The sequence below is a fragment of the Ciconia boyciana genome, chromosome 1 (assembly GCF_034638445.1).
Source record: "Ciconia boyciana chromosome 1, ASM3463844v1, whole genome shotgun sequence".
NCBI classification, from domain to species: Eukaryota; Metazoa; Chordata; class Aves; order Ciconiiformes; family Ciconiidae; genus Ciconia; species Ciconia boyciana.
In genome coordinates, this window is record NC_132934.1 from 140,179,145 (window position 1) to 140,251,233 (window position 72,089).

At 37.9% G+C, this 72,089-nt stretch overlaps 1 protein-coding gene across 6 annotated transcripts; it reads left to right on the forward strand.

Moving 5' to 3' along the window:
• The first annotated feature begins 22,875 nt into the window (after nt 1-22,875).
• Nucleotides 22,876-47,453, forward strand: PNPLA4 (patatin like domain 4, phospholipase and triacylglycerol lipase). 6 transcript variants are annotated; one of them, XM_072849518.1, is made up of 9 exons: nt 22,876-23,010; nt 24,364-24,676; nt 25,454-25,577; nt 31,298-31,482; nt 35,506-35,600; nt 35,777-35,912; nt 39,343-39,408; nt 44,482-44,634; nt 46,611-47,453. In XM_072849518.1, the coding sequence occupies exons 2-9, from the start codon at nt 24,446-24,448 to the stop codon at nt 46,740-46,742; spliced, it is 1,122 nt and encodes a 373-aa protein (XP_072705619.1). In that variant the 5' UTR covers nt 22,876-23,010; nt 24,364-24,445; the 3' UTR covers nt 46,743-47,453. The 6 variants fall into 6 exon arrangements, with proteins under 6 accessions (XP_072705619.1, XP_072705620.1, XP_072705621.1 ...); XM_072849519.1 differs by having other exon boundaries at nt 46,665-47,453; XM_072849520.1 differs by lacking the exon at nt 46,611-47,453 and adding an exon at nt 45,700-46,603.
• The last annotated feature ends 24,636 nt before the right edge of the window (nt 47,454-72,089 follow it).

Consider the following 72,089-nt stretch of genomic DNA (forward strand, 5'->3'; position numbering starts at 1 on the left):
TAAATCAAATTTATCCCAAGAACATTACCACACAGACTGAACTATTCCAGGAGCAGGCTAAAATGATAGAGGTTTTTCCTGTTTGAGGATATTTGCACCTCACAGTCTGAGCCAAGCATATGCAAATTTCTTCATCTTGTACAACTCATAATTACAAGATAAGAATGACTTCCTCCTGGATTCACTTGATTGGAAAGCATAAATATCCAGACACTGTCAAAATATAATCTGTCAATCTTAATTTAAAATTTAATAAATCAGCCTGTAAAGGATGATAAGCAAAATCCTTTTGTAGTAAAAAAGCCTGAAGGAAAAAGTACTGAAATTACTTTTAGTTAAAAAAGTAATCTAAAAGAAGAAGAAGATTTTTGCCTCAGATAGTTGCAAGAATGTCACAGATTTTTGCTGAATGAACTTAACTTTTTGTAGCACAAAGTCTACATGGCCACATGGTGAATTTACAGCATTTCACTATCTGACACCTTGCACTTCAAAAACTTCCAGTTGCATGCGTACTATCTGTACGTGGACTGTCATAATTAAAGCTAATCAAAACAGTACATGGGTCAGATATATAGATCAAGACAACTATGAAATTGTAAACAAACAGCAACTGGAAAATTTAATTCCTTTTAGAGATTTATCTAACTCTTATCAAAACAACAGTCAGTGTACACACTGATATAAAAAGAGTAGTATCACAGCCTCTGTCCATGCAGGTCTCATCCAGATTACAACAGTACAAGCGTTGCCTTTATTTCTGCGGTGACAACAGGTTTACCTTGTGGTTTCATTTAGTTGCAAGGGCGAAGAACTATTTTTGCCCTCAGATTCTTTAAGGTCAATTATAACTTCTGAAAGCACTAAAGCCAATTAAATGTAACTGAGGAGGGTTTTTATGTTTACACATTCATGCAAAAGTGCAAAGAATGATCACTGTATATAGTATAATTCCAAAGCTATAGCTTTACTATTTATCAGAAAAAATGAACTTCACATTGCTTAAGGAAACAGAATGCTTCCATGAGCCTTCAATATGCATTTGAAGGCTGTATACATATTAAAACATCTTAAAATGTACTTTTCCCTGCCAGCTGCACTGACTGATGAAGAGGAAATAAAAATGCAACTCCTTTCTTCCTCAGGTTCCTCCACCTCCTGTGGATTCCCATGCAGTCAGAGAGAAGCAGAGATAGCCCATCTTCCCATCTTCCAAATTCAGGAGCTATGTATTCACCTATTCTGTACATGAAAGAGGCATGCAAACTAAAGCTGCTTATATATCTCTTTTTAAAATATGTAAAAATACATTATTTTATTCCCAACCTGTATAAGATGTTCATCAGGGGTTCTAACACTGAGCTGTCATTACTTCTCCTGTATATTCTGTAAACATCTTTACCTGTAACTGACTGTCGTGAATGTGTGATTTAGATCGCTTAAAGAACCACTGTCAAAGGTATTAGCAAAAGTGGGTTTAATACGATGTTGTAAAAGTGCGACATAACAAAGTTCGAAGAACCTTAACAAAGGTTCACTCTATTACTGTACGGCACAGTCATTTGAACAATGATTCAAAACTACCAAGGCACAAATCAAAGTTACCAATACAAAATCAAAGTTACCAAGTCGCAAATCAAAGTTACCAAGGCACAAATTAAAGTTAACAAGACAAAATCAAAGTTACCAAGTCAAAATCAAAGTTACCATACTACAAGGTTATGTGTGATATCAGTCACTTACCAAGGATCTGCTGTTGGTAAAAGGTCTCTCTGCCTCAAGGAGCAACCTTGAGAGGCGTCCCAGCTCAAGGGGAGATCGCCGCCATGCAGCCAGGCTGCCTAGCAGGGAGAGCTCAAAGAAGGCTCACTTAGGCTATCATATTTATGGAATGAAGTGGTTGGCTTGTAGTCAAATTACATGCGATGGGAAAGGTAATGCATGAGATGTCTTGTACTCACAACCTTCTTTGTTCCGTGATAAATGAGTCTTGGAAAAGCCACCCGCTATTCATATGTTAATCACATGATCGGTGTTCCAAGCTCATATGCATCGATGCTCACTGTGTCACTCTGCTTCTTTGTGGGTTTTCAGAGAACAGATTGAAACTAGAGGAGTTCTTGGCCCATTTATGGCGTAGGCCTTTACCTCCTTTAGAGCCTGTACCAAACTACTGTTAGTTTGGTTAAGAGGTTGAGTGCATCTGTCACACTGGCATTTCTCATGAGGATCATGATCATGAAGATTGTAATGTATTTTAAAACTAGTAGGATTTATTTGTTCACAAAACAATGGTGACAGAAGAGAATTTTTTGTGTGTTTTGTCACTAAGACTTATTTAACTACCTGAACTCATAAGATGCTTTCAATAGTTCATGATCAATTTACTCATAAAGCAATTGTCACCCATCTCTAATGTTGATTCCAGAAAAGTATTTGCACATTCCATTTAGTATTATTGCTCCAGTTCAACAAATGCTCAGAGAAATCTATTCACTGATTTTTAAATTACAAAAGAATGAATTTAAAATGCAATTTTTACCAATTAATAAATTTACTGAATATCTAGGGAGATTTTTTTGACACAATCAAAACCAATAGGAAATACCCTAAAATACAGTTTCTGAAATGATGTTCATTTCTGGAAGGCTATTGTTATTCTACTGTATTTCATTTGTGATTTCTAGCACTGGACTTCTTTTGTAACCAAAATTTAGTAAATTAAATTGCTTGGAAATTAGTTACTATCAAATATGAAAACATTAAAAAAAGAGTGACTGCCAGTAACTCAGAGCAAAATATCCCAATATTAAGCCATATTTGGATATCACACACTTAGAACACATTGATGCCAAAAGTCACTATGGACTATTTACAGCACTTAAAAGTTGTTATAAAATAGCAAATTATATTGAAAGTATTGTGATATTTTAAAGTGTGATTGTAAAGAAAAAAATATTTTTAGTTTGAATTTCACCTGCAAGTATTCCTGCACTCTGAAATTATTCTGTTGTTCCCAAAGTGCTCTGGTCTCCCCCAGGCTTCCCAGAGGTGACAAGCCCTGCCCTGGTATGAGAAGGGTCTGGGCTGAGAAGTGAGAAGTCCTTGGTCACAGGCACACCTCTTTGCTCCTGGTTAGGATTCCTGAGAACCAGAGTCAGAGAATCATCATCCGACAGCAGCTCCTGCTGCCTGCTGCTACATGTAACCCAGATTCAGAGACTTGACCCTTTCCCTGCTCTACAGTGGAAAACACTATGAGGTTGCTTATGCAATGTCTATGAGGCCCATGCAAAGGCTCCTAAGGATACACGGCAAGAGAATATAGTCAGAGAGGATTGCCATGCAAAGACACAGGAATTTTTCAACAAATTATTTTTACCTATAACAGCAGAACCATTCAAATGAAGTCTTACTTAGAAAAAATTCTCAGGATGGTATTTCTGGTAGAAGAGCATAGCCTCCCCCCAGAGTGACTTCATGTTTAGACAATGGTCTTCATTCTAAACCCAGCTCTGCCCCATCTGGAACAGATTTCAACTCAGATGAGCTTTTCATCACTTAGCTATTTCAGGATAGGCATATTTCCACAGTTTCTGTTGGAGCTAAGCTATTTAAATGCCTACTGAATTTAAGTATCAAGAAAAAAAATGTTAGGGAGATGGGAAACAACATGACCAAAGAGGATTTTTTATGTCTAGAATTCACATCTTAGAAATATTTATAAAACACTAGCACTGACAACATAAGTTAACTGATGGAAGTAGAGAGTTCTTTTATCCTTTTCATACAAGCCTTATTGAAACTGTCATAACTTCATCTTCCCTATATTCCCCAGCAGCAAGCTTTCCACTCGTTTCAGGATATCTTAAGTCACGCAGAAAATAGTATTACTGGATAACATTTCATCAAAATCCCTGCTTTGTCAGGTTAAAATCTTGATCTCCTGGTAGATAATGTTATCAAAACAATCACACTTTGTTCAACTTTACCTCTTAGGAAGATTCAGTGAATCTATCAGAAAATGTTAGTACAGCAGTCATGGTTAGCAAAGATATTCCAGAGAGTGACAGATTCAATTTTCCATTTTTTAAAGACACCAGATATTTTAAATTAAACTTTACTAAACTGTTGATATTTCACATTTTTTTTCTGTCTGGTTTCAGTTCCTCACTAAATTTCTTTGAGTCTGGTAACTGTTATTATTTTGTAGTCATGGTTGGAACGTGGAGGATATATACAAAACATTCAGCACATGAACTTCATGCAGGTTGCTTTGAAGGACTGAAATTTTACATCTACTTTTGCCTCCTTTTTAAACTATTTGTTCCAAGAATATATTGTATTTATACACTTCTCCAAGTCGTTTAAGCAGACACTTAATATAAAAGTGCAGTCATTATATCAGACTGGTGGTAGAATCCTAAGAAAGGAAAGGTCCTGCAAACAAGCCATATTTATAGTTTTGTTCTGTCTCTATGGTAGAGCACAAATTAAACTTGACCTTGATATACTACAGTAATGTAGAAAGAGCTTCAATTAGCAAGTGATTGTCTTATGCAAATGTTGTTCAATAGCTTTTAATGATACTGCCAAGTACCATTACAATAATGTCTTTTGCTCATTTTACAGTGATGGAGATTATTTTAGCTAGTAAAGTTTACTGACATAAAATATAAAGTGAACTATAGAGCTGAAGCAGAACTCAGAACAGACAGATCTGATATTTTAAAAAATTACCCAAAACCATATGTGCCAAAACAGATCAAAATACGAACAGGAATTCAGATAATTTTGTCTTCCATCTCCTGTCTACAGAATCTCTTATTGAGTCTCACCAAGCCCTTTCCTATTGCCCTGCTCAGCAAATTTTCTCTTGCTTTGCATTGAACTTGCCACAATTCCTTGCAAACAGGTTATTTTTAGATTAAGAATGTTTTGTCATAGCAAATCAACAAATAACTTTCTTCTCTCAGTCTCGTACTGTCTCAGCCAGAAAAGGAGACACTTAAGTTAAATGTTAGTGATGCTGTAGTTAATAGCATCTGTAGATAGTACAAGATCATGTGCTCTTGGTGTGTGTTACCTGGTGAAAGAGAGGACAAGTCACTAAATGCCATTTGTGAGCACTTTGTGGGCTGTGTTGACCCATCACATACTGCCTGCATGGAAAAAGGAAGCTGTGTTTTCACAAGGAGGGGAGACAACAGGTCATATGGAGATCAAAAGTGGCCCCAAAAAGCTGAGGTGACCATTCATGTCCTTACTCAGGGAGCCTTTTTCCTCAATTATTTTTTTGTATTTTTACAAAGATCAAATTCCTGCCTGAGCACAGGAATCAAAGTCTTACATGTTCTTTTTACCTTTCTATGCATAGAAACAGGAAACAAAGATGAAAATGCTTTAGTATGTTTTGAGAGCTCTATTGTAACATCCAAACATTTTTTATGTCTACAAACTCATTTATGACCTTTTTAATTCTGAATCAGTAGCTACAAAGAATTAATGAGGCCTAACTAATCCACTTCATATTCACACCATTAGTTTATTTAGATAAATTTTCTTTACTGTTCCTATGTGGTCAAAAGCTTAACAAAGACTAATAAGTTGATAGAAAGCATATTACAAAAAAATAAACTGAGTAGTAATTTGCTTAATTAGTCACTGAAAGACAAATGTTGTTACAAGCAACACTATTTTTAAAAATGTCACATGCAAAACGTAGTGGATACATGGGAAATACTTATAAAGAGATATGATGTAAGCATACTCATTGTTCGCCACCATACATGCTTTCAATTGGTTTAACACATGAAGACAAAGAAGACAAAATAAAACAACGGGAAGGTGAGATAAAGGGTCAAAAGAGGACAAGAAGATGAAAAAAACACATGAAAAATAATGACTTCTGGTAACTGCACATCCAATACCTTATGCAATACAGGGAAGTTATCAACAGTATAAAGATTTTAAAATCTTTTTCAATCCACACAAAAATTGTTTTTGCAAAGGTAGTACAGGACTGAGGAAAAAAAAAAGATAATTTCATAGACAATCAGGCAAAAATGCAATAACTTATCAATCTGCCAAAGCTGAAGTACTAGGGACTGTGAAAGATGCAAAAACCCTAACTACTTGGATATTGAACTGGAACTTGGAAAGGAATGGTAGCCTACACATCAACAGTGATGATTATGAGATGTCACTGTTTACAAACACGTCTCTTCTCATTCCTGTACCGAATCTCAGTTACTCATATTTAACAGAAGAAACAACAAACCAACATCTACAGAAGGGTTTTCAGAGGAAGTGGTAGAGAGAAGAACACAAAATCACAGAATCACAGAATGGTTTGGGTTGGAAGGGACCTTTAAAGATAACCTAGTCCAACCCCCCTGCCATGGGCAGGGACATCTTTCACTAGATCAGGTTGCTCAAAGCCTCATACAACCTGACCTCGAACACTTCTAGGGCTGGAGCATCCACAACTTCTCTGGGCAACCTACTCATGGGCATGGCAGCTGTGAACCTGAACACAGGCATCCACGCAGGCTGTGACAAGAGGAAAAAGATGGAGTGCAAAAGTACACACTTTAAATAATGTGTTAGGAAATGAAATGAGGCAAATTGTGCGCAGATGGACTGATTTAACAGCAATGTGCCATTCCCATTCTATAGTGTCCATTTTTCTTACTGAATTTTCCATTTAATGGATGACTTCAGGTTTTGCTCTCTGGCTTCCAGACAATAATTCATCTCACCTCAGAAGTGATGGTGGACTCAGCATTTGGCAGACAAGTGAGTCTACACCGTTGCTGGGATAAAGGCTCCTTCTGCCAAACTTCAATCTTTTACCTCCGAGGCAGTTTTCTTAGGCCTTCCTCAAAGTCAATAAAGAAAAATAAGCAGTTTTAGAGAATAATTCACCTAACAAATTTTAAAAGTCTACTCTGGGTTGAAATGAATTCCTTTCCAAAAAATGTCTATTTCTCTTCACTGACCAATGAGGCAGCTTACAATGACTAGCTCAAATATCCATGTCTGGACTGTAGCTCATGCCTGCATTCCTTTAATGAATCCCACCCAAGATGTCAAAAACTGAGAGGTAAAACATGAAACTGTCTGGTTATATGAAAACAAACAAGGAAGAAATCACTGGGCCTTTTATGAACTATATGGACACTTATGAAAGATAACTCTCAATATCAAACTACATGCATACCTTTGGGATGCAAAAAAACGTTGTTTGGGGGAGATTAAAGAACCAAGAGCAATTCTAGATTGCCTGACAAAAACCTTCATTGTCACTTAGGTCTTTGGTTTCAGCTGTAATAAAATCAAGCAAAAATAGGATAGAAAAAGAACAAAAAAGCAAAACCACTCCTCCTGTTGTGACTGCTCCTAATTTCATTAAGTATTCCTATGTTTTGTTCCACAGGCCATAAGATTACCAGGAAACTTTCAAAGACAATTTGCAACATATGACAAAGATCTGCTTTATATTTGCAGATTTATAACAATTTCTTGTGGTTTTTTCATTGATGTTTTTTCCCCAAATTAATCCTTTGGCGATATTGAACATATCTTTTTATTATTTTTATTTACGAAATATTTGCATTTCAGATTTCTGCTTGACTTCTTGGCCAGATCACGGGTACTATGGAAGTGGGAAGTGGAAAAGGCAAATGCCATTTATGTTGACAATATTGATCTATAAAGACTAGACAAACAGCAGTGCCACCTACTGTTTAGACTTCAAATACAGAAACTCCTGAGAGCTGTGTCCAGGTACCTTATGCATGGTTTAGAGAGGAAAGTTCACTTAGAGAAGGAATTACTTTCTGTAACTGATACAGTGTAGCTTAAAAAAATGGGTTGAAAAGCAAAATATAAAACAAATAGCTGTGCATGGGTGAGATCACTGTCTTCCACTTCTGTCTTATTTTTTCATGCAAATTATTCCAGTCGGGGAAATAAGAAATTTAAAAACATATTTAAATTAAGGAATAAAGTGGCAAGGCAACTGCTTTCACAGTCAAATGGTCCCTTTATTTGTTACATGATTATGGAATGTATCAGCAGCACTGGAGCTTCCTACACTCTCTCACTCATTCACAACGTATGCACATGAAATGGACTTGCAGACTGAGGTATTCCTTAAATTAATGATTTGTTCTCATACAGACAACTTACAGAAAATAATGTTATTTTCAGATTAATTGATAAAAGACACGTAAAATATTAGCAGATCTTATTTGGAGGAAATGTTTGTACTGACATGTTTAATAAGGTATCCAGGAGCAGCTCTTACCATAGGGATAGTGGGGTCCATCTGCACAAGAACTTTATAACCCAAGTAAATCTCTGAGTCTGATTTCATTCCTGTGTCAGGCCGAGGCATGGCACACGCTAGGACGGAGCCCAGCACCACAGATGCCAGGATAGGAAGTGCACTGAGCCCGTGCATCAGCCCCCCGTGAGGATTTCCCTGCTATCCCCCCAAGCCCCTACCCCTGCCAACAGGCATGGGGTCAGTGGGGCTGAGCATGGAAAGTAGCATGAATGAAAAAGTTACTAGGTCCTTTGGGAAGTAATGGATATTTACAGGGGTGGGGGTGTTTTTCCAACTTATAACAACTAACTATCCTCCTCTTGTATTACCCAGGTAAAGAATAACCTACAGTGCTCTTGTTTTGTGTGTTTGTTCTCTTAAACCTCAGTCGTGTTACACACAAGTACACATATACACAGCAGCCTGTTAAAAAATTTTCTGTAGAGATCATCATCAGTGAAAAAAGCCTTAGAGGGGCTCCTGGGGACACCATTCTAGAAAGTTGTGAGTTTTAGATTCCCCATCCCTCTTGTAAAATGATTACAATATTCCAATAATATGCAAGTCCCTAAATGTAGTATACATGCTAATGGTTGAAGCCACCTGACAGTTAGGCTTCTAATCCAGCCACCTCGGGTACCTGAAAGAAGAGGATATTTGGAGGGTGAGTCACTTCATCTTAAGATATGATATAAGCTGATTTAGCTTACTGCAAATGAATGTCAATGTTTACCCTACATTAAACAAATAAAAGAATAAAAAATTTTGGCCAAAGTTAACAGGGCAGGAAAATCTTTAATATGGATCTTTCAAAATAAAGAATTTCAATTCTCATTTCAGATCAGTGCTTTGTTTTAAAATTTATGACATTTATTTTTAATAGAATAAAGTATACCTTGACCTGCAATTTTTGGTTTTGGGTAGAAAACAGGAAGTGTCTCTATTCACTATCATTCCTTTTGAACAAACTCCTCGGCATATTTGCTATGTGTGGCAAAGAAAAGCACAGATTAGCTTTACAGGCTAAGTGTCAGTGAACACAAATTCTCTAGTCTGAAGTGGTCAGCTGTATACCACAAAGGACAAGAAAACTCTTACCTTACTTCCCGTATCTGTGGTACAATGATAATCAATATTGAAAACAACTTTTAATATTATATCTAGATGATAATATAAATACATAAAGGCCCTACCTAAACTCTCAGATACCGTTGGGAGACGTAAAGCTGCTAAAAGGCTGATCTGGTAGATTATCTAGGTGGCAAAATCAGATCAAATGCATGATTTAAATAATACTACTCTTCAGTCTAGATAGATGAGGCCTTTGGAAACTGAGGAAGAACTATCTTCTCTGATATTTAGAAGTAACTTCAACATGTCATCTTTGGACTAGATAGCAGCTGTGACTCAACCCAGGGGGAATCTCACCCTCAGTCTTTTTGTTAGCTGCTGTTACTCAGTTTTAATTAAAAGAATGCTCCAGATAAAGTGCAGACAGGTGCAAGGGAATAAAAATGAAGACTACCTTGTCTACTCAGCTTGATCAAAGTAAATTTAAGTGGCACACAAGTGATAAACTGGGGGCAGAAAGGAACAGACAGAAATCAACATAAAGACAAACTTTAATCAAGACAATAATGAAAAACTAGTGTTTCATGTTCCTCGTAAACAATATTGTACCATTTTATTTAAGGAGCCTTAAATCACACAATGTCAGTTAGTCTTCACAATATTTACGCTTTTTTTAGTTAACTATGCCAATCATAGCCTCACTTGCTGCTCAATCAACTATGATCAGCCTGCAAGTTATATCATATAAAGCTAGTATGCCATGTTGGATATGACTAAACTCAAACAAACTCCTTCAGGCTTGGACTGAACCTCTGGTGAGGTTCAGCATATCTAACCAACTACTACATACGACCTGTATACTATATTGTACAGTACCTTTTTGTTCAGAAAGGCTGAGACTGTTAGCCTTCTGCCTTGAATGATTTTCTTGGCTTAAATCAACTAAATAGGAGAACTGTCTCACACTTTATATATATATTTTTTGTTGTTCCGATTCTGTCTGAGAGGCCATATTACAGGGCTGCATCAGGAAAGTCCATTGTTCTATGGGTTTCTGGTAACCTGTCTTCCAGCTTTCTAAATTGCAGCTTAAGATAGGTTCTTATTTCATAGAATATGACAAATAAAAGACTTCTTGAGCATTTCTAAGAACAATTTAAATTAGGCAGTTTAGAGTTTTTCCCCCTTTAGTCAGAATTCTATGATAAAGGCTTATTCACCAGTTAAAACTTTTAGATTTAACAGATAACAGAGATTTTAGATTCCTAAAATTTATTCAAACTAATGATGTAATGTCTACCCAGCTGATAATGATGGTTTTCTTCTGCTTACGTACTGTGGAGAGACTTGGCTTCAAATACTGGGAGACACTGCAATTATTCAGCTTATAATCAAAAGAATAGTCAGAAACTGGTAAGTAGTAATTAATAATACAATGCCATTGTAATTACTATTGTAACTAAATTTCTTGAGCAGCAGTTAAATCCACTTTCTTCTTCTTCATCACTTTTGGGTGTTTTTCTGACATTGATATATCACCTTTTTCCTTTCCTCTTCACACTTTTCGATCAAATGTGGTATAGCTTTCCGGAACTTTCAACTTCAAATACATGCATCTAGCTCTTCTTCCCAGTAATTAAAAATATTTTTTTTTTTTGCTTTTTCTGGAATTTGACTCTTTTTTATTTGCAATGACAAACCCAACAATTAATGCAAGCTGTACCTATTCTATAAAATTCAAGCCCATCCTTAATTGTGCACTGTTCCTTAACTGTTGGCTTGCCTTTAGTAATGTTATTATGTACTAACAAAGTTCTCTAGTAAATATGTAGTCTCAGTGTTTTATATTTGTTTCCTACAGACTTGAAAAGAAGAAGGACAGGAACTGGAAAAAGCAATTAATGAAAAAAATAAACTGCACTCCTTGCTCTGAGAAATTACCTTCCTATATGATGCCCTAAACTGCATTTCACCTGCACATTTATTTATAGTCAAACTAAGTATTTTTTTTTCCTCTCTGGTAGGTATCATTCACAAAATACATACTTTTTAAAAGTACTTTTTCCTCAAAATTCTCTTTGGAATTACACCTTAGAAAGACTCCAGTCATGACTCAATGAAGCACTGGATCTATTTTCACCTTGCCTTTCAAAAGGTTAACATAAATTTGTTTTTGTTTTTCTCTTTTCATTAAATATTTCAACATTATGTCTATATGCTGTGGTTTAGCCCCAGTCGGCAATTAAGTACCACACAGCCGCTCACTCACCCTCCCCCGCAGTGGGATGGGGGAGAGAATCAAAAGAGCAAAAGTAAGAAAACTCGTGGGTTGAGATAAGAACAGTTTAATAATTGGAACACACAAACACACACACAAAATTGTAATGAGAAGGAAAACAACAAGAGTGCAAGAAAGGAACAAAATCCAGGAAAAAACAAGTGCTACAACTGCTCACCACCCACCGACCAACGCCCAGCCAGTTCCCGAAGAGCAATTGCTACCCCCTGGCCAACTCACCCCATTTTATATACTGAACATGACATCATATGGTATGGAATAGCCCTTTGGTCAGTTTGGATCAACTATCTTGGCTCTGCCCCCTTCCAGTTTCTTGGGCACCCGGCAGAGCATGGGAAGCTGAAAAGTCCTTGAGTAGTGTAAGCACTACTTCGCAACAACTAAAACATCAGTGTGTTATCAATATTATTCTCATACTAAATCCAAAACACAGCACTATACCAGCTACTAGGAAGAAAATTAACTCTACCCCAGCCGAAGCAAGGACAGTATCCACCCCTTATTCTGTACCACCCTGATGCCCAGGTTCTACCCTTTCTAATACATTCAAATTAATCACCACCACGTTTCCTGTCTTTTGATATATACACACAGATATCATTCCCTTGGTCTATGGGCCATCCCTCTAAAATGTCCATTGAGTTCTTTTAGTTTATGACTTTGGACTCCATCTGTCATAACAGTCTTTCCGGGCAGGAGAGCTGGTGTGTGGTGTTGGACTGTTGCATGCTGAAGCCGGTTCTCGTTCCATCACTGCTGCACTTTGCTTGGTTTCATCAAAGTTCATTCTTCATTAATCTGGGTGATTCTCACTGAAATACCATTGATACGACATATAGCAACCATAAAAGTGATTACATACAGTATTATATAGCAATTAACGTCATACCATTCAGTTCATTGGCTATTCTCACACAAAATCAAATCCCCTTGAGGTACACAGCGGACTTCCACATCCTTTTGCATTACCCAACAAGTAACACAAGTCCTTGAGCAAAAGCAATCCCATGAATGGGCTTGCCTTTGCCCAAAGCAGGAATAACCCAGGCTGTCTTCCCTAGCTTATTTTTTATGTGCACTACAGGGACTTTATCCCCTTCTACAGTGCGTAAAAGTTTTGATTGGGCAGGGACAGCACAATTGGCAGATCCCCTAGTGTTGACTAACCAGGTGGCTTTTGCTAAATGTGTATCCCAATGCTTGAATGCCCCACCACCCATTGCTCTCCGTGCAGCCTTTAACAGTCCATTGTATCATTCGATTTTCCCAGAGGCTGGTGCATGGTAGGGGATGTGATATACCCACTCAATGCCATGCTCTTTGGCCCAGGTGCCTATGAGGTTGTTTTGGAAATGAGTCCCGTTGTCTGACTCAATTCTTTCAGGGGTTCCATGTCTCCATAGGACTTGCTTTTCAAGGCCCAGGATAGTGTTCTGGGCGGTGGCACGGGGCACAGGATATGTTTCCAGCAATCCAGTGGTTGCTTCCACCGTGGTAAGCACATAGCGCTTGCCTTGGTGGGTTTGTGGGAGTGTGATATAATCGATCTGCCAGGCCTCCCCATATTTGTATTTCAGACATCACCCTCCACACCACAGAGGCTTTAACCATTTGGCTTGTTTGATTGCAGCACATGTTTCACATTCATGGATAACCTGTGCAATAGTGTCCATGGTCAAGTCCACCTCTTGATTAAGAGCCCATCTATATGTTGCATCTCTTCCTTGATGGCCTGAGGTGTCATGGGCCCACTGAGCTATAAATAATTCACCCTTATGTTGCCAGTCCAGACCCACCTGAGCCACTTCAATCTCAGCAGCCTGATCCATCTGCTGGTCGTTTTGATGTTCTTCAGTGGGCTGACTCTTGGGTACATGAGCATCTACATGATATACCTTTACAACCAGGTTCTCCACCCAGGCAGCAATATCTTGCCACAATGCTGCAGCCCAGATGGGTTTGCATCTGCACTGCCAGTTGCTCTGCTTGCATTGCTGCAACCACCCCCACAGGGCATCTGCCACCATCCATGAGTCAGTACAGAGATAGAGCACTGGCCACTTTTCTCATTCAGCAATGTCTAAAGCCAGCTGGATGGCCTTTACTTCTGCAAATTGGCTCGATTCACCATCTCCTTCAGCAGTTTCTGTGACTTGTCGTATAGGACTCCATACAGCAGCTTTCCATCTCTGATGCTCTCCTACAATATGACAGGACCCATCAGTGAACAGGGCATATTGCTTCTCATTTTCTGGTAGTTTGTTATACAGTGGGGCTGCCTCAGCACACGTCACCTCCTCCTCTGGTGATATTCCGAAATCTTTGCCTACTGGACAGTCCATAATTACTTCCAAGATTCCTGAGCAACTGGGGTTTCCTATTCAAGCCCATTGTGTGATCAGTGCAACCCACTTACTCCACATAGCATTAGTTGTATGATGTGTAGAGGGGACCCTCCCTTTGAACATCCAGCCCAGCACCAGCAGTCGGGGTGCCAGGAGGAGTTGTGCTTCAGTACCGACCACTTCTGACAGAGCTCGAACCCCTTCATATGCTGCCAATATCTCTTTTTTGGTTGGAGTACAGTGGGCCTCGGATCCTCTGTATCCCTGACTCCAAAACCCTAAGGGTCGACCTCAAGTCTCCCGTGGTGCTTTCTGCCAGAGGCTCCAGGTAGGGCCATTCTCCACGGCTGCGGTGTAGAGCACATTTTTTACATCTTGCACTGCCCGGACTGGCCCAAGGGCTACTGCATGAACGATCTCCTGTTTAATTTGTTCAAAGGCTTGTCATTTTATTCCTAAAAACTGGATGTCCTGTGCCTGTCCCTTGACCTTACTTTATTTTATGGCAAAACTGGCTTTCAGGAGGATTTGGACTATTTTCTTCCCTTTCTCAAAAACTTCTTCTGCTGTGTTGCCCCACACGATAATGTCATCAATATATTGCACATGTTCTAGAGCTCCACCCTGTTCCAGTGCAGTCTGGATCAGTCCATGGCAAATGGTGGGGCTGTGTTTCCACCGCTGGGGCAGTCAATTCCAAGTGTAATGGACATCCCTCCAAGTGAAAGCAAACTGTGGCCTGCACTCTGCTGCCAACGGGATCGAGAAAAACGCATTAGCGATATCAATTGTAGCATACCATTTGGCTGCTTTTGACTCCAGTTCGTATTCATGTTCCAGCATGTCCGGCACAGCAGCACTCAGCAGCAGCGTGACTTCATTCAGGCCACAATAGTCTACTGTTAGTCTCCACTCTCCATTAGACTTTCGCACTGACCATATGGGACTGTTAAAGGGTGAGCAAGTCTTACTGATCATTCCTTGGCTTTCCAGTTGACAAATCAGCTTATGGACGGGAATCAGGGAGTCTCGGTTGGTGCGATGTTGCCTCCGGTGCACCGTTGTGGTAGCAACTGGCACCTGTTGTTCTTCGACCCTCAGCAACCCCACAACAGAAGGGCCTTCTGAGAGACCGGGCAAGGTAGACAGCTGTTTAATTTCCTCCGTCTCCAAGGCAGCTATACCAAAAGCCCACCGGTATCCTTTTGGGTCCTTGAAATGCCCTCTCCTGAGGTAGTCTATGCCAAGGATGCACAGAGCCTCTGGGCCAGTCACCATGGGGTGCTTTTGCCATTCATTCCCAGTTAGGCTCACTTCAGCCTCCAATACAGTCAGCTGTTGGGATCCCCCTGTCACTCCAGAAATACAGATGGGTTCTGCCCCTTTATAGCTTGATGGCATTCGGGTGCACTGTGCACCGGTGTCTACTAGAGCCTTATACTTCTGTGGGTCTGATGTGCCAGGCCATCAAATCCACACAGTCCAGTAAGGCCGGTTGTCCCTTTCCTCCTCCTGGCTGAAGGCAGGGCCCCTCTAGTCCTGGTCATAGTATTCATTACCCACTTCTTGTATATACAAGTCAGGAGCTCCTTCATTAAAATCAGGAGTAAATTGTTTTTCTTTGCAACTCATGTACCTGCACCTCTAGAGTCGAGGTAGGTTTTCCATCCCACTTCCTCATGTCCTCTCCATGGTCATGCAGGTAAAACCATAGGGTGCCCCATGGTTTGGACCCTCTTATCCTCTCTCTTGAGCAGAGGAATGCTGACTCCTAATAGCTGAGACACTGGTCTGTATAGGTGGAAAGTAGGACCTATCCTCTTCGAGTCGCTGGACCTTCCAGGACAGTTTCTCCACAGCCGAGACAAGGGAGGAAGAGATACTTTCTTTGTCTTCCCAGAGCTGGCTAGCTGCTTCATCCACTGTTGGACCCTCTCCATCTTTCCAGGTCAGTATTGCCAATGAGTTGGCACACGACGTCGTTGTGGTCCGTACCAACTTCTGCCACACGGGTTGTGTGCACTGGACCTCACCTGGATCTTTGCGTAACTGCTCGTTGTCCAGGTCACCGTATATCACCTCCAGCATGGCTAATTCCCTCAGGTACTGGATACCTTTCTGCATGGTGGTCCATTCCCCAGGGTAATATATAACATGTTCCTTGAAGGGATCTCTTTCCTTCATAGCTGACAGGAGTCGCCTCCAGAGGCTGAGGGCTGGTGCCCCTTTTCCAATTGCTCTGTCAATGCTCCCTTCCCTAGAAAGGGAACCCAGCTGTTTGGCTTCCTTACCCTCTAATTCCAGGCTACTGGCCCCGTTATCCCAGCATCGGAGCAGCCAAGTGACAACGTGCTCGCCTGGACAAAAGCTGAAATCTTTTCACATATGTCGCAGCTCACTCAGGGATAGGGATCGGGTGGTTTCTGTCTCATCCACAAGTTCTTCCTCTTCCTCTCCTTGTGATGGCCCTGCTTTTTCATCTTCCCTTTCTAAACGGGCTGACTTTCACTTCCAAGATTTCTTCTTGTGTATAGGGGCAACTGATACTGACACAGGTTGGTTCCCTGGTTGAACCCCAGTGCCTGTCACAGGAGGGCTGGAGTAGCCGCAGTGCCTGTCATGGGGGGGCTGGAGTAGCCGCAGTGCCTGTCGCATGGGGCGCTGGAGTAGCCATGGTGTCTGTCGTTTTGTCACCAGATCCAGAGACCTTCTCTTCCCCTTGAAGGTCCTGAATAGTGTTGAGCAGGGCTCTGTAGGCACGGGCCAGGCCCCAGCACATTGCAGTGATTTGTATCTTCTTAGAATTGTCAGGGTGACAACATATTTTTTCCAAATACTTTACTAGTTTTTCAGGATTCTGCACCTGTTCAGAGGTGAAGTTCCAGAACACTGCAGGTGCCCACCGTCCTCGGCATTTGCCCATGCTATCTCACACACCCTGCCACTCATAACTATCCAGCCTTGGGGCAGATCTCTGGATGATATTCTTAAATAGCTTACTAACCTTAGACAAAACCAAAGCAATATTCCCAAGCAATATCAATAGATGTATCTTAACTATCCAAGGATGTTCAAGATACTGAAAAGTTATTGTAACGAAGGAGGAAACATTGTAGAAGAAGGTAGTGAAGGTGCCTTTTTCTATTTCCTCCATAAAAAACCTCTCAGAGGAAGAAGTATAATCGCTAATTGTCTCCACGAGGTGGTACACGATGTACAGTAATATTTTCAGTACGAAACTTAGATACCAAAATAAACTCAGGGTCACTGTTTTAATAACAAATCTCCCAGGCAAAACATCACTAATCACTGCAGAGCACAGCAAACTGCAAAAACCAACACCGATCTTTAGCGTGTACAGCAAAAAAATGAGCATGGTGCAGATCAGGTAAACCAATATCGAGAACAGATGAATCGATATTGTGGCCCACAACTATTAACAGATCTAGATTCCTTAATACGCTCTGGTTAATCTGTTATTAACTCAAACCTTTTGTGTCCCACTTTGGATGCCAAAAAGGACTGTTGTGGTTTAGCCCCAGTCGGCAATTAAGCACCACACAGCCGCTCACTCACCCTCCCTCCCCAGTGGGATGGGGGAGAGAATCAAAAGAGCAAAAGTAAGAAAACTCGTGGGTTGAGATAACAACAGTTTAATAACTGGAACGAACAAACACCCTCCCCCCCCCCAAATTGTAATGAGAAGGAAAACAACCAGAGTGCGAGAAAGGCACAAAATCCAGGAAAAAACAAGTGATACAACTGCTCACCACCCGCCGACCAAGGCCCAGCCAGTCCCCAAGCAGCGATCGCTACCCCCCGGCCAACTCCCCACAGTTTATATACTGACCATGATGTCATATGGTATGGAATAGCCCTTTGGCCAGTTTGGGTCAACTATCCTGGCTGTGTCCCCTCTCAGCTTCTTGTGCACCTGGCAGAGCATGGGAAGCTGAAAAATCCTTGAGTAGTGTAAGCACTGCTTAGCAACAACTAAAACATCAGTGTGTTTATCAACATTATTCTCATACTAAATCCAGAACACAGCACTATACCAGCTACTAGGAAGAAAATTAACTCTATCCCAGCTGAAACCAGGACACTATATCACTTGGAGCATATCTTTGCTAGAGGTTGTTAACTCTAATTTCATAAAATTGGCCATTAATATCACAGCTTGTTTCCAAGCCAGCTGTTGAACTTTGCCTTCTGAAAGTCTTCTGCTACTGCTTTTCTCTCTTATGAGCCTCAACACATCTTCAGCTTTGTTAACACCTCCTTTCTCCCACAGTTCCTTTGTAGCTAGACATTTCCACCCTAATTCCCCACCCCGCTTCCACCCCATGAAGTCACCAGTCTCCCTCCAAAACCAGTTGGTTTTTATCTGGAAGCACCTCTGTTCTTTTGAGCTCACTTTTTGGGGGGACAATTCCTACATTTGCTTTATCTGTGAACTTCTGTCTCCTGTAATCATTCCTCTTTGGGTCACTGTTTGGACACCTTAGCCAAGCACAAAGTGATTCTGCAAGCAGGATATACCCAGCTTAGAAGTATAAAAATTATGTATTGGTTATCATACACAAATGATCACTACTAGGTTAGGCATTAATATGCTCAACACCTTTTATAAGACACACGCAGAGTCTTTGCTAGCCAGGCAGGCAAGAACCAGGAGGAGCAGGGGCAGTTCCTGGAGCTCCCCAGAGCACAGCTGCAGTTGTGCCATCTTCTGACACCCTGGTTTTTCTTTATGATTTTATACTTGCCCATGTCGGTGCTTTTCCTTGTCTTACCCTGTCTGCAGTTTCAGCTTTCTCATCTCACATGCATCTCCTTCAGACTTTGTGACAGCTTTTTCACAACCCAGCATTTTCCTCAGAAGTCTGAGCCATGGTTATGTAGCTGTGCAGTATCAGCAATGCACCTGGTATCCTTAGAGCACAGATGCCTGAACTGGCTTCAAGACAGAGGGAGTCACACTCTTCTTGTTTAGCACTGAGATGACTGTGACACAGGAGGTAAGGAAATGGACTAGTTCTAAGTGGCTACCAGACAAACCCGTAGGTTTGAGTATCAGTTGCTCAACGGTAACCTTCTATATGCTCATGCTTACCCCATAAGAAAAGCTTATCCTTTCCCTTGTGATACACCATTAGACATTTCTTCAGATCTTAATATACTGCAATAAATCATTACATTTTCTAGAATTTTTCCATCCAGATATCAGCATTTGGACCTAGGCCAATTTGAATTAACGTTGCAAAAAATGCATTAAATCCTTTAATGACACCTATCCAAAACAAGAATCTTCCATCCTCCCCACAAAAAATTTATTATGCAGAGCTCATAGAAAAGAGACATTCAGTAGGAGACATAATTTCTAAATATATACAGTTCTGAATAATATGCATAACATCTTTGTCAGTACTAAAAGAAGACTTTCAGGTTAAGTTTTACTCTCAAAGATTGTCTTTATATGTCTTCATTTTCCATGTAGGACTCAATCTGTGAAGTAAGTATTCACAGTCTTACTGGCAGAGACATGCTATAAGTAGTCACACTACTAACCAACTTAATCATGCTGACCAAAAATGTAACAAAGTTAAAGTCATATTGCCAAAAGCTTGTCTTGCTGCTGTAGCTTAGCCTGTTAAGGGAACTGATTTTACACACACCTCCAAATAACTTGTAACTTAACTATATCGGTGCTCCAAAATACCTATTCTGGCAAACACCATGTTGTAAAACCACTGAAATGTTTATATAACTCATGTAAGCCTTTTTTGGTGCCTTTTATTCTTAAGAAAATGGCAGAGTATTACGAAGAACAACAACTATTAAAGGAACAAAGAATGAAAGATGTTGTCATGCTATAAAAATGCTGAATATGGATAAACTTATCTAAACATGAACATGTAGCAGATAAAAGAAGCTTTGACACTTGAAGGATAAGGGTCTGATCTAGCCTAGCTATGGGAAAAGGGCAAAAGAGACACGAGCACCAGCTGCTACATTTAAGAGACACTATCTTTGTTTGCTGTCCTTGGCAATGACTTGCTTGGCCTATATGGCAATGACTTGCTTTGCCTATACTTGGAACTATCCCTGATTAAAGGTTTAATTCTCACCAACTCAGAAAGCTTAACCTACATCACTCATTCTCCATTTCCTTAATAGATCAGACACAGTACAGAAGGAACATGGTTCCAGAAGCTAACTAACGTACTTGAGTCCACATCTGGAAGGATGAGAATAAAGAGTTCTCCTGCCATGTTTGTGACCTTTGTACTTGCCATAGCCATCAACCAAAGAATCAATTTAGATGCAAGCGTGGTCCTAATGATACTACTGCCCACTACAAATTAGTTATCTGTCTATAATTAAAGAAAGATTTTTTTTCAAACACTAGGGCTCATCTGGCTTTCTCATCTAAAAGCTCATGCTGTAAATATGGGGAAAGAGTGCAGGATGATGAAAAGAGAAGGCAGTAACTCCACCATGAGATGGTTTGGTTGTTGTAAGACAATCCCAGGGCTCTGTTTTGCAGCTATTTCCTTTTACTGTGCATTTGGGCTGCAAGTCGGTTGCTCTTATTCCTGCTTCCTCTTCCTGCCCATACAAAATATTTGCAGCAAATTTCAGTTTAAGTAAATCCCAAACAAGACAAAACCACCCACAACTCCTTTTGTGAAGTATTAAAGGACTATTCCTTACGAACACTGAAAATTCAAAAGAAATAGTGCTTTATGCAGAAAGGTTTTAGTGTAACTTCCATCAATTTAATGGAATATGTTCCTGTTTTATTGCAAACTGAAATTCAGTGACAATAGTGATTCAGACTTTGCTGCCTTCACTTCTGCCAAAATGCTGGGTGCAGAACTTTCTACTTTTTGCAGAGAGATGGACAGCACTATATGCAGGCTATTCAGTGTAGTGATCTTTCTTGGGAGATGGGCCTATTTTATAAATGCATGTATGTCACAAACAGGTTTAATAAAAGTTAAATACAAGATTGTGGGAAAAACTTAATGACCTCAAGAAATTCAGTACTTGTCTATGATTACAATTGTATTAACACAGTGCAATACAAAGAGGCTCCTTTGTTTCTGAAATATTTTCCATTCCCCATCCTGAGCAATGAGAGAAACAACGTATTTTACTAATCAGCTGAAGTGGCATCTAATATTGCTAATCACACCAGCCATTTAAATTAGGGTAAGAATGAGGTAAAAGCAATGGGTAACAGACGTGGAAAAGGTAGAAAGAAGGGGAGGAGAAAAAGGGAGTTAATTAGTGGGAGACATACTCAGGTCTGTATTTTCTTTTCTTTTTTGTCTAGCTTTTACAGATCACTAGTCATGTAAAAATGTCAGAGATCCACTTTGTGTTCTTGTGAAAACTGAGGCTGAAACCTCAGATATTTCTGTATTGCCCTAATGAGAAGCATATTTAAGATTATGCCATTGATTAATTTCTCTTCCCTCTTACTTAAAAGCAGTATTTTAATTTATAGATTGATAACATGAACTAGCTATCACACAGCAAAAAATTGTTAGACTCACAGTAAGCAATCCCAAAGTCATGTTGAACAAGAAGATGCCTGTAACACTTAACATTTTCTAAATGTTCTTATTTCACTCGCATGAGTCACATTAAATGCGTTTTTTCCTTACACTGAAAAGTAATATGTAAATCAGTATCTTCCAATGTTCAGACCCATGGTTGTACATCTGCTGTTCTCATTTCTAACGATCTTCAAGTTGCTGATAATATACATACATAATAGCAGTGAATTTTCCTATGATTCACCCTTTAAATATTACAATTTTTTTCCTGTCAAAACTCTGCTAATTTATGCCTCATTATAGGCTAGGAAGTGCAATTGTGGATTATGCTACAGTAAGGTCTGTAGGCCTTATGTAAGAAATATGTGCTTTGCATGATTCCATGTAGAAACTATCTTGCAAACTTTTATTCCAGTATTTTCTATCTTAGGATACTGTCATTACAAACCTACGTCTGTAGTAACATGTTGGGGTCAAATTAATTAGTGGAAAAAAAGACATCAGTATTATCTGCATATTCTGTTTCTCGCAGGCATAAATTTGATAAGAAGCAAGTTAAAAGTCAAATTTAAGGACACTGAAAGGTTCAGCTCGTTCAGAGGTGGAGGCTAATCTGTGTTAAATCTAACATACATTTTTTCCCCAGCTAGTTTAGTCTTAACCCCAGTCAGACCCCTGGGAGAGTTCACACATCTACACTTTTATCCCACAGGCATCTTTGCTCTCCCTAGTTTTCTTCGTCCACTGTTGGGTCCAGGATCCCTCTCCATCGTGAATCCGTACATGCGTGAATCCGTACTCGTCCGCCAAAAGGGTGAGCAGAGTCAGCTTATTAAAACACACACACACAAAAAAAGGAAATAAAAAATATCAACTTTACTGCCGCCCTGAGGTCACCCCCCCAGCAACAGGAAGCCCCTCCCTGCACGTGCCCGGCCCGGTACGGGGGCGGTGCTCAGAGCCTGCGGACACCCGCCCACACGTCGTCTCCCGGTGACAGCGGCAGCTCACAGGGTGACGGCGTGAGGCGGGCGGAAAGGCACCCCGCGGGCCTTCTCCCTCGGGAGGCCGCAGGAGGAGGAGGCGGCCGGCCCGGGCAGGCACGCCGCCACAGACAATACCTGTCGGCCAGGTGGCGAAAGCGGAGCGAGCCCACCTCACCCGGCGACAGCCTGCCCTTCAGGGCCGCGCCCCCCGGACGGGCCCCAGGGCGCAGCTTCTCCCCGCGCCCGGGACGCGACTGCCCCCCCGCCCCCGGGCTGCCGGGCCGTCCCCGCCTGCGCACGCAGCACGGGGGGCAGCGCCGCGGGGGAGGGGCCGCTCCCCCAAGGCTCCGCGGGCGGCCGGGCTCCCTCCCCGCCGCAGCGCACGGAGGCCGCGCCGCCGCCGCCGGCGGAGGTAGCGCGGCGGGGGAGCCTCGGCCGTCTCGCGAGCGTCGGCGCGAGGACGAGCCTCCGCGGGCGGGGGGCGCGCGGCGGTTGGGCAGGCGGCGGCCCGGGCGGTCCGTCGGCCTCTGCTGCTGCCTGACGGAGCTGTCTCCGTGGCCGTCAAGGCGGGAAGTGGGGCCGTTCCGCCGCGGCCCGGGTCCCGTCGGGGAGCCGAGGGGGGCAGGGCGCCGCCGCTGTGTCGCCTGCGCCGCGTTAGAGCCCCGGGAGGGTCTGAGGCAGGAGCCTGCGCGGAGGGAAACGGGGAGAGACGGAGGGGCGAGGGGGTGGGTTGTCTCGAGCTTAAATTTGGAAGGGATGTGGCCCGCTAAAACATCGCCCTTCTGTCGCACGTTTGCAAGTTTAAAAGACGCCGTGACTTTTCTTAATGCTGTGGTCTCCTCAGTTGTCACTCGACTTTCTGTATTTGATACATTTGCTACATTTAAAAATTGTATCTCTCAGTTTCAGCTCAGGTTTGCTTGTTTATATAGGTTGTTTATTGAGCAAAGTGGAGGGAGGAAAAATGAAGTTGCATTGTAGGCCTCATCTCATGGCACACAAGATGAAGCAGAAAACTTGAAATTCACCGACTTGATTGGGGTTAAATTTGAAGTTGATGGTATACCTCTGAGACCTGCCTGCACAGAATCACAGAGTGTTTGTTTGCACTGGTAGTCAGGGCAATAACCTGTTTTTCTTTTCATATTAGCAAGTGCACTTCCATATGTTACTCTTTATGGTCAAAGTGTTGCTAGGTGTAAACCAGGCTTACATTTGATTTGTGTGTCACTCCTACGATACCCTTGTAGCCCAGAAGGTCACAAGGCTTGCCTTGTACCAACCGGCATGCTTGAGTTTTTCTTACTAGGATCTCCATGTCAGCACTTTGGTTTTGTGAACAGTTGGTTTGAAGTTGCTGGAACACTCCTTGCACATTTTTCAGCTGATGTAGAAGGAACAGTGTATTCACGTTAATTACAAGGGACAGTTTGTTCACTTGTTCTTTGTGTTATTAACAATTTTAGTCCTTCCTGTTTCTGAAATGAACAATTGGCTTTATGGTTGGTGGTGAACAACACAGTGCCAGATGGAGGGTGGTGAGAGAGACAGTAGCTACTGATCAAAAGTTCTGCCTAGAACTGTTTCATTGTCAAATGAATCAACTGTTAACGCGTCTGTGTTTTAGGTTGTGATCCCTTGAAAGCTGAATGTGAGAGGGTTGTGAAGAGGGCCTTGTTATAGTGTCAGGGCCTTGATGTGCAACTACGTTTCAACTACCCTTTTTTTTTTTTTCTGTTTTTTTCCCCTTAATGTTTTTAAACAGGTTATGTTTAGAAGAGAGGAAGTTTCTGCTGTGTAATTCTATGGTGTCCAAGCTCATCTATTGATACTTCCTTTGTAACTCCATGGTAAAACAGCTTCTGAGAGTATCAGTTTGGTTACCACGTTATCTGGATCCAGAGGTCACTCTTAAGAAAATGTGGACTGCTAAAAGTCTTTGTAATGCTCAAATATTGTTGCTTCGGTTGAAAGAAAGCAGATTGTGTAGTTGCGTGTTTCCAAAAACTCAGCAGTTCTGGATTGGAATTCTAAACTATTGCACAATAAGAGCGCCATGTAACAGAGTTAAATTCCAGGTAAGTATTTTTGTGGTGCTCTAGGTATAAGTGGTATGCATCGATCCAGTGATAATATAATTTCTTTTAGAATCTACAGAGCTAAGCTTTTGATCTTGCGGCCTTATTTATGAATTGAAGATGCCTATCAAGGTAAAAGGGCAGGCAGCAAGAAGTTGCAGGAGAACTAGTGTTTCAGAATGAACTTTTTGTGTCTGATAGTTCTAAGATGGGGAGAAACATTAATTTTTTTCAAATTATACTTAAGACAATACTGCATGATAACTGACAGGCTTATTAGTTAGAGTGACAGCCGTTTAGTGAAGAATAGGACCAGAGTTCTCTGGAAAACTTTTTACAATATGCAATGTTTTACAATGCAATATTGCACAAAAAGGGGAAAAAAAGTCAATTTTTATTGGATCGGTAAGGGAGCATGAAAACATAAGAGTTTAATTATAAAAAAAAATCTGTGGATATAAACAAAAATAGTGAGAAAGGACACAAAATTAAGGCTAATCTTGGACACTGGCAGTTCCAAACGGCAATGTTTTTCTTTTTCTAGTTGTCTAATAAAGTTCCTCTTTAAAATATAAATTGCTGCATGCACTTTATAAATACTAGAACATTGTGGTTTCAACTAGTTTAAGGGGGGGGTAAGCAACTGAGAAATTAATCGAGATGGTTTTACAACTATTTTAATTGACTTTATTAATCTGTTTAAGGATAAATAATGTTCATCTTATATTTGCCTGTTATTTCTCTTTTAAATAGTAATATTTGACTGTATGATTGTAGGTTTCCAAGGTAAATGATAAACGATCAGTAGATACAAGAATGGCTACTAGTGCAGAGGGTACTAAAATAGCTGCTGGAAAAAGTCCCAGTGGAGTATGTGATCGAAGCCAACATCCATTAGAAGGTATTGAACCTTTTGGCACCCTCTTCTTAAGGAGTCAGCCTTCCCTGTCCTTTCTAGATGTCTTGTGTTAATGATCAAGGTGGCCTAAACTCTTAATTTGAAAGTTTTGTATCATGTGATGTGTTTATTTTCCAATTTTAAGGGGATTATACACAACTTCTGTAGATTGCAAAGTCTCATGTAGTTTTCCTAAGTGTCTTAATGGCTGATTGGATTGTGTACTGAATATTTTGTATTATTATTATTTAAATGTTTTTTTCTTCAGCTTCATCAAACTCTTACAATGTTATTCTGTGTGACTGGATAGATGCAAAACTTAGTTTTCCCATTCTCTTGCTAGCAACTCTGGTGACGTTTAAGTAGAGTATAATCTGTTAGATGGGTTACTGTTTTGTGTGAGCCTATTTTTGACTGGGAGAATCAATTTCTTGACTATTCACTGAAAGCTACGAATGGTCTGTGATGCTAGTGAACTTCTTTTTCCTCTTATAAACATGAAAAAACAATTAAACATTCCTGTGTGAGTGGTGATTTCTGATTCAGGTAAATTAGTAGTTACAATTATGACCTTTATTTTAGCAATGCTGCCTAGCTAAATAGTTCTTTCCATAACTTTGCTTGTTATGTCATTCCTAGCTAATAACTAATCCCCAAATGTGCTGTTATGCATCATAGATTTTAGCTTCTGTGCTTCGGGGTGCTTGGTCATTCTCAGTCTATGTATATTTAATTTTTGTTTGTAAAAGGTTTTTTAGTCAGTTGCTTTGGGCATTTTCAGCTTTTGTTTACAAATAGGATGACAGGGAGGTAGTTATGACTGGTTAAGACACCGAGCTTGTATACTGTTTATATAATTATATTGTTCAGGAAACAGCAGTGTGAGAAGCTGTTGTGCTATTTCTTATGCATGACAATTAGGAAGACAGTACCTATCCTGAAAAAGCTATATCGTACTCTATCATAATTCTGCTGTATAAGCTTGTCTCTTTACATGCATTCTCTTGTAGGTTTGCATTAGAAACAGATGAGATACTGCTGAGTAAACAGAAATTACCCCCTCCCCCCCAGTATGATTTTAATCACCAGTGAATTCTTTTTTTTTTTTTCCGCAGATGTGAGAATCTTTTAAATATAACTCCTAGGTTTATGTTTATTCCTGAATGCTCCTGCATTATCTGTAAAGTAATGAGATTGAACAGCCCCAGTATCCTTCTAGTGCCTTCTTGTACTTATCTTTTCTTATGCTTGTTTTTTCTTGTAGACAACAGAAACATATCTATCCCTTTAGCCAGTTAAAATCTTTATATTTTGAAATTTGCCAATCATGTAAGAGAACAACGTTTTTGAAAAGCAGTGGCAAAAGCATTTGCTGTGTCGTATTTACATCGTATCTCTACAGTGTGTGCACTGTCCAGCTGAAATGTACTTGCACATCTTTTAAGGTTCATTGAAATTTTTTCTTAACACATGCCAATATGATAACTTTGAGTTAATAGGTAATATCTTTAACAGTCAGAACTTACGTTAAACCCTCTAAGAACATTTGTTCTGAAGTGTTGTGGAACACGTGTTTCATACCATTTCTAAGATAGCAAGATTTCTGCTGTTTGCTCAGGCAGCTGAAAAAAATGGTCTGTGTCCAGATATGGCTGTGCTCCTATTTCTAGTACTCTGTAAGAAATTGGCAGGGAATAGTCATACTGTAGACTTAACTGTTTCTCTGTACGTCCTCTTGGGAGTTGTTATAACCCTACTATTCTTTTTGATCAAAAGAGCAGTGATCTACCAGATCATCAAAGCAAAAGACATTTTTGAATCATACTGTCTGTGAAATGCACCATTCTAACTTGCAAATCAAGTGTTGCCATGACATGTTTGCAAGAGTCAAAAGAAATGGGAAAGTTTGTATTCTTATAAAAGTGAGTATTTGGTTTCCTGTTTCTTGCTTTTCTGATTTTACAGGACATTAATGAATGCTTTCTTATCTTTTCCTCTTACTCAGAGATTCCTTTGCAAGGTGAAACGACATTGCTTAACTGCATCTGTCGAGCAGATAGTTCCTTATAGAACCATGATTCTTGTTCATCTGTATCATCTTTGTAGGTTAAGTGCTTTGTTACAGATATGTTGTAAGAGGCCTTCAAATCAATGTAGAGAACCTCCCTGTAGGTAGACGCATAGTGCTGAATGGAGATGTTAATGTTCTCTTGTTTATTCTCTATAATGCTGATTATTTGCAGTACTCTACTGATTTTAATATTCTGAACAAATGATTGTTCACAAGACCTGATTGTTTCACCCAGCAACAGGTACTAGCTATCACTTAGGAGCTAAACATTACATGATTTTTCAGTTAACAACTGGATAAAGTCCTGAGCAACCTGATTTGATCTGATAGCTGACCCTGTGTTGAGCAGAAGAAGATTGCGCAAGAGACCTTCTGAATTATTCTATAAGTCAATGATTATTTTTTTTTCTCTCATTATTTACCCACTTGTAGGGTTGTTACATGTATGTGCAAAAACCCATTTCTCAGTCATGCGGCTAGATGTAACTGCTGGATCTGTCATTTGAACCTGAATGTCATCTGCCAATTAACGTTTGTACTGAAGCATTTTTAAGTTTCATGTGTATGTGACGAATACATAATGTAGACCTGGGAACTGACCCTAATTAATAAAAATGTAGTGACTTGATAGCACAGCCATGCTGTTGCTACTTTTGATTTGAAGTTCTCTTGGGGAATCTGTAAAACAGTGCTGTATTGCATGCCATACAAATCCAGTGGATCAAGTAAGTCTGGTTAAAAAAAAAAAGAAGATTTATTTTTAACTGCTTTTTGGATTGCATTAATTTCGTCTTTTTGGACTTGAAATTAGTCTACTTTTAACAGAGTGTGAGACTAGCAGCATTCTTTAACAGTATTCCTTTACTTGAAATCTTAGTGTTCTTTTTTATTTTTGTATGTTCGTCTCTCACGGAATCCTTTTGTCAGTCAAGAAACTGATGTGAATACTCATTCAATAATCTCTGTCTCTTGGGTAGGGGAATGAAGAAGGAGGAAGAGAAGTATGGGATCTAAGTGTTAAGAAATTAATTCTCATCAAAGAGTGAATGCCATGTATCCAGACACTCAAGAGAACAGTGGTTACTCACAATAACTGATAATTAGATAGGACTAAAGCTCGTATAAGAAAATAAAACTTCCTCATGAAGCCTGGTAAGAGAAGGCATGGACATCTGACTTCAGTCAGTATATCTTCAGTGGGTTTTGATCTGAGATTCAAATAATCTCTTCAGTTCACATAACCTCCTTTTCTGTTCTTCTCACTTTAGAGAAAATGTACCAGCCAGGTCTTCATACATTGAAGTGTGATTGTATTCTACATTTTGTAGGGATTTTTTTTTTTCTTTAAAAAAAAAAAATCCTTTAATCTAAAATTTCTGGCTGTAACTATGCTATAGATAATCTTTTTAGTTTTTTTTTTTTTTTTTTTTCATTTGTGAACATCTAAATATTTTCCAGCAGGGAGAGATACCTTTTAGAATGATTTGTAGATGAGCCTTGTAGAAGGTTTAGAAGATGTATATATACATATACATAAGCATCCATATGCTTGTTTTTATTTAAATAAGCTTATTATCTTACACTTGTGTTTCTTAGTTAAATTTCATAGGTCCCTTGGATATAATTCTTGGGACTTGTAAACTCTTACTTTGCTTATTTATTTTCTGACCAATCAACCATGTAAACGTGGTCCTTACTTCATATAATATTTTACATTAGTAGTGTCTTGAGCCTGAAATCTCTTTTGGACAAAAAAGGGAGTTAATTGTTCCATGCTTGGTTTTTTCCCTACTTAATAATGCACTTGCTTTAACCAACTTCACCTTTTTGTCAGAGTGGCCCGTGATGCAAATGCATCTTTGCTCCTAAGTTGTAGAAGGCATGGAAACAGCTGCAGCAGTTGGTTAAACTACAGAGAGTTTAACTAGCCTGAAAGAAAGCACATTATGGCATCATACTTCAAAGTCTCTTTAGTTTTGTTTCCAGTCTACTAAAAAAAATCTTCAGTAGAACTCTGTTTGTTGTTTTCCAGTAAAATCTTGAGTAAACTTTTTTATCTTCTATGCAGTACAGTGATTTTTCTTTAAATTGAAAAATCCTTTATTTTTAAAAGTAGTAACACAATTTATCATTTGCTTCATTGCAAATGCCTTTCACTCATATTGCCACAGCAAGAGCCAACCTGAAATCCTTTCTATCGGTACAGTTGTGTTAGATGTAAGTTACAGGTATTGATATTTACAAGTGGATATGCAAGTGTTTCCAGTGTTAAGGGGGTAAAGTGCAGTTGATAAACTTCCTTATGATAGTGTAGTGTTTTAGCAGCATGACCAATGCATCAAACAGTGGCACTATGAGATGCGCATGTGCACGCTTTCTCTCTCTCTCTCTCTCTCTCTCTCTCAGAAAAATAGTAAACCTGGTTAGCCCCATTTGTGGTCTAATCATATTATGGCTAAAGCAGTTGAGGTTAGCATGTCATCTTATCTGGTGGTTTTGAAAGCTGTTTCTTATCCTCATCTTTCCTGCTCTTCCCCTTTCCAAGCTGAAGAGGCAACTTAAACCAAAATCTGTTCCTGTACATGTTTGCCTATCTTCATCAGAACTGACACCACAGTGTCTGTAGGTGAATTCCAAAAGAAACATCTAATCAGCTATCTCATTACGAACCAGAAAAATCAAGTATAGTCCTGAGTATACTGATCTATTTTTTTTCAGTCCCATTCATATTGACACATACCCAAATATACTAGGAGTTTATTTTTAATTCAATACTAAGATAATCTGTACAATATCTTGTATACCTGTACAACATAATCTTTGGAATAGCTTGCTCTCATAATTGTAGTTATTTGCAGAAACAGAAGAGCTAATAAAACATAAAATGTACTGCCTTTTTTTTTTAAAATCACCTCTAAGGATCTGAATTTATGAATCCTGTTTGTGTTTTTTGTTAGATTTAAATTCTATCCTTGACACCTTCAGAGTGTCTGTTTGTGTTTTCATACATTTAGTGCTTTGTATTTTACTTTGTTGTTTTTTTATTCCTTCTTATTTTAATAGTAGCAACGATATGTTGCATGTTTTTCAAAATAATAAATTACTTTACATAAGAACTTGTCTATTAATGATTACTAATAATACTAGTAAGCAAATGAGTTCCAAAGGTGAAGGAAGAATTGCTTTCTTAGAGAATTATATTGGGTTCAAGGCTGTGTGTTTGTAAGGGGAGTATGATGACACAGTAACCAGCAGTTTTATAATTAATTTGATTTTTACTCTAGGTGCCTAACAGTGTTTGCTCTCCAACAGCATTCTTCTATCACTTTTGAGTAGCTACTTTTATTTCTTTGTATTTCTTTGACAAATCAGATGAAAATGTGCAGTTACATTGTGTGTATATATATGTATTTCTTGACTGAAAAAGGGATTTGTACTAAGTATTTTAGAGGTGTTTTCAATTTTGGAGATGTTAAACTGACTGCTACTTGTTTGATGTATTTGGTAATCAAAAGTTTTAACTGTTTTTAAATAAACTGCTTTTTGTTATATAGATATAATATGTGTTCCGTGCCAAAAGAATAGATATCTTAATATTATAAGTTAAAATTAACTGATCCTTTTTCTGACTGTCAACCTTTTATTTCCACAGCAAAAATGAAACATATCAATATGTCATTTGCAGCTTGTGGGTTTCTGGGCATTTACCACTTGGGGGCAGCAGCTGCTTTTTACAGGCATGGTAAGAAGTTACTGAAAGTTGTGAAAGCTTTTGCGGGAGCTTCTGCAGGATCACTGGCTGCCACTGTCTTATTAGCAGTACCAGAAAATATAGAGGTAAATTAATAAACTCGTAGGTATAGGACATGATCATTTTAAAAGGATATTTTTGATAGAATCATCTACCATTAAGTTTTTTAAAATATTCTGGTTCTTGTTTTTCTTCTTACTGTTCCTGTTCCTGTAAAGGAACAGGACTCGTGTATGTGTTTTCATTAAAAAAAATCTGTGACTCATGGGCAGAAATGTTTATGAAGCGAGTATTTCTTTATGACAAAAGTCTGTTGTACAAACTTTATCTTTTAAGCAATGTAAATATAAATTTCATGTGTGTGAATGCTGAGTTGTATGCAACCAGATATACTTTAATATACCGAAACGTATATGCACTTAATCACTGTACGTTACAAAGTTAATCGTTTTCTTGGGTAGAGGTAGGCTTTGTTAAGCAAATGCATAGCACCATCCTTTTGTGAAAGGAGATGAAAATGACAGATGGACTGTATCTTTGTGAAGCTGAAGAACACCACACGCTGGCTTAAATTTTTTCCTTGCTGTGTGTGCTCCATTAGACAGTGCAAGAAGTGGCTTGAGCACCTCCTTTAGACTCAGTACAGTTCACGACTTAACAGCAGTAGCCCCACTGTATGCCAGGGAGGATTCACCCTCACAGCATTCTGTGCTGACATGCTGCATACGTGTGTTTGGGTTTTTTTTTTTCTCCAGAGATGCCACCCTGTTCTCACCATGGATATGGTGTCATGTAGAGACAGCAAAGTGATATTCAGTGACTGCTCTTACAGGTTCTGTGGGAGAGCATTAGCTTGTCTTTGTTTGTTTTTCCCCTTAGGTTAAGGCTGCTTTGCCCTCCTGAAGTGGCTGTAGTGACTTTGCCTTAATATATGTAGGGAACTAGGCCTTGCCAAAATGTTAATGTTTCTTTAATATTTTGAATTACAATAAACAGCATTATTGTGACGGAAAAAAAGGCTGTTAGATTTTTTTCTTCTAAGTACATTTAGGTTTCAGTCCAGTGAGCATCGGGTAACTTTCTCCAGGCCTTGCTTGTTACAACTTTCACTGCATTTGACTCAAACAATAGTCCCACGCTTTGCGACTGATCTTTCTGTTCATTTGTTGTTTCTGCTGTGATATGAACTTAGCTTGCAGTGAGCTATACTTCTGTTGCTTTCGGTAGTAAGTTCTTCTCTGGCCTCTTTCCACCCCACCACCCCCTTTGATTTGGTATTAGGAAAGTTCCACTCTGTTGTGAAGATAACCTTGCTTGTATTCTGTTCAGGTGTTACTCCTTTTCTGTAGCCTCTGATAAGTAGTTCAGTTTCAAGTTTGTCTGGTATAATGCATACCTGTGACTTTAATTTCCTATATGGTATGCACAGCAGCTAGCCTTTTCTTAGCCCAAGGAAATTTTTCTGCTTATTCTAGGGCTTATTAGGCTCTGGGTATGAGCATTTGTTCCCAGCCTGGTCCAACTTAGAAAAATCTTTCTAAATAAAAATATTATAAGAGTTTTTGTTTTTTATGTTTGTGGAAACTAAGCCTATATTACATTGAGTCTGATGGATTTTTCCTTGAAAATATGTCATTTTAATACAAACTGAAGAATATTTAATGAACTTCTTAGTCCTTTTATTTTTTTTTATTATTTACTTTTTGGTCATTCTGTTATATTGTTTAAATGGAAAATTGAGAGCTGTTTTTGGGGAGAGGAATAATTCTTCCTAATTCTAATGGAATTTAAGGCAGTGTTGTGTACTGAATAGAATTAATTTTTCACATCAGGATAATTTTATTATTACCTTTATTACATTTATAACTTGAAATATTTTATATCCAGAAATATAACTCTTACGGAAGTTAATTTTTTTTCTTTTTTTTTTTCCCCTCTTCCCCAGAGATGGCTATGTTAGAGAAGCTATAATTAGGACTTTCTCCATCTCTTAATCTCAAAGCTCTAATACAACCTTTCCTTATCTTGGAGAGAATGTAACATTGAGGATTTCTTGTTTTGACTGTTGCTGTTCTAATATGACAGTTTGCAAATGTTTTTCAGTTGTATCTTGGATTTTTGTCACTGTTGAAAAAGCAGGGGACTTGGGAATTCTAGGGAGGCTTATAGAGTTATCTATAAGTACCTGTTTATTTCAAAAGTACCTCAATCATGTTTGATGTCAAGTTTGCTTAACTCAATACAAGTAGTTACAATTTCTAAACATGTCCTCAGTCACTATTTAAAATTTAGATGTATTGTTTAAAGCTTCTAGCACTAAGAGTATAAACAATTCTTAGCTGTAAGAAATTGTCCCTTTTGGCAGCAAGAATTGTATGGCCTATTCTTAGTACTTGTAATATGGAAAGTAGTTTTCTGTCATTCACCTAGGTTTGGATTCATCCAGCTCCTTATTACTCTTAGCTTCCTATCACTTTATTAAAGCATCTTGGATATAGTCGTTCTGAGGTGCTTCTGTGTAGGGTTTGTGGGTTTCTTCTCTATTTAGAGAGAGAGGTGTCTGAATGTGCCTCTTCCCAGCTGATTGACTACAGAAGAAGCCTAGCTGCCTAATGTAGAATAAATTCAAGACTTGGTGCATATAACTAGTTTTATATATTTGAATTGGCTTGGAACTGGCAATGGCAAGTACCTCCTAGGGTAAAGGTGCAAATCTAACCTATGTGAAATGAAGTAGCACAAGTCTTTACAGTGATTGTTGCTTTAAGAGGTATGGACCTCTTAATGACCTTTTTTGATACATTTATTCGAAGGCCATATAGAGAAAGCAGATGCAGAACTACATTTCTGTCTTTCACTTAGGTGAGTGCTCTGTCATACAAGTCATGTGAGGAAGTTAAACTGCTCCAACCAGCTTGCTCCTGATCTCATACTAATCCTCACCCCAGCTCTTCACTGTTTTTCCTTCCATTACATCCTGTACCCTCCTCCTCAATAGGACACATTCGCTTTTCTCTTTTTTTGGGGGGGAGGGGGGGGGGTGGTGTTGTTTTTTTTTTTTCTTTCCCCAGTCACCTCAATAATTTATTTTGTTACTAGCAACGTATTTGTTCTTCATGCAGGAAGCTAATAAGCCAGGAACCCCAAACGATCTATAGACAGATCTTTTATTCTGTAAACATGTGGTTATATAGGTGAACATGAATATAATATATTTACTGAGTATCAGTTTCAGAAAGTTGCATAGGATTTGATTTAGTTTTTTCCCAAGTCCCTAAAATCATTAGAGAAATCTGCATGAAAGGATAAAAAGGGAATACAAATACTGAATAGTGAGTCTTAAGCATTCAGAATCATAATTCATTGTTTCAGAATTTTTTTGCTAAAAAATAAATGCTACCTATTCCTTTACTCTCCTTTTGGAGTTCTTATGGCTCACACTTCAAGCTATTTTTCTACAGTCATTAACGCTAGGCATTTCAGCTTGTGTAAAAAGTTCTCCGTGCAGTGAAATCTGTTGCCTGGTTTTCTGCAGTTGTCTTTTCTTCCTTTGTCTTCCATCGTAGTATTCCATTCATTAAGTATTTCCATAGTATTTTATTAATTAAATATGTGTATTTATTAGTAGCATGGTTTTTGCATTAGTGATAAGAAATTGTACTAATCGTAATTTTTTTTAATGCTTGTAGGCTTCTTAAGGTACTTGTGTCTGGTTTTAGTACTGAAGTAGTCTTTAAAATAAAAGGTGGCTTTACACTTGAAATATAAATGATCTTGTAATGACATGGTTCAGAGAACTGATTATTTAGCAGTGGTAATACATAGAAAAATAGCCTTTAACTTTCCTTGATTGTTAAAGTGGTATTCTTGTGATGGTTTATTATTATTATTAATTTTTATTTTTTTTAATTAGGGATCTTGTTTTCTTACAAGTTAGTTCTTATAAAAGGATAAACGTTTTGTTATGCATATCTTGTTACAAACTAAGCACATATGGGAAAATATTTTAGTTGGATCTTATAGCTCTCTCTTAATTAAAAACTTTAGCCACTAGTACGTTTTAGATACCACAGTTGAACATCCTTAATGGTTAATATTTTAATTTGCAGAAATGTAAGCAGTTTGCCTATGGATTTGCAGAGGAAGTTAGAAAATTGGACTTCGGTGCTGTAACGCCTGGTTATGATTTTATGAAAACACTTAGGTACCTATCTTAACACATCTATAAGATCATTTTTGTGTGAAGCTCTCTAAATGAAAATGGAAAGTGTGCATATTTTTTCTGTACTGTGGGGAGCTCAGCACTCTTTCAACCCTAACATATTTGCAAGGTTTTTAAATAATGATGGTGAATAACGTTTAGCATTTTCTTTGCTCTAGAGAAGGCATAGACTCTATTCTTCCTTCTAATGCTCATGAGATAGCTGAGAACCGGCTCTATGTGTCAGTCACTAACACCAAAAATGGGGAAAATCACTTGGTTTCAAGTTTTGCCTCCAGGGAGGACCTCATTAAGGTAATGAAGTTGAATATTGCTGCTTTAATTAAAAATGCTTGAGTTTCTTCGAGGTTTAGGAGTATGTTATTAGCTGTGCAATAAATCACTGTTTTCCTCAAGTAATCACTTATACTATCAGTGATGCTACAACCATAACATAAACAATGGAAGCAGAATTTGATCCTGCAATTTCACAAATTTTGCTAAAATTTTTTTGTGTGTATGTTTCTTTCATCTGTTTTTAAAGTACTACCTTGTAGGCAAAGTCTGTTTAAAAAGTAACAGGGTAACTAATGGTTACAGTAGATGAGAATAAAATAGAGGATCTACAAATTTTGTAACAATTCACTGAGTCTTTTTGCATCTCTTACTTCACTGATACTGTTTATATTATGTTTCATCACAAACCAAAGTAAAGAAAATAAAGTTCCTGTCTTAAAAAGAAAAAAAATAAAATCCAACACTTTCTACAAGTCCTTGTGGGGAATAGATACAATGTAATATTAAGTACCATATATAAACTATATTTTAACTCTCGCTGGAAAGTGTAACTTTTACTGCCTATCTCTTTTCTTTTGAATACCACTTTTTAAATTTGGATCAGGATTGTATACATAAGCTGATATGAAATGGTAGGATGAATTCAGTTGCATGTAAAGCAAATGTTCTTTCTAGTAATTGATTATATCTTAGTGGAGGACATCATAAGATATAGCAGAATAAAGGAGGAAATAGAATAAGAAGGAATTCCTTCTTTCCCTGTCCTTGTGGATGCTTAGAGTAAATAAGAGATCCCTTATAATTAACATTTAAAGAAAAATAAAAATCACACTTGTTAACAAAATCTCAAAGTATGTAGTGGAAGTTTGCCTTTACAGTATAATTTTTTAAAATCTTGACCCTGATATTCTACACAGTCAATCAGTTCTCAAAATTTGTAGGACTTAATCATGCAAAGATAATTATGCAAAAAGTTTATCTGAAATTCTGCAGTGATATTTCTAGCTATGGTAGCCAGCAGTGACAAGCATGGAGATTATTATTCTGTAAGTTTATGGTTTTTTGCAGTGAAATCTTCTAACCTGAAGACAGTTAGAAGCTTCAAGATGACCTTGGAAATACATGTATTTTATTAGTATTTCAATAGTTCTTTCATTGACTTAACCATTTCTGTTCTGTTCTTTTGTTCCATATGCTAGCAGTGGAATGGGTTGGAATAATAGTAAAATTCCAAATAATTTATCATTGGAATACATTGATATTGTCTGTTCTTTCAGTGCATCTCGTAATACATGTTTTTGTGCATGCCTTCAGCTATGCTTGTATCGTTTATACAACAGTCTGAATGTTGGTGGCTGCCCCAGTAGCATGGAGGGATAGAGCTTGTTAGGTTATATAATCATATTACGCCTTTCCTAGACACGATTTACTATATCCAAGGCATGGATAAAGATACTACTGGGCAAGCGGTATTTTATAACAGCTAAACTTCTGTACCCTCTGCCAGAAATCTTTCAGCTTCCATATGTAATTGGTTTCAATGCTTAACAAGCCTTATGGCTCCAAAGTTTTTCATAATGGCTAAACTGAATATATGTGCTACAATTTTAAGCTTTTATTTTCTTTTAGTATTCCCAGTGGACTTGGAACAGCAGTTTATAATCTCCCACTTTTGAAATAGTCTTTATATATGCAAAGACAATTGTCATGTACCAGTGTTCCTATACTTGCAGTTCTTAAACTGGAGGTGACGGGGAAGAGTGGCATGATTTGTATGTTTGTGAGGGAGCAGGGCACAGAACATTTGTTGTATTTAGTTTGGAAAGGTGGGAGCAGTGAATAGGAGTCAACACTGGTCTGTTAGTGGTAGGGAAATACTGAAAGTGTTAGTTCTCCAAACTCTTCCTTCCTCACCTCACTCTTGAGATCTAAGTGGAGATAAGGAAGGCCAGCTGTTTCTTCAGTCTTCTTGAAAAGAATTTACACTTTGCAGGGGTTACCTGTTTTTGACTGTTTTCCTTCAGTAAACCTTTTGTCCCCATTTCTCTTAGTTTAGAAGGGCCAAAGTTACTGAGGTGGAGTTGAAGGAGAGAGGAGAAAGGGAGTTGGGCAGGGGAAGAAGCTGATGTGGGGTACGTGGGAACCCTGTAGGATGTCACTTATGAAAATCTGGAGAGGAATGGTTTCAAGGGGGACCTTATCTTACGCTTTTGTGAGGGAAAGGCCTGTCTGTAGAGAAATAGCTACAACTTCACATTTGTAGTGTGGAAAATAAGAAGAGAAAGCCTTTTTATCTGAGCTCAGACAAAGCTCTGGTGCTTTAGATCACTGGGAAGAGAAATAGGCAAGAAAAGAGTTCTCAAAGTGAAAGACTTCATATAGTCTTAATTAAAACTTGTTGGGGAGAAGAGGTGTTCAATACTGAAAGTAGCTTAATTTGTTGTAAAAATAAATGCAATTCCACCAAAAAAAGCTCAAGCATTTTCTTCCATAATCTCCATGGACTGTGGGGTTTTTTTACACCTGATCATCTTTCACATAGTATATATTGCAGTCTGTAACCTGCTTCTGTTCCCCAGATTTGTCTCTCATGCTGCCATGCAAGCACATGCATGCATATTCTACACATTTAGCTATACAAAAATTTCTGACATATTGCACTTCATCCACGTATCTACCCCTCCTCTTTGAAATGCTGTATCCTAATTGCATGTATGTAGGTGGATACATAGGTATAGAGATACACACACACACTCATAGATATTACTATGAGTGGATAGAAAGGGGGGTGTGTGTGTGTGCACATCTGTACATGACAGAAGAGGTGTCCTGGTCTGGAAAAAAATAAATAAAATTGAGAACTGCTGTAGATGGCAATGTAGGCTTACAATAGGACAAGTAGTAATTTGTTAATACTTGAATATATTAAATGTAAAGTATTGGATACTGATAAAGATATACATATGTTTATTTTGGAAATTTTGAATTCTTAGAAAATCTGTTTATTAGAAGAATAAAAACTATATTAATAAACCTGCAGAATGATTGGGTCAGCTTCTTCTTTGGCAATACTCTATATGGCATTCTTTTCAGCATATTTAGCTTCTGCAAAATCACATTTATTTCACATTGTGTAAGACTAAGTTCATACTCTTTTGAATCACATTACTCAATGAGTTAATTTGTGATATTTTGTTTTGAGAGTTGTCACCATCAAGTCAGAAAAAAACCCAAACCCTACTGAATAGTTTTAATCACATTTTGACATACCACAACAACAAGGCATTTTTGAGATGAAAATGTTTTTATGAACAACTAATATGTTAACTGGTTACTGCTATATTATTTAATACAGATAAATGTGTATGAAAATATGTATTGGTTCAGAATTACTTTGTTGCCTTTTCTTCACTTATGTTCTCTGTTCTTTCTTCTTTCTTTTCTCTAGGTCTTGCTAGCAAGTAGTTTTGTACCAGTATATGCAGGAATTAAGCCAGTGGAATATAAAGGAGAGGTAATTTTTCATTAAGTTTAACTATCAACTTTTTTTTTTCTTTTGTAAGAGCATTCTTCATTTATGATGTAATTATTTGATCTTAGGGGAAGGGTAGGTGGGAATTGCAGTACTGTATTTTGTAGAATAGTTACTGTTTCTGTTGATACTGTAGATTAACACCATAAAAGATTACATGAGTTTGTTCATGTGTTGTTTCAAAAATTGTGGGTGCTGAGACTGAAACAATCTTTGTATCGTGAAGCTGTTTCCTGAAGATAATGTCTATGTTTACCATGAGAAGAAGCTTCTCGTAGTAAAGATGCTTCTCACAACAAGCTGTGTTACCAACTCTAAAATGTTTTTTGCAATTTAAAGGACCACCATTCTGCTTTTCTGTTTAATGGAAGGAATGATAAAGGAGGTCTTGGCAGCTTGGACACTGCTGGAGTACATGGTTCTTTCTACATATGTGTTGTAATTCTGTACAGAACATGAGAACATGCTCACCAGGCACCTTCAAATCTCTTACCTCTGGACAAACATTAAAGGATAAACTTTTTTTTCCCCTATAGCACACAGCCATGAAGTTTTCAGAGGTGTACAGTACTATAAGAAAACCTTTTCACAGTGGCCTGTACTTGGTTTAGCTTCAATAACTTTTTTGTCTTTATTATGTAAATGTATTAACATTTTAAGAATAATTTTGACTATTTAGTCTGTTTGTAATTACTAAAAGCATGAAAATAGCCATTTTTTCCTTTCTGAGAAATACTCCATGATACTCTTTCCTTTATTTCCTCATTCTCATCCAAATTATGCCTTTAGAACATCTATAATACTCACAGCCACCCTGCCAAAAAAAACCCACAAAACCATATGCATTTGTCTCTAGCAAGAAGGAGTTGGAATTCATTATGTCAGAAAACTTGTTAGCTTTAAGTTGTGTATACAACAGTACATACCAGGTAAAATGTTTGACGAGTTTAAATCAGTATTACCTGACTGCTTGTGTTAAACGGAGACTGCTTGCAGCTTCCCAGGGTCTGGAAATTTTGTTGATTGGAGTCTTTATATGTTGCTTGTGCAGTTCAAGGAGCATACATGGTTGTTTTAGGTTCATTCTGCCATTAGTTAAAAGGAAGGACGTTTCTTTGTTAAATTTCTTGTGTTGTTCTTTCAATTAAGAAATTGAAAAGTTGGCTCAGAGTTTTGTCCAAAACTTATTTAAAACCCATTTTACTGGATGAACACTGCTATTATGATTTGCTTGGGTATTGTAGTGTTTACTGAAACACCTGCAGCCTCTTCTTAGTGGACAGTTCTCATTCCTGCCCAACTTTATTTTTTGCATTCAGAAGTGAAATCAATGAATATTTCACGGAAACTGGTTCTTCTGTTACTTGAAAGGTTGTTGTCATTCCCAAAGCTTCTTGCTATTCTTCGTAAGTGAGATTCAGAACAGGCAGTTAGTTTCTGAGAAGAAGGTTGCTTTCATTTATTGTTATTTGTTAGAATGATTAGTTCTGCATGTCTGCACTGACTTTTCTCATATTCTGTAAAACAGTGCATTTGTGGTTTGGGGAAATTTTTTTTTTTTTTTTTTTGAGAAAACTGTTGCCCGTAAATTAATGTGACTTCCATTCTTTAGTCCAAAATACTTAGAGCAGAGTGAGAGCAAAGACCGTAGGATTTCTGTTGCAATAGTATTGCCATGGCTTGGAATAGTGGGTAATGAGGATATGTGGGTGGGTAATAGGGGTCCTAAAGCATGCAGTGTAGAGCCAGATACATGGCATGTAACCTCATGATCCAGACGTAGTAAGCACTGAAGTCAGTAAGATGGATTGGATATTGATTTGGCTCTGCAAGGCCACCTATCATATTAGCACCATATTCCAAGTTTCCTGAAAGCTTTACTGTAACAGACCAAAGTCCTGTCTGTATTTACACTAGTTTCGGGGAGTAAATTCCTTAGGCCATATGGTCCATGGCAGCGTGGAACTGAGCTTACTCCCTGCTAGCTGCTCGAGTCTACTGGCCTTAAGTATGCTTCAGAACAGTTGGTCTGGATCTTCTCTGGGCTACATAAGTCACCTGCGTACATATCACCAGGTCATCTGGGAATGTTTTTGAAATATATTTAAGTATGTTATCTGAGGTATGTGTTGCCTGATACGTAAGGGAGCATGGTGCAGTTTTGCTAGAATAGCGTCAGAAAATAGCTAAACCTGTCGCTATCCTGTCCATACTGCCTATAGAGAGTGAACCCCAGGGTAGACTGCTCCCACCATTTCACTTTAGTTTTCTTTTTAGGAAGAATGCTTTTTGGGAAGCATTTGGCTTACACTGGGATTAGCAAGCATACCTGTAGTATGATGCATGCTTGGAGGCTGGACTTTTGTGGTGCGTAAGCTAAATTGCACGGTAGCATAGGCAGAACATCTGTCTGTTCATAGTATGTTTTCTTCTGGTTTGATGAGCCTAAAAATAATCTGAAGGAAAAGGGAGTGTAAAATAACAGCTGAGAATTTGTAGTTTGTTACAGGCCTCAACTAGCTTTTTATCTGGGTTGGGTATTTAAGGTGTCCTTGGACTAGGCTTCCAGTAACAGCAGGGCAAACTTGCTCCATGTGAAATTATCTTTCTTTGAGTGGGTTTGGTGTCCTCTGAATCTCTGGCAAGGTTAATCTTTAAGACAGGTAAAGATCTGCAGATGATTGAGTTGACTGTATCTGATGATGAGGCTGTAGTTTGTGTCACTGTAGTTCTTACAGAACAGCTTTGTAAAAACCATCTACTGGTAAATAGGTAGATTCTGTTAGGTCCAGCCCAGATCTTTAATTTCATTGTCTGGTTTGGTTTCCATTGCACATTATTTCAGAACTTTCTCTATCTTTGCACTGTACTTACAAAAAAGAAACTAATTCAGAAGTTACCAGGAATTTGCCTCATCAGCTAAGAAGCATTTCTCAGGAATTGGTTAATGGAATTAAAAGAATCTGGGGTATTATATCTCTTTATTTGCAGCATATAAATGTTTTATTTTAAGTATGTAACATGAGGAACTGTGGAGCCAAAATATTTTTGACTGAGAAGCAGTTTCTCCCAAATGTTTGAAAGGGCATGTCAGCTAGGAATAACAGAATCTACAAAAGATCGTGCTTAATAAAAAGTATTGCCCTTGCCTTGGTAAATATTTTGATTTTCAAATAAATATTGAAGTTACAGAAGAGGAGAGGGGGGGGAAAAACCTAAATAATCAGAATTTTTAAAAGTGGGAGAACTTTTAAGTGGTATATATCCATGTGTGAAAGAGTAAATCCGTATATTGCCAGATACAGGAGTTGACAGTGAAAGGAGGGGCAAGTGACATCAAAGTCTTTTGGTTGCATGAACTCAAATGTGGCACTGGGAGAAATCTACACCTACAGAATTAAAAGGAGGTTTGCTTTAAGCGAGACTAAAGGACACAGCTGAGAGGGATCTATACAACCAAGTGATGGACCTCAGAGAATCTCAGGGGCTTCTGAAGAACAAACACTGTAACCTGACATAATGCTTCCTGTATAGCAGTCACTGCACTGAAAGCTAGTGTCTTGCCAACAGTTTGAAGACAAGTTTAATTTAGATTTTGTAAACAACTTCCCAATAGTATACTTTTTGTGAGAGAGGGTTTTTTTTAATTTTGTGACTAAATTCCTGTAGCATTTTAAGTAATTTTGTGGGAAAACTTGCATTATTTTGCCATTTCATAACAGTCACATATAGTATCAACTACAGGAGAAAATTTCTGCCTGACTGGTGCTGAAGAGTACTAGTACAATTTGCCATTTGATTGTAGTGTTCTGTGTTAATGAAACTTGAAGCTGACATCCTGGAGCCTTCAGTTTATCTTTGGGGAGGTCAAACCCTTAAGAAACACTGAGGTGAATCTTATAATATTTCTTACAGCATTTCAACTTGACTAGCTTTAGGTGTCTGCAGTAGTCTACATATTACATAGTTAATGTGTGTTTCCTTTATAATTAGTGGAGAAGAAGAGAAAAAAGCACTTTTTCAGCACAATTCAAATCAGATGTAAATGCCTACTTTAGGATAAGGTGGGTCATGTGCTAGAAGCGTTTTCTCTCCCTTGACAGTAAAGGAAGTGTAGAATGACTAATTTGGCTGTAGATGTATAAACTTCAGTGAGATGCATCTGATCACCAGACCTCATGTATGATGTCAGTGAATGCATCTAGCCAGTAGACTGATGTTGAGTTTTGGGTTATGCATGTAAGCACAGTAAGAAATATGAATGTATAAAATACATTGGAAAGAGATGTCACAGCTGTCCCTGCTTATACTGGGATGGAATTTGGCTATGGTCCCTCTGAAGATCAGGCTTGCACCCCTAGACTGCCTTTAGAACCCAGAAATATGTGGAGCTGTGCAAGAAATTCATTGGTTGGTTTTGTTTTTTCTTCCTCATTCTTTCTGGTACTCAACTCCTGTAGCAGACTCGATGTCTGCTCCCTCTTATGTGCCATAGTTGTTCAGCTCCTTCCCACCTTTACCCTGTGGTTTCCAGCTATTGCTGTCGTGTGTTGTATATGTAAGAAGACAAGAGGCTCTGGAAGAAGGAGAAGTCATATTTGGTTTAGTTTGTGCAGTCAGTTTACATATAGATGTGAACACCTACAGATTATCCAGCTCCTAGTTTGAATCAGAGTAATGTTTTAGGAGTTTTGTCTGATATGGTTCACATGTAATACTAACAATCTTATCTTTTCATGTATGTGTTGAGAAAAATTCTGTATGGGGCATTTTGTTATTAGATCAACTAACCAGCCATATCAGTAGCTTGATAAATATATTACACACATATTTACACATTATGTCAAATGCTCATTGATTAAACACTCTGTGTGTACATTGTCAGTTCCTTGATTTTTATGCCTCACGCTCAAGCTTATTCATGGTATTCTGAGAAGGAAACTTGTAAGTTTTCTTGAGGGTGGGGTGGAGGAGGCAGGGACAGGAAGGATGAAGTATTCAGTTATGAACATACTGTACTAAGGTTACTTTGAAAATATTTTTATTTTCCAATAGAAGTGGGTTGATGGTGGCCTTACCAATGGCCTTCCTATCTTGCCTGTTGGAAGAACTGTGACGATTTCTCCTTTCAGCGGTCGATCAGATATCTGTCCACAAGATAAAGGACGTGTGGATCTTTATGTTAAATTTGCAAAACAAGATATAATGGTGAGTTGCGTGTTTATTAAATAACTTCGGAAGAAGAAAACATAATTGAGCAGTTAAGGTTATGTTTATTTTTAAGTGTTTATTTTCTGCGTATATATCAACTTAAGTAATTTTGGCATTTTCTGTTTTGCTAATGGAATGTAAACTTTTTCTTAAACACAAGGGAAGGAAAATGTAGAATAAATTTTGTCAGAAAGGCTGAAAAGCATTGATCTAGTACAAAATTGAGCAAATTATCACAGGCTATTAAATGTAAATAATCTAGGCTTGCTTTAAGTATCAGTTGTCTTTGGCTAGGCAGAGTGTTTATAGAGGAAGAAAAATAAAGAATTCTGTAGAACACCTCAGGAGAGCGAAACTCCAGAACATCTCTTCCTTCTTATTGAAATTAGCTGCTCTAACTGAATTTAAAATAGAAGTTTGTCGTACATTTGCAATGGTATACAATGACTTGTCAACTCATTGCTCAAGAGAGCTCATGTTAAGATTTTGAACATTTGTAACCACAACACTTTTCCAGAAATTATTTTGTTAGATTTACAGAAACATTTCTGTATATTGAAATATAGGCTAAGACTGATTTTTATGACCTCCTTTTCTTCGTTGACATTTCTGTCTTTGCAAGCTTTGTCTCACAAACTTTAACCACAGTATTGCTTCCTTTGACATGATGTAAGAAAATATTGAATAGCTGTAGCCCTAGCTGTCAACAAAACTCCATTAGAAAGAAAAAATAAAGATTAGCAATAATTGGTACTTTTTTTTTAAAGGTTCTTTTAGACAGTTCTTAATATGTTTTCTTGAGTAATGTAATCTTAAATTGGATCAATTTCTGAATCTTTATTTTGTTTCACAGAGATTTTAGGCATGATAGTACTTGGTAAATGATCATAAAGCATGAGACTATTGATTTCATATATATTGAAAATATATGCAATAGCTTACTGTACGTTTCTTGATTGTGATTTGTATCTAATAGCTAGTGCATCTAGAGGAAGAAAAATGAGCTGGTGATGAGATTAGTTTAGAGACAGAAAATTAATTGCAGATTTACATTTCTTCTAGGGTCCTGCAAGTGCAGACTTGTGCAGAATCTCAGGCAACATTTTAAACTATTCCATTTGAAGCACCCTTAGCTTTTAGAGCTGTAAAAATGTGAACTAAGAATAAATCTTTTTCAGCGATATTGTAATCTGCATAAAATGAAGAGTTGTATATCTTCATTTATCTGGATTGGAATGTGAACAGTTTTCTGTCTCTTTGAACCTCCTCCATCCATTAGTGTCAATTTGAATAATTGCTTACTTCAAATAATGAAGATGATTTTGATATTGTTTTTCAAAATTGTGTGTAATAAAGTATGTGTCTAAAGCATTAAATTAATCATGTAAATGAAGTGTTCAGAACTTTATTAAATCTAATTATATTTTTAATTTTGTTGCAAACAATTTAATAATGTCTTTATTCAAGAATAGAGTTCTGAAATCTTTTTACACCATCAAAGTGACCACTTGAGATGCTGAGTAGTTCTTAATTTGTTGGTAATACAAGCTACATTTATACTCATATGTTAAACATTGCCTGGGAATATTTCCAAGAATGTGGTTGTTTGCACTAGTAAGCTGTCAAAATATTTCCTTGCACAAGTTTAGCATGTGCCAGCTACCACTCTGCCAGACAGTTCTGGGAATGTTTCCGAAGTTAAAATGTTTCAGAAACTTTGCGCAGTTTTACAGGCAGACGGTCTGTCTTGGAGGAGTGAGTTTAATAGTGTATATGCAGACCATTTGTGCCAGTTTGTCTTGGCACTCAGCCGTGTACCTGGACACAGTTAATTTGCTAGTGTAGACAGGGCCATGCTGGTCTTTTGTTTTTACATATGCTACATGAAACAGATGATGGAACAGATAGTAAGACAGTCAGGTCTACATAAGTTGCTTTAATAAACTAATTTATAGCTTCTTGCTCTGTTGCAGCTGTCTCTGGCCAATTTAGTAAGACTTAATCAAGCTTTGTTCCCACCAAACCAGGAGAAAATGGAATCATTGTACCAAAATGGATTTGATGATGCTGTCCACTTTTTACTGAAAGAAAACTGGTTTGAATAGAGGGTACATAGAAAATTAACAAAACCTGATGGCTGTCAAAACACAGCTACGGGCATCCTACAGAATCTAAGGGATTGCTGTCCCAATTCCAGTTTATGGAAATAAAAATCCCAATGGAATTGCATCTGCTTCTGCCAAGAAAGTATCAGTTGCACTCCGAAGATCTGTATAAACGCATCAGAATGGGAATTGTACTTGCCTGGTAGTTGTCTTGTTTTGAGAAGGTTCAAGCTTAGATCCATTTTGCTTTAGCTGAGGACTTGAGCATGGGATTTGTAAAAAGCTTGTGTTGTCATAATTGCAGAAATTTGGAAAAGTCTTTTTCAATGTTATGTGAAAGACAAATTGAGGTTTTACCATGAAAAATTACAATCTGTATTGTTCACTTAATGAAATAGTTGTGTGTGCTAATTGGATGCTTGCAATATTGCTGATCTAATACGTATCTTGCAATGTTCTACAGGACTTGAACACTTAACACTAGCCACAAGAAATAAAACATTTGCACTCTTTGATATGTGTGTTTTTTAACATTAAAAGTTCTTGCCTTTTTCAGTGAATGTGGTCTTCTAAAATCTGAAATCCTAGTTCAAATTTGTAACAGAAGTGTAATGTTTGAACGTAAAAATATCTTGTAAAGAAGGGTGTAAGAAATTATTATATTATTATGTTTTCTTCCTCTGCTAAAATTGAATAAATATATTTTTTGAAGCTTTTGTCAAGAGCTCATTTATAAATTTCTCGGAATACTGTAGCAACCTGATTATCTGCAAAGAAACAGTCTGTTGGAGAGAAGTTGAAATAAGTCATCAGGTAATGAACACAGACTCGCGTATCTCATTCTTTTACCATTCACCTTGCATTGACTACCTTAAGTGCAAGTTCAGGATTTTCAGTCTTAATGCCTGAATCCTAAAATCCACAACTGTTTATTTAAAAGCAAACAGTGTTTGTTTAGGTGTGTTTTTTAAGTTGATTTCTTAGTACTTAAAAAAAAAATAGGAGATTGAATTAAACATGTATGAAATTATAGAATTCCCCAAAACCAACATAAAGTCTGGGGACGTGAGAAATAAGATTAAAAACAAAATCTGCAATAGCTGTTTGAAAGTCTCTTCAGCACATAGCCACCAGATCTATATTGATACATAGGTTACATCAGATTAGGATTTGTGTGGCAGGGATTGAATTCCTTCATTACTGTTTTTGATAATGAAATAAAAAAAAAAATAAAATGCTGATGTAAAGCACCTTACTTTCATTTTAGAACAGCAACTCTTTCTAAATGCATGAGGTTCTGTATACAGTGAAAACAGGATAGCTTGCAAGACATCCAGATCTGTAGGACAGCATTTTTGCTTGTAAAACTGAAATAAATTACCTTTGTGCTACCAATGCACCTGTGCCTGGCTCACTTGCATACTCATTTATACAGAGGATAACCTTCAGCATGAATGGAAATAGTAGATAATGCTATTAAGGAATTCTTTTCTTTCACACTGATCTGCTATGGTTTACGTCTCTGATTCAATGGTAGTACCTGTTTTGGCACTCTGGTGGAAACTTGAAACAGCTCTTTTTCACTTAGCATCCTGGGGGCTTGGAGCTAGTCACAAGCTTTCAGAAACAGCGTACCTGTTCTAATCAGTTACCTTTATGAACAATAATGGCGCTATATATATTTAGTGAGCCTGTACAAAGCTTATTTATCTGGATGTATTTTTTTAAGAGTTGCTTTTAAAGGAGAAGGTTATTGAATGCGAAGTTCATTTATGGATGATGGATGTTGCTTTTGAGCATCAACACTGTCATAGTTTGCTATGCTCTTTAATCCATAAAAGTCTGACTTCTTTCAGCATGTATTAATGTCACCCACAGGAACCTATGCAGTATCATGTTTACTGAGCCCTAAGAGTCACAGTAATGTTGAGTGCTTTAGAAATTGACCTTCATTTATGATAAGATGATAAAAGATTTTTCAGGAAGAATGAAATAATACTAATGCAGAGGTAAGATGTAGAAGTGTTCACTGTGATAAGATAAAGTGAGGGTTTTCTGGAGCACAAAAGTTGAAGGAGGACAGAAATCTGTTCAGTCATAACACTAGTGTTCAGAGTGGATACTGCTGCGTGCATAGCAAGACTCAGATTTTTCAGTTACCACCATTTTATAAATGTTTTTTGATTGTGGATGACCTACCCAAAGCTGAAAGAATGCAAGCCTGTTTTCTCCAAGTTGTTCAGTTGGTCCTAATGAAGCATCATAAAGCACATTTAGAAATGTATTATTTTCAGCCAACTATGTTTAAATCAATTTTGTGTGAAAAATACTTTCTTTGAAAAAAGGGATATTTCTTAGTATATTTGGGAAATATTTGCAAAAGGTAAATTAGGAGGATAGTCATAGTCTCTTTGTTTCATGTAAGAAGCTAAGGCAGCTTCTAAGCATTCAGGTTTTGTGAATACTACCCATTTTATTTCCTCCTTCCCCCAATCCTTCCACTGTATCACCTTGAAAATATCAGATGTAAAGTTTAAAGAAAACCTGGTTTTTCTAAGCAAAGTAGCATTTTTACAGTAGAGACGTAACCTTATGAAAGGTGAATCTATTTGCTTTCTGGTTTAGTCTCCGTAACTCTGTGAATTGGTCATGATTTCTTCCTATTTATCTTTGTGACCTTTAAAGCCTTCTAATTCATTTTTTTGTTTAGGTCTGTGTTTATTGACTCACTGTTTCAATGTTTGAGCCTGGACAGAACTTTCATTTTAAAATCTCTAGTTTTAAGTGCATTTCCCATATCTGATAAAATAGCAATGTTTTTGTTGCCAAAAATGATGTAGAACAGAGGAGACTATATGGATGCAGGGAATGTTGTTTCTGGGTTTGCAGCACATACGTGCCATTCATGTTCACTACACAAATGAGGAGAAACCAAGGAATGCTTGCAGAGTTGGCTTTTAGGTAGGAAGGCTAATAAGTACCTTTTTCTTAGGTCAGTCTGTTTCATGGGAAAAGATCTCATCCCTTTTAGATAGTCTCCTACCTATCTTCACCTGTCTAATGTACTAATCCTGTCCATACCCCATCCCAGCTTTCCTAGTTGGAATCTTTATGGCTGCTTGTGTTCCTAATGTAATAATGTTTCTGTTTTACATCTCTTCTATGTGTAGTCTTACTGGGCAATTACAATTGTACATTTTTATTGGTTTATTGGTTTATTCTAAAACATTTTATTGGTTTATTTCCTGGCTAATTATGCTGACTAATAGCTGGAATTTTCTGTTAGGACATCATAAATCAGTTCTGCTGAAAAAGGATCCTAGCCACCTTGTTTACGTTTCTCACAAAAGCCTAAGGTAGCAGGGAAGTCCTAAAAAGTCCTAACTAAATGGAGTTGAAAATCAGTTAGCGTCTCTTTTGTCAAAACAAACCACAATGAAATATATTAATCTGTAATTTTAAGAATACTTCTTAAATAGGTTATGTTGTTCTGTTCTGCTAGGGGCGTTTTAGCTGTAGTCCTTGTGTGGCTGAAAGCAGAACCCGAACTTTTCAGAATTTCGTCTTCTGATGGACTTGCTACAAAAATAGGCTGCATAACTGTTTTTTAAAAATGTTATTAATATCTTAAAAGGCTGAAGGAAATGAAACTTGCTAAAACTCATGCCTATTTTGTACCATGATGCTGTTAATAAGTGGTTGCAATGACATGGACAGTGGGATTGAGTGCACCCTCAGCAAGGTTGCCAACGACACCAAGCTGTGTGGTGCAGTCGACACGCTGGAGGGAAGGGATGCCATCCAGAGGGACCTTGACAGGCTTGAGAGGTGGGCCCATACAAACCGCATGAAGTTCAACAAGGCCAAGTGCAAGGTCCTGCACATGGGTTGGGGCGATCCCAAGCACAAATACAGGCTGGGCGGAGAATTGATTGAGAGCAGCCCTGAGGAGAAGGACTTGGGGTTGTTGGTTGATGAGAAGCTCAACATGACCTGGCAATGTGCGCTTGCAGCCCAGAAAGCCAACTGTATCCTGGGCTGCATCAAAAGAAGTGTGCCCAGTAGGTCGAGGGAGATGATTCTGCCACTCTGCTCTCGTGACACCCCACCTGGAGTACTGTGTTCAGCTCTGGGGCCCCCAGCATAAGAAGGACATGGACCTGTTGGAGCGAGTCCAGAGGAGGGCCATGAAGATGATCAAAGGGCTGGAGCACCTCTCCTGTGAAGACAGGCTGAGAGAGTTGGGATTGTTCAGCCTGGAGAAGAGAAGAGGGAGGTCTCTGGGGAGACCTTATAGCAGCCTGCCATTACCTGAAGGGGGCCTACAAGGAAGCTGGAGAGGGACTTTTCACAAGGGCATGTAGTGATTAGACAAGATGTAATGGCCTTTAAACTGAAAGAGGATAGATTTAGATATAAGGAAGAAATTCTTCACTCTGAGGGTGGTGAGGCACTGGAACAGGTTGCCTAGAGAAGCTGTGGATGCCCCATCCCTGGAAGTGTTCAAGGCCAGGTTGGATGGGGCTTCGAGCAGCCTGGTCTAGTGGAAGGTGTCCCTGCCCATGGCAGGGGGGTTGGAACTAGGTGATCTTTAAGGTCCCTTGCAACCCAAATCATTCTATGATTCTATGATTGATAATTGCAAAAAATACTTCCAATTTTTTTTTAAAAAAAGGTGCCATTTCTGCTGAAACTTTGTTACTAGCTCTGCTAACTGTGTTGTCTAGGAAACCATTATTTTGTTTTGTTTTGTTTTTAAACTCAGATTTCACAAATTCTTTTGAAAATCATTAGTACAGACACAGTCAAATCTAGAAGATGAGACAGGATAAGGTAATACTTTATCCTGAGGATGAACATATTTTTATGATAAAGCACAATGTTAATATATCTGTTCTGAGATTATTACTTCAGATCATGCTAAGGATATGCTAAAATATTTTTTTCTTATTTAAATATCCCATACAGAAGTATGTTTAAACAGGCAAGACATACAAATCCTAAGAGATTATTAAGAATATTTCATTCTGTACTTCATCTGTATCTTTCCCTCTTGATCTATAGATAGTAAAGACTGTTTTAGGCAGCATAGATCCTTCTATGCTGAAATATTTTTACCTATTTTAGGAAACTAGTCTGAGATCCTGTTATATTCCAAAGATGTGTCTCATAAGATTTAGGTATTGTTTGGTCAGGAAGTAATTTTTTTCTCAAATCATTTCATATTTCCCCAAAGAATAGACTTGTGTTTGAGAATGTAAGCTGTATGTAGATGCCGTTCCTCCTCTAGTCAGATCAGTTAGCACCATTTTTTTCATATGCCACAAAGTAATGGCAAATTTGAAATATATTTCTCTTAATCAGTCTTAGGTAATTACAAGGGAGAGAACTTGTGCAATTGTAACTGTACTAGGGAAAGACAGAGAAGCATTAAGAAAAATTGTTTTCCATATCAGAAAAATGCAGTAAGTTTCCATTTTTCCTCATTAAGCTACAAATAAATTCTAAAAAAGCTACCAAGTATGAAAGAAAAAACATGGAAGTACCCCAAAGAGCCATGGAAGTCTGTCTTTAACCATTAGTATTCTCCATAATTAATGAAATTATGGATGACCCACTCGGGGTTTTCTCTCTCCAACCCCTGTTCATACATAGCTACAAGTACATATTCTGTCAGATAGCAGAAAGCTTAGTCCTGCGTCAGTTTCCTTAATTTTGCCTAGCAACAACAGCTCAGCTTTTGCCATAAGAAACAGCGAACATGAGAGCTCATTCCACAGGGAGAAAGTAGTGCTCAAGCCAGACCTAGAGTGCTGTGAAGTTGGGACCGAGACTCTGGAAACCACTCTGTTATTTACTGGGAGACTTGTGGGATGAAGGGAATGCGGACGAGAGGTGTTCTTTGTGACCTCTGTTGCAAGGAGGTTACTGCTGCATTGTTCATGAATTGGTGATCCTGGTAATTTCATTTCGAAGTACAGTTGTGTTGCAGTTGCAGTCTGGGAGCCTCCCAACAGTTAGCTTCTTGGATGCATTGAAACTTGAGCTACAGTTTTAACTTCCTACCCTGATATACTTGGACCACGTAACAATCCAACTAGCTTTTTCTGTTGTGGTTTTTTTTTTACACTGTTCATTCTAGTCTAATGTAGCTTTATCATTTGTGATATTGTAATGAAATCATTATTATCTTCTTGAGGCCTTGAAAATGTGCATGTAGCATGCTGCGGGTGTTTGAAAAGGAAATGCTGCAGCTAGAGGCATGCCTTCTAAAAAGGCACTTTGCACCAAGTCTTTAGTTAAAACTTCAGTGTCTTTGCATGCTGAGGCAAACATGACAGCTTCACCTCTTTTTAGACCTGTTGAGGAGGATCACTTCAGTTCCTGAAATGAAAGAATCTTTGAACTCATTCCTGCCTGGAAATTGGATACTGGTTAGGATGTTGCATTCAATTAATGCTTGCATTCTTGAATGTCATAATTTTCCATTTATCAGGAGTGCAATGAGTTTCTATCTGAACATGTCAATTCCCTGTCTAGGATATTCAGGGGTAATTCTGCCTTTTCTAACAGCTCTTGTTTTCCTAAGAAGACTCTGAACTCTGCTCTGACCTTCAAACCTTTAGTCACCTTTGTTTGTGTGTGAAGACTGGAAACGAAGATCACTATAAGTATGCAACAATTATTTTATTGGCTAATACAAATAGTAATTGGCTGGGACTACTAGGCTAAGCAGTAATGCTCATCATCCAGATGTAGGTACTCTATGAATGTCTGATGCCTAGACTGGTACTTTATTCCTTCAAGATCAGTTCTTCGTATGAACTTCAATACCCATCCTTTCTCCTATCTCACTCTTCATATGAACATCAGTTGCAATACTTTCCCATCTCTGTTCCCTTCTCTAGAACCAGGAACTATATGGCATGCACACTATTACTATGTACATTTTTCTGGAGTCCAAAAATTCTATGAAGTGTTTTCAGACCAGCTTTCCACACTCTAAATGTATTTATACACACTACATCTTGAAATCTGTAATTATTGTTAAACTTCTACCTGAGCATATATTTAATAATACTTAATACCAGATGAAGTAATTGGAAGTTACTGTTTCAGTTACTATTTTCCTTTAGCTTGTCTACCTGTTTCCTGTCAGAGTATATATTCAAGAGATTTGAAGGTAAACTTGACTCCTACTAAAATGAGCAGGAGTTCTGTCTCCAGTTCCTGGAGGGCTAAGACTCCGTCCTTCATATATTAGGTCGTGAACTTGAGATTCTTCTTTCAAGTCATTTGGAATTGAAGATACACACGTGGTCCAGAGGGACCTGGACAGGCTGGAGAATTGGGCTGAAGAGAATCTCGTCGAGTTCAACAAAGGGACATGCAAAGTCCCGCATCTGCTTTGCACAGTAGGACCTGCGGGTACTGGGGACAACAGACCATGAGCCAGCAATGTGCCTTCATGGCAAAGAAGGCCAACAGCATCCTGGTCTGTGTTAGGCAGAGCATTGCCAGCAGTTTGAAGGTGGTGATCCTTCCTCTCTACTCAGCAGTGGCTAGACCACATCTGGAGTGCTGGGTCCAGTTCTGGGTTCCCCAGTATGAGAAAGGTATGGACTTACTGGAGTAAGTCCACTGCAGGCCCACAAAGACGATTAAGGGCTGGAGCATCTGACATATGAGAGGCTGAGAGAGCTGGAACTATGTAGCCTGGAGAAGAGAAGGCTCAGGGGGATCGTTTCAATTTGTAGAAATACCGCATGGGAAGGAATGAAGAAGATGGAGCCAGGTTCTTTTCAGTGGTGCCCAGTGACAGGACAAGAGGCAATGGGCACAACCTGAAACACAGGAGGGTCCATCTGAACAGCAGGAAACTCTGCTGTGAGACTGACTGGGCACTGGGACAGGTTGCCCAGAGAGGTTGTGGAGTCTTCCTTCTTGTAGATATTCAAAAGCCATCTGGACATGGTCCTGTGCTACCAGCTCTGTCTTACCCTGCTTTAGTTGGGAGGTTAGAATACATGATCTCCAGGGGTCCCCTCTAACCAATGGTCCTGTGATTCTTTGACTTACTGTAGGATCAGCATTTCATATAAATATTAATATTCTTAACGCTACAATATGCGCTTTTTAAAAAAGAAGTATAAATAGAAAAAAGTGGTATCTCACATGTCTAATATTAAGAATTGTTTGTATTCTAAACTCATTGTGAATTCGATCCTGATGTTTCATTCTGTGCTAAGCTGCCATGAAAATCCATGACCTTGCTGACTGCAACATAACAAATAATGTCTTTTTACTATCCTTGTGCTGTTGGTGTTAGATGATGGAACATATTACCTATTACTTGTTTTCAGTCCCCCAGAACTTTCTGAATATTTAACCTTTCAGACTGGAAGTTTATGTCCAACTTCTTCAGAAACACAATGTAGAAAATAGCTCAGCTGTTTCCGAGAAGCATGTGAAAAAGTGCAGAAATCACGTTGACCTTCATTTGAAAGGCCATTGATCTGAAGTGGAGGCAGTGTTACAAAGTGGAAAGAAAACGGCCCTGTTCGAGTGTATGGGTTATCTGAATGAGGTGCTTTTTAAATGCACCTTTTAGTTATGTCTGCTAGATTAGGTGTGAATTCTTGTCATTTTTGCCAAAATGCCAGAGCTGGAAGGTTTCACTGAATGCATTGACCTCTGTGCTTCTTGTACTTAAAGGTGACTTTGGTTCAGTGACTGCTGCCTTCAGTTCTTCTCTTCACAGAACTGCATCTTTGGCTCAGATGGACTTCATACCTCACATTTTAAGGGATGGAATGGCTATTTCTCTCTCCTCTAAAGCTCTATGTTAACTGTATAAACATTCCCTGTATTTAACCCCTTAATATTTAACCCAATTTATATTTTTAACTTTAAAATGAAGAGCTAGACATATAATATATGCAACGAGGATTTTATTTTTAGAAGATTCTTAAAACAGGAAATTTGAAGAGCTTCTAAAGAGATAGTTTTGCTGGAAAAGAAATGAATTACATATTTATATCCACAATTAGAATTTGATTTACTAACTCTGGAAACCTAAATATGGATGACTGCAGATGCAGTCAGTTCCCAGTTTAGGTAAAGGAGGAGGGAAGACCATTGTTTAATTCCCACTGCCTAAAAAAAAAAAAAAAAATAAAAAAATTCTTCATGATTGTCCTCCCCTTCTCCAAATACTCAAGCACAGTCTATCTCTCCCTCTGAAAGTCACATTTCACTTTTTCTAAGTGTATTAGCCAGCACTCACCAAAAGGAATCAAATGCTCGGATCTACTTCTTAGATGAAAATTATTTGGCATCTTTACTGATAGAACAAGGAAATATTTTAGGAAAAAAAGGCTAGTGATTAAGTTGAAGCTTAATCTAGCTAGAAGTGTGTATCCACTTCTTAATGTCCAGCCCTGAGAGCTGACTATATGATTTGCTGTACCCTTTTAAGTGAACAGAGTTTACTCACTTTTTATAACTCCTGCACAATTAATGTATAACACTGTAACCTTTGCCATGTTCTATGAACCGTTTCCTTTCACATAATACGTTTTCAGTGGTAAGCAAATTTGAAACACAATATTAATCTTGCAATATTTGACTGGGCAAAAAAAGAAAAAAAAATTTCAATAATTTAAATACTTTGTCAAAGTATTAATTTCCTTCGTCACACATACATAACTATACCAAGACAGCACTTCCTCAAGTACTTCATTACTATGCAAATTATAAGCTCTTTCTATGCAGCTTAGTTCTATTGTTGTTATTTACATAGATTCCACAAGTATTCTAAGCACTTTAAAACAAGTTTAAAAGACACTTTTTAAATCCAAATACTTTATATTACAATCTTAGATATGGCACGTAAGCAATAAAGATAAGCCCTACAGCAGTAAACTTATATCTATGTAGCCTATCTACATATCAAGATTATTTCAGTAATTAATGTTTCTTCAGAAAACATGTAAATCACATCTTTTAAAAACACGTTAAGTATTTTCATTCTATTGCGAGATGCGTGTACCCAATATGCGTTACATGAGTGGCATAGCTGGCTAATTAGCTAAGAGCGGAAGAAGTTGCAGAGATTTGTAAACGTGAGGGATGTGTAAGAACTTAGAAATAAAGCCAGACAGTGCACTGGGAGCATGTGAGGAATTCCTCTCTGACAAACTCTTCTTTAAATCTGTCATTACAGTGGACAGATACTGTATTACAGAATCATAATTGCACTTGTAAAGCAAAGAAGCTGTCTTAATCTGGGTAAAAAACAAAATTCCAACTGTGTCCTTGTGTTTGAAGTAGAAAAAACCCAGTATGTATGGTCAGATTTGTTGGCATTGAAAAGAGGTTTGAATACCTTTAGCTTTTACAGTATTTTGATGATAGTTACATATACTAAAGCTCATTTCATTTGTAGCTGCATGGACTGGTAACTTATTTAGTTTGAAATAAATACGTGAACAGATGAAAAAAAACGAACAAAAACCATTCCAAGTTAATGAAGTGATTTGTGCATATGTTTCTTTTCTACCTTGATAGAAGTAGCACACATCACACGTTCATATCTTGGTTACAACTGCACACACCTTGTTTTTCATGCCATTTTCCTCCCAATGTCACTGAAAGTTCTTATTAGTGACATATCTTCATATTCTTGATTAAACCCATTATTAACTGTTCTGGATGGCTGGTCATAAATCCATTGACTTGGCAGGGTAGCACTGCTATCTGTATTTCTTGACTCATTCTTGCACTTTTTACAGCACTGGTGAATCTGTTGCAATATTCCACAAAATATATTGTTAAGCAGTAAAAATGTTCCCATCAGATACCCCATCTTTTCAGAGAACATATTGCTAACTTTACTGGGCTAGCAATCCAGCATTTATTCTGAATTTTTTTTAAACTTGTTATGCATAGCATAGTCAAAATGAAATGTGGAAATACTAATTTCAACGACACCTTCATGAATTGACAGACTATTCATTATTATTATTAATAATAAATGTTAGTAATATGTAAGCTAAGAGACTAATACCTATGTAGTTATTGTTTTATAGCTTATCTAGTTCTAACTTAATAAACAAGTGGAATGTGGGCCATTATGGTACAGCAGAACAATTATCATGCATTTTGGTTTAAAATAAGAGTAAGAACTAATATCAAACAGTGTTCCTTTATTTCAGTGAATTAGCTTCTTATATGGTGAATTCTAAGGCTTTACAGGTTGTTTCATATTATACTCAACAAATAGGCAGAAAATGTGTCCCACTGTATATCAGTGATTATATTATATAATCACTATATATTAAGTGATATATTCACTTAATCTCCAATGCCCAATGCTATCTTTGAAGATGTATACGTGCTGTTACTTTAGAAAAAATAGATGATGGGAATTGGGGGAGACATTTTCATTCATTCTTTTTTCTTACGTAGCATAAACAAATTTTTTGGACCGCGAATGAGATGGGTGTCTTCTTTTGGGGAGAATCCCCAAGTGACTGCTGTAATGGTTACTCCACAAAACAGACAGAACTGTCACACAGGTGTCATTGGGATAGCGTGTTGCTGTGCCCTACTCTGGACTTGGAAGCACAGGAAAAGTTTGGCAGAAATAAGAAGCAAGGGAACAGCTGAGAGGACTTTAGACTCAGAAGAGGCAGGTCAGACCTCTTCTCAAGGTTAACAGCTCTGTACAGAAGCTCCCTGAAGATCTTAACGAGCCACAACATGCCGGATTTAAGCAGTGGCCTGTAAGGGCCAAAGGGCCTTTGAGTCATCTAGTCCCACTTTCATGAGTTTACACTCTGATTTTGGCACAAGGTACATTTTCATGACAGGAAACATTTGTCATTGAGTAAAGGAATGACCTTTAAAAGTTATAAACTTCCTAACTTCATAAATTTCAGTGTCAGTCTGTGTGGTGGGTTGACCCCAGCCAGCAGCTGAGCACCCGCAGAGTTGCTCGCTCACTCACTCCCTCATCCCCAGTGGGACTGGGGAGAGAATATGAAGAACAAAAGAAAAAAACCTCATGGGTCAAGATAAAGACAATTTAACAGTGAAGGAGAGAAGAAAAAAAGAAACCCAACAAAACCCCAAAAAAACAACTGATGCAGAGGAAATCCCTCACCACCTCCATCCAGCGGACCAATGCCTGGCCAGTCTCTGAGCAATGGTCACCTTGGAAGCAAAAAACCCCCTTTGTTCTTCCTCCCCTACCCCAGCTTTTCTTGCTGAGCATGACATTATGTGGTATGGGATATCCCTTTGGTCAGTCGGGGTCAGCTGTCCTGCTTCTTCTGCTACTGTATTTTAGCAAGGTTTGACCGTTTACATCTCTCTCTGGCACAAGTTTACTGTCTCCCTAAATACACATACCTTGCCTCCTACTGCCTGAACTGTGTGAACATTTCTGGTTTTGATGTGGCTTTGAGGTAACAGTACTTAACAACTGGTTGCTAAAGAAAACAAAACCCAAACCTTACTTGACCTACAAGGGCAATCGGATACTGTAAATGTCTTTGTAAGTCTTGAAACTTATGTCACTGGTGCTGAGTCATATATAATAATGAAGTTCTTGGCTGTGTAGTGGTATCAGCAGAGAGGGAGCTGTTGCCACCATGCCAGGTTCAGTGACACTGAAGTAGCCCCTTCAAATTGCACAAGCTGAGAAAGAGAAGACAAGGTGAAGGAAATCCTGCCTTTCATTCAGGACTGGGCTACCTGAAAGATATGTGCTTCTGGACTTAAAATAGCTACTGGTTTAAAAACATGTTGTTTCCTCAAAAGCTAGTTTTCTTCCTCTAAGCCTGTTAGGTTTGGTACCTATTCCCTCTTGGTCCAATTTAGCTTGTGCTGGTTAACTGTTAAGGGACTCTACAGCAGTGGTTTTGAGGAAAGACGTTGTTGGTGAAGCACAAGGAATTTTTTAGGTCTCCTGTAAATTATAATCTTTGAATTACACTTGCAAGTAAGGACCTTGTAAATGTAAGCAGAGCATGTTGTACTTAGGCAAGAGTTGAGGGTTAGCCAAGAGTGTAGCACCATCCATGCCTTCAAAGGCTGTGATGCTTGTTTGCATCAAGTTATGGCATAGTTCAGATTTCTTCAGCTCATGTTTATTTCCTTCCAAATGGTTTCATTTACATAAAGGTTATTCCCAAGTAGGATCAAAGTAGAGGTATTCGTTAATAGCTGGCTTTTTAGGTTTTGGTTCCATAAAAAATAATTGATTAAAATGATTATGAAGTTTTTCCTGAAGTGGGAAACAGAGCCACAACTAGGAAAGAGGGAAGGGTTTTTAAAATATCCTGGCAAGCATAAGAAATCACCCTAGGCTTAGACAATTTTGTATAAAAAAAAAATATTTTCTCCTTCCCTTGCAAAATATTTCCAAGTTTTCAAGTTGCCAGCGTGCTGCACTGCTGGCCGGGTAAATGTCCGTCAGTGGCCCGTACCAACTAGTGAGTGAGAGTGGACATAAAAACCTGGTATGACTAGTTGGTTGGCCAGTACATGAGGAAGACAAAAGATGAGCAGACACTGATGTGTGTCCAGGCGAACTCATGAAATTAGGATCTGGAGCCCAGAAGGAGGCAGCAGGATGTGTTTCAAACTGCTAATCATTTAGGCAATTTTTTTCTCATTCTCTTTTGTTTCCAGGTAAAAGTAAAAACTTCAACCAGCGATATAGAAAATAGCTCCCCAGTTGTCAGCAAGCTCAGAAAGAAACAGATACAATTTCTGTATATGTCACAGCTTCCTTTTTTTTTTTTTTTTTTCATGGCCATGCCCTCAAAACATTCACAGGCAGGGGATTATACCTCTAACTCTTTAGTTAACAGAAAACAGAGTGACTTTTTACTTTGGCACAGCTGCATATTCAGGCTAACCTACTTATCATTTCTTTCCATCAGAAGATGCCACCCATCTTTGGGTTTGTAGTATTTATTTCTGAAAATATTACTTACACCAAAAGTTATCGTAATTGTGGTGACAAAAATGGTGTATCCAAGAAGAAGGAACCAACCCCACCACGTCTTATCTGATCTAACACAGTCTTTGCATTTGATATCTGAAACAAAGAGAAAGAAAACTAAGTATTTGAAAAAGAATAAAAAGTTGCTTTTCTGATAAGATTTCATTTGAAGGATTAGTGAGGCTTGACCAGGCAGCACAGCTGTCTTTATTTTTATCACATTTTCTTTCACTGTTTTTTCAGGCTATAAGGTTAAGCTTCTCATGAGAGAGCTGTTGTCTTCCTTTTACTTCAGACATGAGATTTTTTAATCTGTTGTAAGCTGTTTACGAAATAGATAGTAAACAAAATTCTCAGTTTACTAAAAGTGGCATATCCAAAAACATCTTTATTATGTAACACACACTTAGGTAATGATGAAAAAGCCAATCTAAATGACTTATCTTACCAGGTCTCAGACAACCTTTTCTTCTTTTTTTTTTTTTTTTAAACTAAACCAAACATAAGCTTATGTTGCGATAGTCAGAAGAATTTCATTGGCCACTGTGGTTTTTTAGGGACTCAGAAGAATTGCATTGGACAATTGTTAAACATAACGTGAAATCTAGAATGAGAGAGATGCTTTGTGGCATTTAGCATTTGCTAGTCTGGGAAGTCCACGTGGAGAAAACTTGGCTCATCTGAAATAGAGGTCACTGAGGTCACATCCCCAGCAGGATTACAGAAACTGGATTCATAATTTGAGGACAGGGGAAGAGTTATGAGGTGTCGAAAATGATTTTACAATCAAATGGAAAGAAAGTTTCACTCCCACATATCCCTACTTTCATATACACTCTTTCTAAAAACACTCACACTGCTGTGTGAATTTACTGTTCATTTTTCAGTAACTGGAAGAGGAAGCACAAACTACATATTTCAAAAGAGACCATTGGCTTATAAAGACTGAAGAAAATTATAAAAAAGATAATGAAAGATTGTCAGGGATTTGTTTGTTTGTTTGTTTTGGTATGGAGTAAAGTAAAGATCCAGCAAACATTTGTGGAGAATGTTAAGAAAAATTATTTTTTATATATTAGTTTATAAAATTAGTTAATGCTATATATATAAATGTATAAAATATTTAGAATATATAAAATATGGAATCAATGTTCTACTGCACAGGGAACTGGTTTAGATCTGAAGAAAAGTCTCTGTCCCTGAGGAGTCTGTCTGTCCAGCTGTATAAATAGTTCAAACAAAAGGTGTGCCTTCCCTCCCCTACTCATACAACTATAGACTGCTTTTTCCCACACTTCTTCCATCAGAGGCGAGTGGTGGGAGAGAAGGCAGTAAGGCTGAAGGAAAATTTAATTCACCTTGCACACATCAAGTCTGTTTCTGTCACTCCCAAACACTCCTTACCATGCACTGTCAGCTTGGTGCCATTTCCACATTTGCCCTGGATTTTCTGCGTTAACGCCACGTCGCAGAAATAGAAGTTACTTGCGTTCTGGTCAACGTTGCTCAGTTTTAAGATGGAGAATCCCCTGAGGGTGTTCTTTGTAATGTGTACCTGTGGCCCGCCTGCGCCGGGGCTCGGCTGCAGGCTCTGCTGGTTGTGGCAGTCGGGGCCTTTCCTCCAGTACACGACTGGCTCCTCGTTCTCCTCACTGGGGTACTCGAACACACACAGCATCCACACCGTGGAGTTAAGAAGCACACTGGCATCTTCAGGGTATTGCACGACCAAAAGCTCTGGCCCACTGCTGGCTGTAAGGTGTAAATAAAGGACATTCAAATAAACAGAGGTGTGCTCTCTTGGGAAGCGTTGGCTTGGCCAGCTGAATACATGGGCGTAGCCGATATCTGGACGTACAGAAAGCCACAGCTATAAGCACATATAGCGAAAGGTGCACAAGGGTGAGGCAAACAACAGTTTTGCTACTGCTTTCCGAGAAACCAATGCTGCAGTCAGTGTTCAAAACAGAGTTAGAAAGACAGTCATTAACATTTCCTAAAGATCATGTATCAAATAAATTATATGTAGGGTATAAGAACTGCAAGCCCAGGAGGTGACAGAGTAGGAGCTGCAAACAGAGCAGACGACTAGATTAAATTTTCATACAGTTCCAATTATTCTTAAACTTTTGGGATGCCTTCATTACAAAGCTTTGCTCTGGGAAATTTCAGACAATATTTTCAACTTGCAAAAAGTTCTAGAAAAATACAGGTACTTTTACAAACTTAAGATGTTGTTCTGCAAGTGTCTGCACTTCATCTAAATATTATCTTTTCTATGTATACAATAGTTTCTGGCTCAAATTTTATTGTCTCTGTAAAAGTTTGTCAGATACATTATTTACACAATTAATAACAACTTGATAGTGATTGGGCATATTAAAGTTTGTATGAAAATGAAGGATGACACTAAAACTCATTTTGGCAACAATTTACTGAAAAAGGTCTGAAAATACCTTTATTCTGATCAACGTGCAAAACTGAAATGCTCTTTTCACAATTGCTGTATATGTGCATATAATATTTTTAATGAAGGAGTTTTACCAGGAAATACATATTTCCAATAGCACAGGTACCATTTACAGTATGAGATAGTCATGTCATTATTAAACTAATGAAAAGATGTGAAAAATCTATTTCCATGCTCTGAATTTGAAGGAGATCTGGGGAAAAATGGCAGTTACAATTGTTCTAGAGGTCAATATCAGAAAAAAAAGCCAGGATTATATTAAAATGGGATTAGACCAAAGAAAACGAAAGACGATTATTACCTTCATTAAAAGTAATGTTAATACTCTGTTAATTTTATCCTATTATTTCAATACAGCATTATTTAAATATTTGCATGCCCTTTGTTATGGGCAAGAATACTGGAAAAGAAGGAAACACAATTACAGCTAAACAGAGTAAAAATTAAAAATGAAATAAACACAACAGTAATGAACACTTTAGGAAAAAAGAAATTCTATGCTTGTATTAAACTAAATACAAGGATTATTCAAGCTTACTCACACTCACTGCTTGGAATATTTTCTATGCAATCTCAAAACTATCTTCAATTTCCATAATTTTTCAGCTTTGGTAGTTCCTGACATCACATCCCAGAGTCTTTGGGTATTTTTTTTATTTTCAAGTAGAGCCTTGTATGGGTACTATGTGCACATAAACTAACTGTATACAGTTAATGCAGAAAGGTGATGAATCCATAGATGATGGATATTTTGAGAGAAAATTTTTGCACATATACAGGCAACAATGAACAAAATGACTGGGAGCATGCCTCAAGTAAATCTATTACTGTGCTTTGAACAGCTAAAAGGAAAAAAAAAGGGCAAAAAAAGCACTGTGGACAAGACAATACACCTCAAGAAACAAATCTGATATTAATTGCAAAGGATCCAGAAGGCTAAACTGATAATGCATTTAGACATTCCCTTTTCCAGAGTCAATCACTAGCCAGTCTAAAAGTTGGCAGGCTGCAACATCTGCATTTCCTCCCTCACCACAGGCGTTGATGGCATGGGCCAATTCCTGGAGGTCACTGAAGTGCACTTTACTTAGGCAATCCTCAATTGGCAAATGGTTGAAGGGGCTTTTCCAGGCAGCGTAGTGATGAACTTTTACAATTGCTTGTGAATAACAGAACGATCCCCTACTTGACACCCATTTCAGGTCACATCTCACTCTTTTTAGCACCTTACATGACTAAACTTTATCTGCATTTGAGTTTTGAAATTTTAATTAATAAATCACATGAGATTATTCTACTTTAAACTCAGTTATTTACACTTACAATATCCACATTTAAATGCCTACACTTAACCGTACTCTCCCTTTGTAGTCAATAAAAGGAAATAGTAACTTAAAGGCAAGATTAATTTCATCCCACAATAAAGGTTTAAGAAGATAAAATGTCAGGGGTTTTTTAACTATAAAAGCACCTATTTCTCACACAGAGTAATGAGTTCAAGATAAAGACATTAAAAATTCTGTGAAATGAATCTTTTCTTTTCCATCTGAGGACATAAAACTAGATTTCCATCACAAATGTTCTTGTATTTATGGAATTGCTTTCAAATGATACAGAGTTTGTCTTCTAAGTTTTACATCTGCATTTTTATATGGAGTATAAAAAAATCGGAAAGTCATTACTAAGAGCAGACAAAACACGCTTTTAAAAATATAAGAACAAATCAATAAGATGTTTTAAAACAGCTGGTTACTCCTATTTTTAGATAGTCATTCTTTTTAGACTTTTTGTCTTTTGAACGTATATACTAAGAAATGTATGTTCAGAAATGACTGGGCTGTACTTTAAAGAGATTCTTGAAAGCTAACGTGAAACACAGTTTAAAATGGAAATAATCCAGAGGAGTTTCTGGGACACACCTTTCATTTGGGTGAAGAGTAAATATCTTAAAAAATCAGTACATCACATTGATAGCAATATTTCATTACCACAGAAAACCAGTCTCACCTCAGTCAATGAAGGTGAGGTACCTAACTTTGTGAAGAGAAACAGATGGCTCATATATGAAATATCTTTTGCATTTTGATCAGGTTATACAATTAAAAAAAAAGTTAGTCCCAAATAACTTTTATGATTTTTTTCTTTTAAGTTTGTTGGTGTAAGTGAATATATACACTTTTAAAAGTACTCCAAGACCCAGTTTTATAAAAATCCTGAAAAAAACTTAATATGTTGTCCAGTTGACCTATATATAAAAATATCAGTGTAGATTCCTAACATGCAAAAATGAACCCATATTTTCCTCCTTTTTCAGTCAGATGTAATTTCAATTTTGTGTAAGTCAGGTGTAATTTTAATTTCTTTCTACTCTTTTAAGTACATTTATACTATTTTCTCATTTTTACTTTCCTCCATAAAACAGCAGCTTGAAGACTTTACAAAGTAAAATTGCGCAACTGACACTTTCATCCTTGATTAAAAATTAGCACTGCCTTCCTTGATCAATTAGGGTTTGGAGAATTCTGGGGTAAAATAAAAAAAGAAACAAACAGAAACCAACACCCACCCACACACACACTTACCTGCAAAGTGAGCAAAGTAAAATATCATAATTAATATACCAAGCTGCATTGTTTTCTTGGGATTGCTAATGCAGAGGTTTTAAAATCTCAGTCGAGACTAATGATACCACAGCTTTCAGCAAATAGTTGAAAAGTAAATTAAAACACTCCTAAAAACATGTTTTTAACCTTGTTTCTAAGGGGAGGTTCTTGTGGTTTCATTCACTGTAACTATTTCCCTTTCTACCATCACACATCCTGGACATTGCAACACGTTCGCTTCTAATATCATAGTTTCAAAGTGAACTCCACTGGGACTATTTTTCCATTCTGAGCATTTTCTTCAGATGACTAGGAGGAGGATCAGTTTTGTATGGCAAATTTACTCAAAGCTGCCCATATGAAAAAAAAAAACCTAAAAAATCCCCAAGATTGGGACCAGTGGTTGCGATGTAATACGGCCAAGTTTGCGGTAGAAACCCAATTCTGATGCTCTTGCTCAAAGTCTTTTTTGTGCCTTAAACACCACATGGATGAAGATGACTTTGCTTTATCTAGTATTGTTCCAATTAGACAAATCAAATATGCCACAGGAATGGTTCAGAAGAAACATTATTTCTCTTTGCTGAAATGATACTGAATGTCTAATTACCATCCTGCAGTCCAAGATACATGAACATTAGTTGCCAAAAACTGTAACATGGCAAAGAGGGTAATGTAGTTACCCTCCTAATACATACCTTCGGAATTTATGGGAGCCCATTAGATTAGCTAACATCCTTGTAGCCCCTTGTATAGACTGTTAAATTTCATCCAGCAAAGTTAGCCCTGGGCTTAACTAACACTTGTTTTCATCCAGCTACACTGCCTACAGATTTGAATGTCTGGGTTTGACTAAGAGATAACTTCCATGGAAATATCCAGTTTTGATCTGAAGGCTTTGAGAGATAGTCTACCAACTGAATGGTTAGCTGCTGCGATGACTAATCACTGTCACTGTGAAAGGCTGTGTCTTCATTTGTATTCTGATCTCTGTTTTCAGTTTCTCATCACTGAAACAACTTTGACACCTCTTCTAGAGCCCTCTAAAAAAAAAAGGAGGTACTAAAGATGATACTTATACATTATATAGGATAATCTCCCGATACTCTTTTTCAAAAAAAACCCAAAATGCATGCAAGTCTTCTGCTGTAAGACATCTCCATCCTGGAACAAGGTATCTGATTCTGTTTCTTGTGACTGGTATGCTTTAAAGCTGGACTCCTTAAAACCCCTTTATTCAGGGTTAAAATCAAATTCCTACTCTTCTGCCCCTCTGTCTTGTTTACAGATCCAAGGATATTCCTCCACAGAGTCCTACTGGGAGGTCACTGTCAGCTGATTTTCTACCTGAAATGTTACGTGTCTTTTCAGAGTCATTGCTTTCTAAAGGAGTACAGGTATAACACATGTTCCTTAAATAGCATTAAGGCTACAACCAAATCCTCCAACTTTCCAGTAGATGTTATTTAAAGACATCTCCTCAGTGATACGTTGTAGAGATGTTAAACTGATCTAAAATCACTGATTGTATACTCTATATAATTTTAATTGTTTGCACTTATGTCTTAAAGAATTCCATTCTTTTAATTCACATTCATTCAAAGGTACATCTCAGAAAAAAAAATTGTGTTACCTTGTTTTGTTATCAGCAGATAAACAGATGTATTTAATTATTTTTACCAACATCTGAATATAAGAATATCTAATTGGGTATGATTTTTATTGATCACATCTGATACTAATCAGTTTGAAGAGGGAAACAAAAAAAGTGCAAAACTCCTCAAATTTCCTGTTTCTAGATAGTAACTCCTCAGATAACACTCTATTTTTATCTATAACATTTTGAACAGCAGTGATAAAAGCCCTTTAAGATACTGACTTGAATAATAACTGCTTCAGAGAAAACTGATCAAAGACAAGCATAAGTGGTTTAATGCAGCTGGTCTGGGATTCACATGTGCATTTAAGCAGCTATTCAGTATCAAAACAAACAGGGTGGGTTTTTTTTTTCCCTGAAAATTAATTTAATTAATCAGATAGCAGTAGAGTTATTCTATATTCTAACTCTGTTTATCTCAGTATCTTGATCCAATGACTTTGGCTCAGCTAAAGTTTAACCTTGTTTTAATAATATGTAATTGCAATAGTGCTGAACTGTACTACTAAGTAGAACTTCAGGCTGTAAATAAGTATTGGTTTATTGGCTGAGTATTCAGCAAACAGAAAGGCTTGCCTACAATTGTAACTAACTAAGCCATTAAAAATTGCTATTTTAATTGCCTTGAAGTTCATGTGTTAGTGTTATACAAGGTAAAAACTATATATTATCTCTATAAAATACTAGAGAAAATTGCTAATGAGCTGAAATCCTGCCAGACCTTTGAGTTTCAGCTAACCAAAAGATTTATGTTCATACTTAATGATAAGTATGTGCTTTTTCTATTCATTAAAGATGTCTGAGAAGAAACTATGTCCCATAGTAGTGATGTGCATGTGGCATAAGCGCTTTCATGAAGAGAAATCAGATGACTTTTGTATTTAGCTATGTGAGTGAAACTAGTGACCAAGAAAACGTGATGAAAGATTTGAAATAATGATGAGTTTAAATAAGATGAAATCTAAAAATGTTCTTTTATGGCATAGAATAGGAATGATTAAAACGCCATTGCATAGAAAGTGCTTTTACTCTCTAGCACTGGAGAGATATTAATCTTTAAATATTTTATACTCTTCCTGTGCATGAAATGGCTGACAGAGAAGAATTTTAAGGTTTGAAACTTAAGACAAGTTAAAAACTGGACAATAACCTTCTAACTCTTAAAAAGCAGTGCATAACTTTGAGATACCTAGGGATTAGGGGATCGATGTGTAGATCTATTTCAGGTGACGAAAATAAGAATCAGCTCTATGCAAATATTAGAGAGATACCAACATATAAGTACAATCACATTTAGATTTTCTGTTGGTCCTGTGTGGTTTCTCATTACCAGCTTCAAGTATAATTTCAGGGAATTTAGAAACTTGAGTCTGATTACCTGAAAAATATCTTTTTAATTTTCTGGTGAAATAAGGATTAGATATAGGACTATAACAATGACAATACCTATTAAAAATACCTCAATTCCAGCTGATTATTGTCCTTCCAAAGGACTGGAAAAAAAGGTGGATGGATTTAATGAATAGGCTGTAGCTCCTCCATTAGCAGCATTATTTTCCACTATGCTAAGACTTGTGTGAGTGGTGAGAGTTAAGAGTGTAACTGAATGGCTGCCTCACTGCTCTGTGGTTGCAACCTGGAGGAGTGGCATAGTTAAGTAATGTCTAAATGAAAAACAAATACACAACCTCTTTTGAAAAGGTATAACGGTATCACCAAAAGTGAGAAAATAAATTTTGTGCCAATTTCCAACTGAAGCAAAGAAAAGGCATAACAGGACATGAGGAAAGAACCAAACAATCTCAGGCAGTAATATCTCTTCACCAATCCTTATTTGGAGGTATTTGTCCATGAGAAGCAATTAAGCATTTTACGAGGTCTGTAAAACTGGAGGTGAATGTGGCTGTGTGAAATAAAACAGTGCCTTATAGTTTGACAACTACCCCAAAATAGCTACTTTACAATATAGAACAGCTTAAAGTAGGCATCCCCTTAGCATATCTTAAACAAGTAGCATAACTTGCATTCAGTTTATTGTTTAGGTTTATTCATGATAAATTTAGAGTCCAACAAAGCAGGCAAGAACTATAAAAGCTTCCTAATGGTAAAGAACAGCAGACCTCTGCTTCTCTGGGAAGGCTAGAGACCTTTGAGAAAGATAAGACAAGCATGTGTAAAGAACAACACTTATGTAGTGGATCCTGCACTGGCCAGTGATGGAGGGCATGACTTGTTGCTGACTAGTGCATATGGCTGCAGGATTTCTCTGTGTTTTCTAATCAGATGTACAAGGTGTGAGAGGATTGCCACAATAGCACAGACTGAGAGAACCTACCTGACCGCTGAAGCTGCTTTATTTCCAGTGACTGTTCCTGAAAACTTCAGGGAAAATGTGCAGGTTTCCCAGTTAATACAGAGTATGTAAACTCCTGTTGAGTGTCTCGGTAATAACGCATTGTTTAGCCTAGTAGAAAGTTAAAGGCACTGCAGGACCATTTCTAATGATAACCAGAACAAAATAGGAGTAAAAATTAAATTCAGAAGGGAAAAGCAAATACTTTAATGGTACCATACATTCACAATTAGGAGAGAAACTGCATGAAATCACAGGTGAAATACGGGAAGAGTATGTAATCTCATTTGACCAAACTTACAAGCTTAGTTTAATTATTTAGCAGTTCCTAATTCTTATAGCCAAGAGGGGAAATTCCATCAATACCAGAACATTTACCATGTGTATACATTTCTTTACTAACCACTATGAATTGAAAGTGCCATTAATAATTTGAAATCTGGAGACCAAATTTATGCAGTGTTCCTTTCAATAAGCAGGTATGGACGGAGATGTCAACAGTGCATGTCAGTAGTAGATCTGCAGCTTGCGAACTGGAGTTAGAGCAAATTATTTATGAAGTCAGCTGATTTCAGACCCCAGGATTGTTGTGTGTTATTTAAAAAAATAAATGTTATGCAATTAAGAAAACTATCTGTTAATGAACATTACTGGGTGGCTTCTTGGCTTCTGGTTTAATCAGAATACTTGGAGATGAGGAATTTGAGACTTTCCACACAGAGGAATCTGGAACCTGCTAGCAGTTCATTGCTCTCTGTGGACATGTCTACATGCAGAGCTGTTTTTTTCTCTGTGATGAAGGGTGCTTCCACATTCTGGAGGCTTCTTCCATATTCTCTGAGTAGGAATGGAATATGCTTGAGACTAAAACACCTGCATTTGTTATCTCCATGTGTGAGGAGTGTTTGAGCTGCCACCATACTCAATGGAAATGCAGTCAGTATATGCAGTGGAGTCTATGAGACATTTCAGCTGACCAGGTGACAGGACTCTACAGTATATTGACATTACTTACTCTTCCTGGGGGTTCTTTTCTTGAATCCAATGCAGAGAGATCCAAAATAGTATTTAAATCCTTAACAAACAACCCAAGCAGCATAGTGGCACTAAATCTTAGCAGGCCACATGAATCAAAATATTTCTGCCAAAACTAACATAGCGGTTCAACATTCTGATCCTGGATATACCCAAAAGTTATAATTCCATAGTTTTACTAATCATATATGATCCTCTGAGATGTCATGTATAGACCCACCCCAATCCTTCACACGTGCTCAGAGGATTCTTAATGCACATGGTCAGCTCTGAACTGTCTCAAAAATGCTGTAATGAACATATTTTTTCCTGATGTTGTACAGCATTGGTATAAGAAATGGAAAGCTGCAGTCCTTCCTCAGCTTATCAAGCTGAAATTTTGCATTTCACAAAGCCCCAGAGTGCAATATGAATCAAGCTATTATGGAGTCAAAACACCATTCCTTTGTCTTTCTTTCTCCATCCTCATTCCTTTTGCTCTCTTCTGCATTGACAATGGACACCACATTGAAGGTGACCCTCTGACCTGGAAATATTATTTACCTTGATAAACTGAGAACATTTTACTGCAGTGCTTTTCACTGTCTAGTGTTTTACCATAGAAGGGAAGCAATTTATCAAATAGGCAGAAAACAAACTATTTTGGTCTTTATAGATCAATATCAAACCTTTAAAATCCACCCAGAGATCTGAAGGCAGCTAGTGCAAAGCACAAGATTATCATGTTATATATTCCCCCTGAGAAATCAATTCAATAAAGAAGCCACAGATTTTTATATTGGCTTTGGTTTCTAAGCTGGCCTGAGGTGTAACTACATTTACGGTGCCCTGCAGTAAGATAGTCTCAAAACTGTAAACACAAGAGTCCCAGTAAACCAATGAGAATATCTCTTTAGGTAGGACTTATCATATTCAGATGGTAGGACATTATCACACGGAAAACAAAACAGGAAAAGAAAAAGAAGAAAAAGGAAAATACCTTCTTGCCCATCTTGTTTGCACAATGATGATATAACTGTGATGTAAATTGATGTTACAGTGCCTGGAGATCTCACTGCTTGACTGTAAAAAAACTGGCAACTGAGCACTCTGAGAGAAATCTTCACCTTGCCTTATGTTTTGAATCATCTACCCTACCAATTATATTGTGAATTTATTTGGACTGAGCTTCAGCTGCCCTGATGTTACCTTTTCATTGGTTTAACCCTAGCTGGC

Bases quoted from the DNA above. Each gene is read 5' to 3' on its own strand.
- PNPLA4 (XM_072849518.1), top strand. From the start codon at position 24,446: ATGGTAAAACAGCTTCTGAGAGTATCAGTTTGGTTACCACGTTATCTG. The intron at 25,578-31,297 runs GTATTGAACCTT...TTATTTCCACAG, and splicing joins AAGCCAACATCCATTAGAAG to CAAAAATGAAACATATCAAT. The intron at 35,913-39,342 runs GTAATGAAGTTG...TCTTTTCTCTAG, and splicing joins CCAGGGAGGACCTCATTAAG to GTCTTGCTAGCAAGTAGTTT.